Genomic DNA, 66,482 nt, shown 5'->3' on the forward strand with positions numbered 1-66,482 from the left:
CAAAAAAACATCAATACGATGGAAAACAACCCCAACTAACAACCTGTCTGTGCCTATTTCGCCGAGTCCTCGCATTTTCCTTTACCCCGCCAAATCACGAAGCTCCCTTTTACTTTCATGGCATCACTGCTTTCCGAGGAGGCCAAGGGGAACGCGGGGTACTTCGTAAGAGAAATGTTTGATCAAACCACAAAGGAAATGGCTACGACCAACCGCAGCCACGGGCACAATTACCAGGCCTGGCCAGCTCTCGTTGAGTCCATGCGCACCAACGACGTTGCTCGATTTTCCACATCAACGTCGCTTTATGATTCGACAGCATAAGAGCAGGGGATCGAGGCAGAGCATTCGCGCATACCTCTTGTCTTCTCCATCTTCCTTCATATCTTCTTCATTGTCCCTTGGAGATGCTTTCTCACTGCCCGAGTCGAAGATGAAAGCTTGGGACCATTTTCTACCCCACATTCCCGAGCAATTCGACCTCACTCTAGTGGGCAGTCCACTGCACTATCGATTCTAGGCCACAACTTGAATGCATCGCGGAGGCTTGCGAGTCGCCATTGCTGAACTCTATTACGTCACCGTCCAAAGAGGACAATAGACTGAGTCCAATGTCGGATAAGTAGAACCTGGAACTGTTAGCAGTGGCATCAAGCTCGAGATATTTGAGGGTACTGAGCTTGGCATTCGGCGTGATGCTCTTTGCTCATGCTCTTTGCTTTTTTCTCCCTTTTCCCTTTCTTCGTTTTGTCATCTCGTATGAGGGCAATAACGAGGGTAGTATCGTCTTATCAACTACCAGCTCAAGTGGGGATGAATCCTCCGTATGGAACCTGTTGAGGGACCAACACCGGATAGAGGAAGAAAAAGAAAAGAGGAAGGAAAAAGCAAAAAGAGAGCCTCAGCACGAGGCAAGCGACAAGCCATCGTGTAACTCGAAGATGGGGCCGAGCAAGATAGGATCATCCCCCCCGCCCCCTCCGGCTCTGGTACACCCTCCCTTGCACTCCGTCTGTTGCGGCTCCCAACACTGACGTCCTCTGCACACTCGAATCTCACCACCACACACATCCACATCTCTCATCGTCAACGTCGCCTCCGGGGAGCCATCTAGCGCTGATCTCAACCCTCCACAGCCTAAGGATTCCCAAGAATCCCAATGCTACTCTACCAAAGAAGAAAAGGAAAAAAAAAAAAAAAAAAAAAAAAAAAAAAATAATAATAATAATAAGCCCGAGTTGCTTGAGAAGACGGGAAAAAAACCACTCTAGTGCCAACGTGAAGCCGCACTAGTGGTAGCGAGCCATGGATCTCTCCAATGCAGCATCGCAGCATCGATGATGTCAGGCCTCAGTCCCCCTGTCGTCGGAGAGATAAGGAGAGCAGTGTACCAGTAGCGTCCACGACGTTTCCCCTTGCTAGTGTGAACATCGTAGCAAGCCGGCTTAGCTGCATCGGACTTGAACCTCGCACGCCCTCGTATGACCCATCCCGTCCCGTCCAGCCCGCCTCCGGTTCTTTAAAATTTTTTCTGTGTATTTCCCGTGCCGTCAGCGACGTCATAGCCTGCCTTTCGGATTTTTCTTTCCATTCCTTCGCTTTTACTACGCTCACGCTCCTGTAATTGCGCTCCTTGTATCGGATTCATCCCGTCCCAAAAACCGTGCTAATGTACGAATCAGTCGGCATTTGCAGCGTTCTTCGCTAACTCTTCCGCATCTTCTCAACGTCACGACATCAAAGAGGTGGCGAGGAGCGAGAGGCAGATCCTGGTCTCCCTTGGCGATGGTTTGATCCGACGGCGATGCCCTGGGCCTGGACAAGTCGCATCTACCTTTTCAACATTTGGATAGCCTGAAAACTATGGACCGTTCATAAATGGATAATGGAAGAAAAGTGATAGGGCGGTGCATCATCCGCTCATCATTGTACATAGACATCACTTGATTTTGGGTAACCATCACCTGCCCCAACATTGGCCTGGCCTGGCAATCACTAACACTGGTCCGGGACCGTGATTTGATCCATCCGACATCCCATGCGTTTTCTCCTACTGCAAGTTCAGTTCTTCTAGAACCTTTCCACGGGGGCCGCGACCAAGCAAGAGCCCACAACACCCAAGTTCCCGTTCCCCATGAATTGATGTGACTGTGAAATATTCGTACATAACTGGATCGATATTATTTATCCCAAGGGCCAAAACCAAACCCCGAATCTGTCGATCCATTATCGCCTCAATTGATCTCAATTCCTCCCTCTCATTCGCCACAAATCCTCTCCACCCTCTTGCACCAACTAAGCTACAATTGTAAAATCCACATCCAAATAGCTCCCCAAGTGGCGCCTTCAGCAATATCGCTTAGGTAGACTTACACGGTCTAACTACGGTCTTCCACCCGATCTTCATTCAATTCCTTCCTTCGCCCATTCCTTCGCTCACCCCGTCCATCACTCACCGGTTAACCGTTTTCTTCCCTTTAAACGCCCCTGTCGAGACCCTGTCTGTCTGCAGAGAATCCTTCTTCACCGGCTTCAATTATTAGAGTCTGGACTAAAAAAGACAAAATGCGGCTGGTCCAGACCCGATCTTCCCACGCCAGGCCCTTTCCGCCGAGAAGCCCCCCCGGTCCCCATATGCCTGTCTTTAATCCCTTAAGCGACGTCATTCCCCCATCCCTCTCGTACAACCCACATATCTGCTAATCCTCTCCCCTTTTGAAAAGAACGACGACAGAGAATATCGGGACAGGCCGCTTTCCGGGGTGTATCTTGTAAAACGAAAAAAACTCAACCGGAGAAAAAAGCAATCTTGCGGCGCTCTCCGAGAAAATATAACGCGCGTCTTTTCCCGTATAAGCCGACAGGACCGGAAGAGATACGAAGTACCACTTCCGTCTGGACTCCGTCTGGACTCACCTGAATGGTTGGTCCCTTGGAACAGACAGTATCAATCCATAAGGCGATGGATAGCTTCAACCCAAAAAGGTGGGGAGGGGGGGTCGGAACCAAAGGTCGAACCCCAAGGACGACGCGTCAACATAACCAGTACTAACGGTCGAGAACAAACATGGAACGTGAAAAAGAGAAAATGAAAAAAAAAAAATAAATAAATAAATAAATATAATAAAAATAAGATAGGATAAAACAAAGTCCATGTTGACACGCCCCGGTCCCAATCCCAGGACTCTGTGAACCCCCTCCCTCAATTCCTCAATCCATGCTGCCCAATTCCCTCGACAGAGTCGCCACGCTCAATTCCCCCGCCAGCAGATTCCACGTGCAACCATCCAATGGGAACCCCTCCGCCACACACACACCACCCTCTGGCTCGCCCACATCCGCCTTCCGTCTGTATCTCAATTAGCGTCCAAAGGCAAAACTAGTAAACTACCTTAGTAGTACGAATTGATGAAAGAGAACATCAATTCACACTGTACCGTCCACACCCCTCAAGCTCCTTCCCTCTTCCGTCTCTCCCCCCCCCCTTTCCTTCTCACTGGGGACTCGGAGGTGGGTGTATCGATCTGCCCCCTTCGTGTGCCAGTGAACACAAGTACAAAGCAGGCAGCTTCCTTGTAGATCTCGCAATATTTCAAATCCTTCCAATTTCCGCGTTTGTTTTATTGCATCAGGGTGCCTCGAACTAAGCAGGGAACTCGAATCCAGAAGAGGGAAACAGAGCAAGGAAGAAAAAGCAAAAAGCATGGATAGCGGACAGATAGATCCAACGTCAGGAGCACACTGTACGAAGCTGTTATTGTTACGAAATCGGCGGATGTGTAATACAGAGAGGTACAAAGTACAATTACACCCCAGGATCTGCACGCACGAGGTACTCCGTACTTCGTCCTTCGAAGTGGTCTCGATGCACCAATCATGCCCTGTTCCCTTCTCTTGCTGTGTCTCCCGTCCCCATCCACCCACCGAGAGCCTCCGTGCCGCCGCCCGAAATCAAGACCGAAATTGAATTTGATCCCTCAAACCCCGTGCAAGGACCACCCGGCGAGGCAGACAATACACATCACAGCAAACAAATGGATTCAAAATAAAGTAAAACCATTATCATTCACCTAAAATGATTAGAATTATAGGAAATGACAGGAGGAGGAGCCCTCGAACAGAGGAATAAGGAAACAAGAAGAATATGCGCCAAATGAAACAGGTCAACCGTTTTGAGCCATATACAAGAGGATCAAGGCCAATCCCCGGCCTTGACCTCATTCAGACGCCCAGTCGTCGTAGTAGTAATAAACATAGAATCCGGTTCACCTGTAGTACCAGTCTTCCATTCCTCTCCCTCCAAAACGTGAGAGCAAAAAAGAAAAGCAATCCCAAGCCGTGCCTGTGAATAGTACAACACCAAACGCCAGAGTTCCCCAATATCCGACCAGTTTGAAGCTGAGCGGATTGGAAACACTTCAAAGAACAACCCGTAAAACCCAAGAGATAAGAAATAAGCCCCGCCTTTCCCCTTCTCCACGACCCTCGGAAAGGTCGTGAACAGTTGGGGCGGGAAAAGACTGAGCCTCAAAGTTGTTAGAACATTGGGCCCCCTCCAACTCCCAACACGCTGCCAGAACATCCCCTTCCAATGTTTTTTTTTTAGGAATCCATTCCCAAATACAATTAACACCCCTTTGGCTGAGTTTTGCCGACAAGATAATTTTTTATTTTTTTTTTCTGTTTTCCCTTTTTCTCCGCCACTTTTTCTTATTGCCTTTCGCTGGTGCCTCTCTCACCTCTCAACCTTGACGGCCGTTGGCATAGGACCTCCAAGTCTCCTGGTCCACTCCTCCTGCATTCTGCCGACGCTGCCGAGAAGCTCGTCCTTCTGCCTCTCCAACGTCGCCCTCTCCCGCTCAAGCAACTTGATGCGTCGTCTTGCGAGGTCCAAGACTTCGGCTTTGCTGATTCTCTTCTCCATTCCCATTCGGCTCCCGCCTCCTTCACCACCTTCTTCGTCCATCCCTTCCTCATCATAGTCCGGTTGCGGGAGCACTGCCAGGAGCCTCTCGAACTGAGCATTGAGCCTCTTGCGATATTGCTGCTCGACTTGGTTGTGTGCGGCTCTCGCCTTGACCTCTTCGGGCGTCTCGGCGGGCTTGCGCGCCGTAGACTGGCTGTAGCGCTTAGGGGCCCTAGATGCCGTGCGTAGCTGCGTCGTGGAACGGCGCTTCTCATCCCCGGGCCCGCCTGGTGCTTGTTTATCCTTGGTAGGGAGAACCGGAGTGGAGTGTCGCCTTCTCTTCTTCCGTTCGACCCTCTGTTTGTTGGCATTCGCGGCGCTATTACTCCGAGCACCGGATTCAACATCTGCAAAGGTGGGTTCAGTAATTTGTCTGGGAGAGATAGCAGGCGTCGTTGAGGTAGTGCCTTCTGCGCCCTCCTCCGCATCCGGAGGAGAAGGGAGGAAGCTGTAGGAGCTATCAAAGGCGATGGCCGTCTGTCCGTGCATTCCACCTCCGAGACATTCCTCAGAGCTGTCTCGGTCGTTGTACAACGCTCTGGATGGATCAATGTCGCAGAAGGTGGGGTCTCCGGGGCTCGTGGTGTTAGTCGTCACGGCCGGATCTAGTGTTCCTGCAGGGTATGCTCGTGGCATGGCGTCCGCCGTCGGCAAAAAATCAAGGCCGAAACTGGTGGTTGGGTCGCGGTGGTCTACGCTTCCACGCGGCGCTAGTGTGTAGGCGTCGCCTTGTAACGTGGAATAGGCGCCATTGGGGGTTGTGAAATAAGCTGAATCTTCCATTGCTGCACGGGGTATGAACCGATCAAGAATTGGTGATACTCCTGGGCTCTGCTCGGCGAAATCCTAATCCGTTAGTATTTTGGTACTTTTTGGAACGGAATTGATTTTGGACCGAAACTGTGAAAAGGCAATGAAGGAAACGAAAAAGCAAACTGGAAATCAATTGCGGGCATCTCGAGAAATTCGCTTTTGAGGCGTCCCCCGAAATAATTTATGTTGTGCGTTCTTGGAAACATTGGACTATGCCAAGTAGCGAGCAGGGTCATGCAGGGAGATGAGGAAGAAAAGCTGACAAGCCAAGCTCTAATTGAGCTAGAGAAGCCCGGTTGAACTTGGGAGTAGTAGCTCACGGTACAATGCAGGGAAGAACGTGGTCTCTTGGAGAGGGGTAGGAGGGTGCTCGGAGAGACAGGGGAAGGGAACGTGTTGAGGGGATCTAGGGATATGAGCTTACATCAAGCTTGTCTCGCCTCTCAAAGTAGATGGAAGAGCTGTCCATGGTGTGTAGCTGTTGGAACTTTGGATTAAGGACCGGGGCCTTAGGACTCGAAAGAGAGACCGACGCGAGTTGCGGATGCCTCGTGGGGAAGATAAGGAGCTTGCTTTAATAGATAGGATAGGGCCAAAGTTTGTCGTTGGCAGTGATTTGGATGGTGGTGGTGGGTGGCGGTTGTAATGGTAGTACCAGCAGGGAAGTTGGATGGTAGTAGTAAAGCAAAGAGCAGTAGTTGGAAGCGAAAGAGGGTGTGTGTGTGAGTGTGAATGTGTGAGAAGTGAGAGGGAGGGGCAGCGACGTATATAGTTGTTTCGTCGATTCGTAGAGGGGCAAAAGTAGAGGTCGAGTATCGTCCAGCAGAAAGAGTGAAAGGCGAGGTCCGACTTCTACTTTGGATTATATCAATAACGGAAAGATACCTTGAATGTCGTTGCTTCTTTCCTTCGCCTTAGCTAGCTTATCAACGAAGCCTCCAGATGCGGACGGGGGCAGGAACAAACGTCAGAGCGGGTCGCTTCCTTCCTTCGTCTCTTTTATCTGAGAAAGTAAGAACTTATTTCCCTTTAAGAGGAAAAAAATGGAAGAAAAAGAAAATAGGGTAGATAGGGAAAGACACACGATCCCAATTAAGACAGTCCTGTTGCGTCTCTTATAGGGATCATCTTGTTCGGCAATGGCCTTGGGCTATGATGATGTCATGACTTGATAATAGATGGACTTCCGAGAGCATCCAGGTCCTAGTCCACAATACCCAACTACCACAACCGATCGGACACACAGTACCGAGTACAGGAGCAGGCACGAGTGACGAGTGAGCATGAGGCATGAGGTGTGGGAAAAGTGAACTAAGACTAGGTAGTACTGCGTACCATTTCTTGTACCCCGGTTAGCTCTAGCCTCTGCCCCACTAGCTCCCAAGGGACACCAAAGACAGTGAGGACTTGGTAGCGTAGGGAACAAAGGGAAGGAGGGGGGTGGGTGTGAAGGAGGGTGTGCCTACAGTGTGAAGCTAGCACTGGCCAGACTCGAGGGAAGGAAGCAGGCAAGCAAGCAAATCAAGCCCATTCCATTTTCACTGGTCTTTTTTTTTTTTTTTTTTTTTTTTTTTTTTTTTGAACTGTGGAAAATTGAGCTTCAGAATCGACAGGAGAGTGAGAGAGAGAGAGAGAGAGTCTCGCTTCGTACCTCGTCCCCGCTATTGTCACCGTCGCTCATTGCCGTCACCTGCGGTCGTACGTACTTGGATGCGTATCTACTGCACATATAGTACAGCGATTGTACGTTTCATGCAAAGGTCCGCACAATGCTGGACGGGTGTAAGAAACAGCATCCCGATACTTCCATTCGAGGTCCCTCATTATGCCTGCAGCTTAGCAAGCTACTCAGCACATACACACTCCATATTATACATACAAACGGGTTCTTGATCTTCAATGTCTTATCGTCTGGACCAGGCTGGGATTTCCCTGTATCCCCCCAGCATCACCACTTGACATTCGAGCATGCAATCAATCAATCCGTCCACCTATCGTGGACGCACACAAATTTCCATTATCCATTATTGTAGCTGTAACATCTCGTACAAGTAATAGGCTGCATCATCCCATAGGTGTTTTGAATCGATCAATGAGAAGGGTGTGGCGAGACCTTCCAGGCCGCGTCTGGAACAGCCAATAGAGGCAGCCGTGCTGAAGCACGCCAGGTACGCATGCACCGAGTTTGTGTGTAATTTATACATGGGAGGAGAGAACCCCTCTCATCATAGAGTCCATTGATCTCGCCCATGGGCGCCGGCCCCACCAAAACACCCTGGACGATGGAGCTCGTGCATTGGCATTTGCAGCATACAATTCTCCACACCAGACTCCCAGAGTAACTCAATCGAACTGGTAAAAACACTGGGACGCATGGCAATCTCGTCTATGGCAAAGGCAAGCATGTAATATTTTAGTAGACAACAGTTTGGAAGGGGTTGAGCAGGGATGGAGCATGGGAATAACTAGTTTACTTCGTAAATGTGCAGCTTCTGGCCAAGGTCGAGGACAAGTATCGCCCCTCCAAGACGTCAAGCTTCCATTGGGTGGTGTATTGGTTAGCAGCATGCCAGGGCTGCGGTGGAGTACACACACACACCTCCTACGCTTGTCTCTTTAGTCCATTATCATCGCCTCTCCCAGCCCTCTCTCTCGCTCTCCTCGGTTGGTCTCAGCCCTCAGAGATCATCACGGTTAGCAAACTATTACTTTTTGCTAGCACATTAAGTCCCATTGCCCCTTGCTCCGTCGCACAGCAGTCTCTTCTCCAGGACGTCAGCCACTAGCTGAGGAGTAAAATCGTTAGAGGCCGAGGTCGAGATACAATCGTGGCAAATTTTGGCTTCCTCTCTCCCCTTCGTCCGTGGTCACTCTATCGTTGGTCTTGTCGGCTCCCCAGTGGCGCCCACTCGATGCAGGCTTTTGTGCCTGTCCGCTTCAATGCAGAGATGGAGAGGGTTTACAAGGAGTTACAACTAGTCGTAGCTCGCCTGGCCTTGGATCACCCGGCGGCATTGAGGTCCGCCATGTAACTAATATGGAGCTGGTCACCCCTCTTAGCCCAAAGTAAAATGGGATCGAGCGTGACGTGCTTGGTCATGGACTAGCTTGAGGAACGTCGTACGGAGATAGGGAAAACAATAGAGTGTACAGGGGATACGCGTGTTGATGAAGATTAAGTGATAGGCGATGATGAAGCAGCCATGTTCAATGTTCCTTTCGGAGTTTGCACAGGACTAGCGTGAAAGGAGAGCCTGGAGCTTGGGGTGTGTCGTTTGCGCCTGGGCTGTCCTCGATGTTCAATTGCCAGGGCCGCCCGAAGAGTTCGTGGGCAGAATACAGTGTAGAGTGTAATGATATAAAACAGTGTACACTTGGCCAAACAGCCTGGTGGGCTTGCACCCTGCTTAATAGTGCAGAGTCAACTCCGAACAGGTGCAGTCGTTTAGTACTGCTTACGCTTACTGTCCTCCCCTCTGGCCTGAGGTACTAGTGTGCTTTTTTACGAAGTATGTGCGCTACAATACTCTGTGGCCCACTTGAAGCGACTGGCAGCTCCAGTTCGTCAAGCGCTAAATCCAGAAAGGCCCGCGGCGTAGGCTCTAAATGTGATGAATTGTCGAATAGTTTGTGTTCAATGCCAGCAAGATTACTGCGCACGGATGGATCGATTTGTCGCCGCTGGCAGCAAGTATCACCAACGCTACCACCATCAATCTAAGCTTCAATCCCTCGATAGCCTTTCCGGTACGGACGGACTTGAGGGGGGATGCTTGGAGGCTTGGAAGTGTGCTTCCCCCTCCCCCCAAACCCACCCACCCTCTTCGTTTGCATACTTCTCTTTAGTGCGTCTCCCTTGGCTAATTTCTTCATTGGCGACGATATCCAGCTCTAGCCGGATACCCCTACCCATTCAAAAAGCTACTTGCGCCGTCGAAGGCTTGAGCAGTGGCGCACCCATTTTTTGCCCTCCAACGGGGTTGCATAGAGTTTCGCCTGAGTGCGGGGTGGAGAGCACTACAATAGCAAGGGAATACTGGCTCTAAAGCTGACTGAGGGTGGTAGCACTACAGGCCCTTGTGTAGTGTAGTGTAGTGCAGTGCAGTGCAAGTACGAGACAGTCAGCCAAGCCAGGCCAAGTAGTCTTGGAGGTTTTACGAGCCAACTGTAAGCGTCTGTTTGTCTTTGTGTGTGTGTGTCATATGTAAGTCAAGGTGCGCGTGGGCGAATCCTTTGAAATTGGGGATCAATGACCACTTGAGGGTTACGCTATCCGCCATTAGGAGCTCAAGGTCTATCCTCGCTCCTCATGAGTCCGTTAGTCGTGGGGAACTTTGAAAGACGACCAATTGATCGAGTCAAGCCAATTGGCCTGGTCGAACGGAGGGCCGAGAAGTACAGCTCTTCATGGCCAGAAGCAAAACGTGCCCAGGTCGAAGAAGTTTAAGACATAGAAAAAGACATGATATTTCTTGGCATGTCTTGCACACCGAAACAGAGCCTCTCTTCGTTGCGTTAAAACCAAGGGGAGAGCGCTCGCCGGATAAGTTCTGGTCGAGGGTCAACGAGATGGGATGGGCGGCATCCCTGGCTTCAAACTTAAACCCAATCCATCATGGGATATGTTTCTCTCTGTCGTTCAGCAGGTCTTGAAAGCCCCATCTTGGCTCTTTCCTATTCGCCTCACTTGCATAGGCCGATTCTTACATTGTCTTTTACACCTGCATTGGCTCAGTTTACCTTTGTGTCTTATGATTCGGAGGTTTCTTCTTACGCGCATGTCTGACATACTTTGCTCGGGTCGACCGAGACAATACCAATGATGGGCCCTTCCTAGGACGATTCTGTGGGATCAATGGGTCTATACGAACCGGGGACAGCATCAATGGTCGTACTGGATCGCCTTCTTGAAGAGAAAATGGGGCTTATTGCTACCCTAACATCCCGCATTTTTCTGTTCCAGGGTTGTTTTCACTGCACCGGAAAATCAACATGGCGTGAGGGCGTCCTTGGCCGAAGCCATATCCTTGACGGGGGGCGAAAAACAGAAGGAGAAGAAGAAAAGTAACATAAGAAAGGAGGGAAAGATAAAGCAAAACAGTGAGAAAACCCGTAATAAAAATGGAAAAGAAATTAATAAAATAATGAAAATGAAAATAAGAAACCGAAAGGTCGAGATCGCGACCATGGCCCAAGCGTGTAAAACCAATGCAGTCAAACTTTTGACTTCCCGTCCTCCTCCACTCACTTTGAACCCGGTCTATCGACGCTTCAGCCCCCCCCCCTCCCTTCCCTTCACACTTTCCAACTCTCTAAAATCGTGCCGGTTTAACCTAGCTCGTGATACCAGGACCAACCCTACATGACGATGGGAGGAGGCTCATGAGGATCCTCGGAAGCTAGCCTTTAGGGATGAGGGGAAGGTGGACCAAGCTCCTTTCGTGGCTGGGATGCGCAAGCCTCTCGTTGCTAGTAGCAAACTCTATCAAGCTCCCAGTCGAGCCATTCTCAGCTTGTGATTTCTTCTCTTGACGGCGTATTAGGTTTCCGTGTGTCTCTCATTTCCCCCTCTTCTTTAACCTCGTTGTTTGTGAAGAGGTTCGACGAAGTTGAAATAACCCGACAATGGGGGGAGTTGCAGGGCAGAGGAGAAACTTTATATTGCGCCACAGAATGATCTTCATATTGGGGGAAGAAAGTGAGGCTCTTCTTCTCCTGACTTGTCGTTACTCACGAGGGACGTGCCTGTGCCACCCTACGTTTTTGGCTGCAGCTGTTCTCCATACTCCATACCACGCCGGAGAAATGCTCCGGGCTCTGGACTCGACATGAATAATGAAGTGCACCACATGAAGCCCCGAACAAGTCAGAGATCGCATCCCCCCGGCGTTCTGCGTCCCACATTGGCTATCACTATCACCAGTCTAGTATCTCGCCCAACTACGATCATGCCCCCTTCACAACTATCCGATATGGAGTGCAGGAAGCGTTAGCTCCCCTCTAAAAAGTTACACCACTAGGGGAAATGCAGTCGACACCCGCACCCCTTCGTGTATATCTTTAGATACTGTGTACACCCATTTTGTCGTTGGAAACCATCGTCCAAAGAAGTAAGTTCTTGTGAGCATGCGGATGTGAGTGGGAGTCGAAGTGGTACACAAACCCCAGGTTCTTGGGGCCAAAGATCGACACTGCAGCAACTGGTTTGTGGGTCACATCAATCCCACTTACACCAAAACTGAGAACCAGAATCTACCCATGATATCGCAGGCTGTGCTCCAATCCAGGAGAGAGTTGTTCAACGCCCTGAATCTTCACCGAAAAAAAATAAATAAATAAATAAATAAATAAAAAAAAAATAAATAAAAAAATAAATAAAAAAATAAATAAAAAATAAATAAATAAAAAATAAATAAATAAAAAATAAATAAAAAAAATAAAAAATAATAACGTGAAAATGAATTAAGTACCCTCCCAGACGGACATAACCTCCTTTCATCCCACTCGAAAAATGTATCTCTTCCTGTTAGGCCGCAAATGCCTTGAATTTCGAACCTTTAAACTTTCCCACCAACGGCCCTTGGCCCAAACTCTGTCCTCTCCAACCTCCGTTCACCATCCAATCCCAGCCCGTAGTCTCCAAACGCAACTCTTGGGGCAGCTGAGGAGATAAGTTGTGCCTTGGGTGCCTTGAAGGCAACAGGTGGCGTTCCTTTCACTTCAGTGTGGTCTAAAAACCGATCGATCCACATGCGGGAACCTTACCGGCACTCTGATAACCATAAAAAAAGAGAGAGGAGCAATGGGCTACGGAGTTTAGTTAAGAAGGTGATTGAGGATCATGTTAATTTCCCCTCCCTCATTTTATTTTACCCCCCTCCCTCGTTGGGGAAAGAGTAGTGTAGATGGTACACCAGGGGTATGGCCAGTGATACGAAGTACTGAGTAGGAGAAGCACGATCGGTTTGGGTTTTCTTCTTCCGCTTTCTCTCTTTTGAAACTATTATCCACAAGGCTACGGATGACAACGTCAATGCGCATGGGTACAGAATACCGATACTACTTCATGTCGAGGGCACGTCAGAGTCGCCTCTTGGGCTGCATGCCATTGCTCGGGATATAGAGAGAGACGTGTAGAGAGCATTAAAACTATGGGCCCATTAACAACATTAATCCCATCTTTGAACGGGACCCGGCGCCCCGCGCCCAGGCGTTCGGCTGGATCATCCGATCCATCAATTGATCTATCATAGAATCCAAGTAAACCAATAAGGGAAGCTCTAGGCACTGAGAGAGTACTTCGTACCTTTCGCGAGCCCGAGAGTCGGGGTCTTCACCATCTTCTACAGAAACGGATTGGACGTCATCACCTGCAGAATACACGTCAGTGCTATTATTATTTCCCTGACACAGGGAGGGGAGGGAGGCTACTAAGAAGTGAGGGGTACCTGATGTCTGAGAAGTCGAAGCATTAATGAAGTGGATGTGAGGAGTAGGGAGACGGAGATCGCAGATCGGCAACTAACTACAATAAGGAGAGTAAGAGGGAGGGGGATCAAGAGAGAGATCAAGAGAGAGATATCAAGAGATAGATCAAGAGAGAGATATCAAGAGATAGATCAAGAGAGAGAGATCAAGAGATAGATCAAGAGAGAGATATCAAGAGATCAAGAGATCAAGAGAGAGAGCAAGAGATCAAGAGATCAAGAGATCAAGAGATCAAGAGAGAGAGCAAGAGAGAGAGCAAGAGATCAAGAGAGAGAGCAAGAGATCAAGAGATCAAGAGAGCAAGAGAGAGAGCAAGAGAGAGAGAGAGCAAGAGAGAGAGAGAGAGAGAGAGAGAGAGAGAGAGAGACAGAGAGAGAGAGAGAGACAGAGAGAGAGAGAGAGTGTGTGTGTGTGTGTATGTGTGTATATGTGTGTGTGTGTATGTGTGTGTGTGTGTGTGTGTGTGTGTGTGTGGGTGTGGGTGTGGGTGGAATGCCAAGTGCAGAGAGAGAAGTCTATGTGATGGTCTATTGTTGTGTATTTCGAGCCATTCCCCATTTTTGCATCTTGGAAGGCTTAGTCTACAAACTTAATAGGTGAGGACGGAGTGGACAAAGAGACGAAGTGCACATGCTCTCACTCCACGTTTACATTGTGTTGGTCTGATGTATTGAAGGAAGAGGACCCTAGTGTGGCTTTGTAGAGCAAGGCAGGATCACAAAAAACCGAAAAAGCATATCTACCACTTTTTCGTACAAGTTTGGGAAAAGGACAAGGGAGGAAGGGGGAGGAAGCACACGGACACGGGGAAGGAGTGGAAAATAACTTGGCATCGAAACTAAACTGGTGTCAATTTAGATCGCTGGCGAATGAGATAGGTACGATCGGGGGCAGGTCGCTCACGATGCTCCGTTTTGGTTCGTCGTTCCACTCTGGGCCGTTTTTTCTCCCAAGACACATCGAAGGGAGAGCGAGCACAGAGGTTTTGATCAATGCTTTCGCAAAAAAAGCTTCAGTCCTGCTAACCTTGCCGGGGTTTGGCGGGTTTATCAGTCTACTTCGTAGCCACTAATCCTACAAAGGGCAGGCTGCCATCTTTGGCCAAGATATGGAAGAGAATCTTAATGATAGATATGCATTGAGTATGTTGAAAATACATGAGGATATAGGTGAGAATTTTGGTTTGGAAATTGAGATGCGCAAAAGCTTGTCGAAGTGGCGAACCGACAAGAATAAATGGGGCGATACGGTGCTGTGCAGATGGAGATAGCTGCCCAGGCCAAGACGACAAGAGCACGAATGGAGATGTCTGGTTAAAATCACCTGGGTTTGTCTTACTCCCACTGCAACACTGAGCGTCACGGGAGGCGCATATGCTGGATCCTCCGCATCATGGATGTATGTACGTATTATGTTGTAATGTATGTAAAGCTTGCCAAACCATCACCCTATGTGGGTTTCAGATCAATTGAGGGCTCTTCAGTCCTCACGCCCCTCCTCTCTCCGGCCAAGTCTCGAGGCGTGATGCCAATCCCACACGTGCATCTCTAGCTCCGAAGCGATGGATCCCGCATGCCAGAGCGGCAGAGGGGCAGAGGGGTTCGCAAGTTGGCGCGAGGGTGCCTGCGGATATTACGATGTATCAATTGGGCTCCGCGCATGGACGCATCGGGGGACCAAAGGCCGAGATCGTTGAGGGTGCATCCATCAAATTGATCCTAGTGCTTGGCATTTGTACGAGGTGCTTTTTCGTACGACTCTGGTTCGCCTGGCTACTACGAAGTACAGTGGATCAATTTTCCGTCCTCAAAGCCAAAGCTGCAGTTGCCAGGATGCAAGTGAGAGTTTAGGGCCCAAGCATTGCTTCTTGATTTCTTTCTGTCTTCCTTGCATTCATCCGAGTTGGTATCAACTCGACTCGAGGAAGTCTGCACAGTATGAGGACCACGAGAAACCCTGCCGAGTACTTCTTGCTTTCTCCTCAAGGGCTCCCTTCCTCAATCGAGTCATCACGATCATGGACGTCATTGAAGGCTTGGTTTTTGACACAAGGGAGTGTTGAATATTGAAGATTGAAGTTGAATCCGGTAACCACCATCTCAGCGACTACGATCACCACTACAACCGCCTAGCGACTGCAACTCCGCCTCCTCGCCATGCACAATTGTTCTCGCCAAGGCCTGCGATAAAGGTTGGAAATGGCAGTGTTGGCCTTGACCCAGCCTTGATAGTTGACAGTACACATCACTTTTAGACCCTATACGACTCGCACGAACTTCATATATCTCAAGAATCCCTATGACTATCATCAGTGAAGCCAAACAGAATCCCCGGATGAAGCGAACCCACGCAATGCGAGACTGGAATTGGGTCAACCACATGCCAGCCAATCCGTAAGACAATTCGCCCCAATTCATGGAGACCAGCCTATTACCTCGCCTCCGCATTTAGTGTCCTCTGTGCTTCCACGGTTCCCTTCACTCGACTCTCATCTTCAGTGTCACATGCGACGGATCACTATCGATGCATCAACATCAAATAATTTCGCGTCATTGCCCGGGCTGCAAGCCTTTATTCTAGGGTTCTCTCATTCCTCAAGTAGGTATAGTGTACAAAGACACATCCATCAAAATCGCCCCTTGGTGTTATCGTCGTTGTATGCATACTGGATTGTGTTGCGGGCGGCGCAACCCCTGCGGCTTAAAGAAGGACGGACTGGGCAGGCAGCTTTCCATGGATCGACCGGGGCCTTCTTGTTTTACAGATACGATACATTAAGGGCCACTCGTTCAACAAACGCCGTCGTTATCCGGCATTGCATATTGGTATCTTATCAAAGCCCGGCAGTATCGACGAGATAGAGTAGGTGTTCAGATATGGGAGTGGGAGTGATACAGAAGGAAGGGCCTTCGTTTCGGGTCCGTCCAGAAAGGGATGTGCCGGCATCCCGGCCTGCAGATTGGCCTGCAGGCTTGATATTCTATCAGACTAACACACTGCCACACCGTGGGTAGACGACGACACCATCATTGACCGAATCCATTCCGTCCCGCGTTCTTCGTGCATGTGGCGACATCTTCATCGATGTCTTCTGCTTTTTTTATTCTGTTCTTCCATGTCCTCAATGTAAACTCTACCTTGACGACCACCTGCATGAGAATGAGGACGAGTCTCGAGTAATGTCGAAAGGTCCTCTCGCTACCCCCCTCGTGCGTCGAGTCCAGTCCAGCCTGTCTCTCTGTCCAAAGCCATTCACAACGTTGCCACTCTCGGCGGCAGCTCCGTGGAAAGCTCGGTGAAGTAGATCTGGTCCGTGAGAGAATCCACCAGGAACATCGGATGCACGCCCAGGCACTACCTTTCGCCTCTTCTCCTCGTTCAGGATATTCCCGATTTCTTCGGGCCTATCTACGAGGTACTGATAGCTCGACATCTTGCGCCATGCAATAGCGCCCAGAGGATTCGCCACCCTTCGGGAGACAGATTTCTCTATATCCCTCATGGGCCGTGGCCAGAGAAACTTATCGAGAGACGACCTCGTGTGCGTGTAGCCCTATCACCTACTAGCCCAGGGTTTAAAAAAGGTGAAAAGAAGAAACCATTGCCCAGGACCGCAAATCTAGACCCCGGTCAGTAGGCTTCGCAAACTTTTATCCATCGGCTCCGCTAGCTCAACGGGTTCGGCGACTCGAAACTATCCATCGGCGCCGGCTCCCGAACCATAGTTGAGATGTGGATCAACGCCCGCTCCCAATCGCTCCAATTGACGTTGAATCCTTGCGCATGCCGCACTCGCACTGGATGGATCCGGATTCCTCGTCGACGCCGCTATCAACCAGGGGTTTTACGAATCCTCCGGTTGTCCGTTGCTCGGGGTCGGTTAGGACGCGGAAACGACAGCCCTTTGGGATCAGCAATCCCTGCCAGCCCTGTTCCACGGTGCGAGAAACATTGATGTCATCGAATCCTTCGAGAAAGCGACATCGAGGCTTCGGTCGCCGACCTCAACTGTAGATGATGCTGCAGAAATCTCTGATGAAATTTTTACTTCGGAGAACCCTACCAAGTAACTACAGATTGCGGCTCTCAACAAATCAATGCTAAATTTAGATAGGACCGATGTAGATGGCGATGCCAACCCTCTCCTCCCGACGCCTTCAACGAGCTAGGGGCGCTGCCCAATCATGCCTGAAAATCTCCCCCAACAACAGAGAGGCCCCTACAAGTGGCTGGTGCCCTCGTCTCCTTCTTCGACCCCAATTGAACGGAAATTTTTTTCTCTCCTCAACTTCACTCCGGTTTAGTCTTTCCTTCTCCACCCCACAAGGCCTGTCGATGACGCAGGTACGGCGAAACCAGACCAGATCCGCTCCGTTACGATACCACTTTGCAGCATGATACGCTAATCGTGACCCGGAGTTCTGAATGCCCTCAAAAACGGGACTTGAGACAATGTCTCCCCTATTGTCCGAAGGAGTCCGGACCAGACGAGGGTAGAGTTCCCTCAATCCCGGAAGTTTAGTCACGTCTTAGTCCCCGACGGACCTCTACGAAGCACGAACCGACCCTTTGATGGCGTGGCACACATGCATGGTTCAGAGTTCAACTCTTTATCGGATGATGAAACCTTTGCCAAGTGGGAAGCCGTTCGGTCATGGAGCCTGGAGAGCTTGGGGATTTTTTTTGTAAGCACCGACTGTTGATCCTGGAAACACCGAGGTCTATTTGATCAAACCAATTCGCCTCGGGTCATCTAGCTAGGTGGTAATGGAAACAGACTATTTCGAACCAAAAACACAAAACTGAAAACTGAAAAGACCAGACATTTTTTAGTGCAGAGGAGCCGGCTACCCAAGCAGTATCTAGGCTTCAGCCTCGGCCTCGCCTCCTACCGCTACAGCTGCTGCCTTGAGCTTGTCCTCAGCAGAGGCGGTGTCCTCAAGCCCAGACCTAGCGGGTTCGGAAGCTTCGCCGGCCTTTGCCGCGATGCCGTTCTTTACAGGCTGCTCGGCCTCCTCGCCGTTGATGGCATCAATCTCCTCCACCTCTACTTCCTCGTCCTCATTACCCTCTTCATCGAGGGGCTCCTCCTCTTCGATCTCTTCAACGTCCTCTTCTTCTAGCTCCTCAACTTCTTCCTCTGGCTCTTCTTCTTCCTCCTCCTCTACCTCGACCTCGACCTCCTCATCGCCGTTGGCAACGCCGTTGGTCGTCTTTCGCTTCTTCACCGGAGGACCTTTGTCTATCAAGCGTGGTCAGATGCTGCCTTCGACGGGAGAGGTATGATACAAGTGCGGAACCGAGTGGATGTCGCATCCTTACCTTCGGCTTCGGCCTCTTCTTCATCTTCATCGCCCTCGGGCTCGTCGTTGTATTCTTCGTCGTCACCGGTGTCCTCTTCCTCGTCTTCGATGTCTTCCTCATCCGGCTCGAACCTATCGATAGGTCGCGGTTAGTTGGTAGTTCCATCACCGGTAATGAGCCGCTCTGTGCTGTTCTGGGTAACAGAAAGACCAATTGAGGGATGTGCGCTTCATCTGGAGGTCGCCAAAACCATCCGCTTGATGAACAGAGATGGCTGGCGCACTCTGTTTAGATACGAAGCATTCCCCCATAGCTATTGTTCCCATCACGAATTCTCATGTACCCCCAATAACTTTCATTTATTGTTCGAGATGCGCGCAGTGGTGGCTTACTCTGGCTCAGACTCCTCATCAGAAGGAAGGGAAACGAGTTCCTCTTCCTCTTGCTTTCTCTTACGCGAGGACATGGTTTGCGGCGGGGACAAATCCGAGAAACAAGGTCAATTGAATCTAACAAAGATGGAACTAAGATCGTACAAGCACGCTCCGCGCGTTGGGAAAGTCGTGAGAGATGGAGGGTAGCTGGAACAGATGGAGCGAGGAAAGGGTGGGAAACCGTCCAGAAGTTTTATGGGCGGGAGAGGAGAGAGAGACAGAGAGAGAGAGAGGAAGGGGGGTCACTGTTTATTTTGGGGTAAAGGGGTGTGGTGTGGGTGGAGGCGGGAAAGCTTGTCAGCTCCTACTGCTCGCCACCAGCCGAGCCCATTGCGGCGGCAGCTTACCCTTACATTTATTCTACGAGGGAGAGGGGGCTCTGAGTAATAGAGTGAAAAGGAGGGGGGAGAAGGAGACGGAAAGAAAAGAGAGGATGGAGTGTGATGGGAAAATTCGATGGCCGGGGGGGGGGGATGGGGGAAAGCAACGAACACAGACACTCGGAGGACGCAACTGTGTTGGAGGAGGAGGAGAGGACGAAGTACGTACCGGGACCACGCACGGCGTCATGGTGCGAGGTAACTGCTCATCACTCGGCTCACTCCAGGGCGCTTCTGTTTGCGCCAGCCTCAGTGCGCGTCCCCGGAGAGGATATACGGCAAGAGGGGTCGCGGGATTACGACATCGGGGGTGGGCATAGATTTGTATTTTCTGGTCTGGGGTGGGAGAGAGAAGGCTCCAGGAGCTAAGGTGGAGGGAAGGGAGCTCGAGCCAGGATTCGGTCTGGGCGGAGCTTGATGGCCAGTAACGATTTATTTGGTTACTGTGTAATTGCACCGTGGCATGCCCCAAGCGTTTGCTCTTGTTTCGAGATTGCTTTTTCCCCTTTTCGGTCAGGCATATTACCCGATAGTCATCCTTTTGGAAAACAAGATCTCTTTCTTCCGATGTATTTCCAAGGATGTCCCGAGATAAGCTCTCCCTCGTTGCTTCGTCATCGCATCCTTGACTTGAGACATTGAAATTGACGATTCTCAAGAACAAGGCACCAGAGGTTATACGAAGCACCTGTCTGGAAGATGATGATCTCAGACTGTTAATTCTACAAAGTTTCTGAGAGAAACTCGGAGGGTGGGATTGAGAGTATCTCGAGAATCATCATTGCAGCCATCCTCTGAGTTTGTTCCCCGTACTGCTTAAGACTAGAGGGTAGAGTTGAGTGACAGCCCTGGATCAAAAGAGCAACGCAGTGAACACATGAGGGCAAGCGATTCTTCCACGAACTCGTCCTCCGTAAGTTCAGATAACGTCAACAACGCTCTGAGCCTCTATCCCCTGCCAATCGTTGGATCCTAGCTGAGACTAAGCCCGTGGAACGAATGATCTCGAGGGCAAGAAAACAACATAGTCTCCCTCCCCTCTGATTAGCTCAATGGTGCTATGATTCGCGATTATGACGGACAAGCGAGCGCATAGAACATCTCCGATTTTTTTCTCTTTCTTTTTTCTTCCCATCTAACCTGCTACTTTTTTTCCAGCTTCCAATTGGACTCGTGCCGAGTCTAAGAATGCCGTAGCTCGAGGGACTATGAGATCGCAGCATCTCGAGGATTAACCATTCATGCTTGGTGGCTAGTAATTTCACTTCACTTCACCTTTGTACGTGCATGCCGAAGCCCTTGCAGGTTGGGGACCTGAAAAGAATAGTATTACCATATGCCAGGGAGAAGAACAGCAGGACCAGTTGCTTTTTTTTGGCCTATTGTCTGCTTTTTCCTTGCCCCGGCTTTTCTTTTTCTTGGATTTGCCCTGATTTGGGAGGAATTTGGTGTCGTCCTCCCATGCAAGCAATAGTACCATCTGCCAAGCTGCGAGTGTGGTGAGTAGACGACGGCGGATTGGCCAGTTGCGTGGATGAAAAGCACGTTGTGGCTTGCTGCGATCTATGTCCGAAGAAGCAGACAGCTGTTTTCGGCGTCAGATACTAATAATACTTCATTCATCAATTGTTTCGAAAGATTCCGTCAGAAAAGGGGAGCAAGGGGAAACCCTGTATCTTGACGGGCTTTGGGACAGTGAGGCTGTTCAGCCGCGATTGCGAAAAAGATGGGAAGTCGACGGTGGGCATATTCTACGGAAGGCCTCGTTTGCATGCTGCGGCTGAGAGACTAGGAGAGCAGAACGAATAATAATAGAGAGAAAATGAAAGCCACGGGGCTGGAGTGGGAGATTTGCTACATTCGTGTGCGAACCATGAGAGAGGGCGATATCCGGGTCGGGGGGCAGGTTCCGAGATATTTTCCTGTTGCTTCTTGTTTATTCCGAGAAGAGCATGTCGGCTGCGGTAGCTTGCTTACTGACATCTGAGATCAAGAGACAGGATAGCACTGAGGATAAGGGTTATGTTAGATGTTGACTGAGAAACCTTGGAAGAGACGGACTTCATGTGGTATCTCGCCGAGACGTCGGGTTCTTCGGATCCAAAGACGATTCCGTTTGTCCTTACTGAGGCTTACTCTATGTTCGGTCACCGAGCCGAAAAGACACAAAAAGAAAAGAAAGACGTTGGACCCAGCTCGGTGTAAATGGGGGCTGGGGTAAGATTCACCTCGAAAGAGGCGGCTCCACCTCTCTTCCAAGAGCAGGAATCAACTCTCGACAATGATGCGTGTCTTGGATACCCTCCACTTTACCAAGTTTCGAGGCGTTGATAAAGGCTGGAAATGGTTAAAATGATGCAAATGGACGATGACTAGTGGCAGGAAGGGAAAGGAAAAGCAAGTTCGGGAAAAAAGGGGTGGCGGTCACAAAGGTGGGATGAACCACTGAATCAATTTGGGCTTGGCTGTTGCGAAGGGTTACCGTAGATTATCTGGATTATCTGAAGACTGAGGCACAAAATCTCAGTCATGGTGAGAGGTTTACATGGGGAATGTCTCTATTCTCTTCTCGTATGATGCGAAGAATATTTCGCAAGGTTGTGTGTGTTGTGAAGACTCTCTTGAAGACGGGAATACCCGGCGAAGACGAGACGAAGACTTGATTGAAGAAGAGTAAGAGGAAAGGAACAAAAGCAAAGGATGCAGTCCGGACTCGGAGGTCGAGATGAGATGCGGTAACCGAGGCTAACGGATTTATGTGATGTGAGGTTGGAGACGCAGACAGACGATATTATGAGCAGAGATCAATGGCTTCGATTGGTTGGAAGCGGGAGAAGACGAGATTTCTCATTCGATTTCCAGGCTTGGAGGATTTAATTACTTCCAAATTGTGGCTTCATTTTCCTCGACGACATTAATGCCTGCAAGTAATACCACTGCACATGTCTAAAATCTAAAATCTCCGGCAAACGCCTCTGCCATTCCTTCGAAGGAATCTCTGAGGCAACTCCAGGATGTTTGACCAAGCAAAAGGCTCAACTCCCGGCTCGCCACCAACTCCCTCTTTGGTAGAGAAAAACATGGGAAAATTCGGGTCGGAAGGGAATTTCTAGCCAGGATAGGATCGGCATCCCAAACATGAGACCGTCTCCAGGTCTCTGCGACGGATTTCCCAGTTATGCATGGGATCAAGCCATCGGATCAAACCATCAATCGATTTCTTCAATATTTCTATTCTCGCCTTCAGGACCTCCGTGGAGAGACAAGAAGATAGCATTGAGGCTCATATTAGGCAGCAATTGTCGAGAGTGCCCGAGGTTATCGTGATCAACTCGAACATATAGAATGCTCATCCAGCTGAACATTTGAAGATATCGATTGGATTCGTAAGCCTAGGGCACGGCAGTAGGTATCGGGCTGCCAAAGTCTCCGCAGGGAGCGGGAATCTTGAAGAAAAAGACCTCATCTAGAGGATAATATTGAAATACTGGAACATGACCATTGAACCCGGCGGGCGACACATTCATGGAAAGAGGGTTCAGCGGGGGAGTTTCTCCTCTGACAGTCAGAATGAGCCCAACTTTGGACCGAGTCGAATAAAGACATGAGTCAAAGTCCGAAGTGGACGCCTCGGTCTTTTGCTCTCTCAACTGTGATGCAAAATACCTCGTTCATGATTACGAGGTGCTTCGGACAAGTTCGCCAAGACGGTGCATCCAACGAGATGAGCTGGAATTCCATGGAATGGGAAATTTTCTGTGCTCTCAACGCCCTCTGCACCCCTGCCATTGCCACATGCCCCTGTCCCTGCGTGTCTCTGCCCACCCATGTCCATGCCCATGCTGTGCAGCTTTGCAACGAGGCCCGGGATTGGGTAGCACTTGGCTTGGTCTGATTGACTTGACAGGAGGAACCCTGCTTGGTGCCTGGCTTGCCGACAGGGTCCAGCGTCGCATTTGGGACGGGAGGGCTGAAGGGGTTCGATGTTCCTCGCAGAAAAGGAAATCGAAAAATAACACGACGCGTCCCAAGTTTTGACAGATCTCTTGAAGATGGTATTTTGTGGACACCAATTTGAGAGACTGATTTACTCTGTACGAAGTATCGAGAAAAAAAAAAAAAATCTATTTACAAGTATCTACTTCGTACCTGCTTGTATAGAGTATGTTTGCAGACGCATTTGCCGAACCAGAGGCTGAGTTTAATTTGACAAAACGACAACAGCCGCTTCTTGCGGTGGGCGTTTGAGCCTTGAGGCGTCTCATGGTGGGATCGATCAGACTCCTGCTGTCGTTGCAGGGTATCATCCACCCCGCGAAGGCATCACACAAGGTTGAAGTAATTTAACGTTTGCATTCAGGGCGAGATCCCGACGCGAACAAACGCGTACTTTGGTGACGCATGACCACTCGCACGGGCAGTTGAAGTGAGGGGAAGACTTCAAAAACGGCATCTCGACGAGAAGAAAATACAAAATTCGTGGTGACTCTATAATACTTGGTAGCATTTGAGGAGAGCCCGACTTCCTAGTCGGCGATGGTAAAGAACAGCCTCGGAGCAGCATCACCACCTCATGTTCTATTGTTCTGCACTACTGTTATTGCCGCTGCTCAAGATGCAAAGATTGCATGGAAATAGGAACAAGAGGTGGATCAGCTTCGTGGAACATTGAAACGGCGAATTGATAACCCGCCTTACCAGCAAAGCCGGATGTCCGTCGTCGGTCAGCCAGGAAGTGTCGTGGCTCTCGGACACGGGCTGTGCCTGCACATCTACGGGTCGAGAGCTGGAGTCATCGTCAAATCGGGCAAGCTGCGCGTCTCTCTTGTGGAGCCTGAAGGGCAGACCGCAGAAACGTCGCAGGATCGCTGTCGCAGTGTCTGCAGCTGCAGTGGAGGAGATAACACGCACCAGCACTGGTGGCTTTGTGGGAGGAGCCGTGAGAAATGTAATTTCCGCCGCAAAGCGGCCCCGTTTTTTCGAGCTTCCTAAACAGGGAGTGGAACTTGGTTTTTGCCTGTTTGCTTCCTACGAAGCAATGTATGAGTACTTCGTACACTGGAGCACTAGAGAGTGTAATTACCTTGGACTTGGTGGTGTTGCAGATGTTTCATGCGCACCGGCGGGTAGTTTGGCTGCCGCCGAATATTCAATTCTTCGTCTGTTTTCCGTTTGCCTGGCGCGAGTGTCCAAGGAAATTACTTCATACTACGTAGTTAGCCCAGCATACCGATGCGTAGTGTACCAAAAAGAGAGATGAAGAGAAATCGTGCGCGCAGTGTACCGTCCTCCACGTCGGAACCTGGGCGTGTCTATCGATGTCCCAGTGTTTCGACATTCCCGTGCATACCAGCGTCCGTGTCTGTGTTGAAGCGTGTTCGTGTGTTCGTCTGGTTCATCAATGTTTTGTTCGTGTAATTAGACTCTTCAAAAACACGACCACAGAAGAAAACCGACCCAAGACCCTCGAACAGATGATGTGATACAATTGTATGTATGTAGCTCTGGGCCCTTCTTCGCGTCTCTCTGCCCCAACGACGGTTTCCGTTTGCTTTTTTCGACATGACCCGGTTCTTGTTGTCTCTCGAGGAGAAGAAGTGCGCGAGTCTGGTGAAATAACTAATACCGAAGACGATCCTCATCCCGTTCCTCGGGTTCTGCTCTCTCGATTCTCTTCGTCAAGCGTTTGTTTTAACTGTCGCGGGCTTTCCCACACCGAAACCAGTCCTTTGGCATTTTTCTTCTTGTTGTAACTCGGTGAACCGCACGCGACACACGAGGTTTTCCCTAGTCCCCTCCGACATCTGCAGTTCATATATGAGCCGAGCCGGGCTTACAAAACGAAGAAAAGAAGTGTTAGCCAAGCTGTCCAAGTTTGCCTTCCGCTGCTTATAACACCAACCGAACCTGACCGAGGAGCCCAGCGGGAACCGTTCCCCCATCACCGTCCATCCCGAGGGCTTCTTACCCTACACTAGCCTGCTCTCGACTGCCTTACTGCCCTGTCTACGAAGTGGACTAGGCCGTTAGCAACTTTTAGCATCGTTGGCTGTGGATCCGAACTCCATCTCCGGGCATTGCTTGTAGCGAATAACCTCATCTCAATTCGGATCCTGGGCCCCACCGAGGGGGGGAAGAGCCGAAAGCAACTTGCCTACTCGCCGACCCGGTACTCGCCACGAGGAGCCCCAGAAAAGAGGGTGTGGTACAAGTCCCATTAATAAGGACGCTTCGGGGAAAAGAGGAAGAGAAAAAAAAAATAAAGAATAAAAATAAAATCTCCCATCCCCGGAATGCCCATCGGTGCGCTCGCCCACGACGCGAGACATCTCCGTCGAAAGCGCAGCATGAAGCATCGAGAGTTTGGCTGCTATGCCTCGCCAATCCCGGATCCGCCTCGACCCATGCCGCAAGCGACCCGACCGCCATCGAGCCCCGACCGTGCATCATCAGATCTCCAGCCTGATTTTCTTACAGGGTTTTTCCTATTAAAGCCGACGAAGATCCAAGGCGAGTGCGACGGCGACGGTGACGACGGGTGCTTGGATGAGACGAGGAGGAGGAGGTCCGTGATTGGTGGCGACGACTACGACCGGGTGCTTTTACCAGCGGCGGTTATTACGAGGTGCAGCGACGACAAGAAGAGTGGTGGTAGTAGGCGGAGGAGTAGAAGTTTTGCGGATAATTGGATGAGGAGGAAGAAGAGTATCGACGGCAGCACGAGTAACACTACGAGTATTGCGACCATGGCTTCCAGTACCTACTACAGCACGAGAATAGAGACGGCGCAGCGGCCTGCTACCAGCTACACTTCTAACACCACTGCTACGAGCACGACAGGCGATGATCGTAGTAGCAGCTTCAGCATCAATTGTCGTAGCAGCAGTGAAAACGGCTCCGACAACGACGACAATTGCGGCAGCTTCTGTTCTGGTGTTGGTGCCCGATCGGCTTGGGATCCAGCAACTGGAGAAATAACCCTTGCTAGCACGAGGATCAGTATGAGTACGAAGACGACACGGCAAAACCGAACACACCACCTTCTTAACCTTGTCGACCGCGGAGATGAATCCGAAGCCCCCAGAATTACAATAGGCGACGATCAAGTGGAGCCTGGCGCTATTGACCTTGGCGTCGACTTGCTGGAGTCGTCTCATCCCCCTCGCAGCAATAATCCCGCATGCAATCCTGGCCTGGTTGGACCCAGCACACCGGACGAGCCTCCCCAGCTGCCCCCGGTCATTGTACCATCGCCTCGGTGGGCTCAATTTACGACGCTGGCAAATTTTTCGCTCCTCAACGTTGATGTTGACGACGGGTTCAACGACAACAAACACTCTAGTTTGGATCTTGCGGTCAGTCTGGCGGCGGAGCGGGTTCTTCGGGGCGGCTTTACGATTGGCGGCACGGAGAACAATACCTTTGCAGGTACAACGGGCGAGACGACGACAATAACGACGCCGACGAGCAGCGGGAACTGCGAAGGTGATGCAGAGGAAGAGACTGCAGCTCCGTCATTCGCCGGTCCATTATGCAGTTTCTCCTCTGGTACAGGTACAAGTACCGTTCCTACAGCCGCTCATCACCCTTCTGGAACGCCACGCACTTCAGACCCCACCAGTACCTCGTGGTTTGCTGGGAGTCGCAGCAGTGTCGAAAGTACCACAAGTACCACAACAAGTAATAACAGCGCTGCTAATGGCGCATCCGCCCTGATTCCCGCTGCCCCTGATACCCCTGTCGCCCCTGTTGTCGCCCCTGTGATCCCCGGCTTGTCCCTCCCTGCCGCTGCGGCTGTTCCTGGCACTGCCAATGTCGCTGTCACTGCCACTGCAATTGGCACTGCCTCCACTGCTAATAGCACCAATACAGCGGGTGCCCCAGCTGATGCTAATGCTGAGCTTTCTCATCAAGATCTGGAAGCTCTTGTCCCCGCTCCACCCGAAACAGCAGAAACATCAGACCAACCCAGGCACGACAACCAGAAACAAGGCAGCCAACCCAGCTCCGATTCTGCATTTCATCCAGCCGCCATCTGTGACACCCCCGATTCGAAACAAGCAGCACATGGGGCATCTCCTCGTTCGAAGTCGATTTCTTCCCGTCGCTCTCGCAGCCGAAGCCGAAGCCAAAGCCAAGCCCAAATCCAAAGCCAAGGCCGTAGCCAAAACCGCAGTGGTGGTCGCCGACCCATAATACTCTCCCCGATCCTCACCAACCTCCCAGTCACGACAGGCACGGCCACCTGTATCGCCATCAGCTCCATCCCGACCACGCCCACCTCAATCAACATTACTCCCAACTCCTCGCCCAAGAAGAACAACAGTCCTCGATGCCAGTCACGATCAGCATCAGCTTCGCTGGTTCGACCTCCAATCCAACAACCACAAGCGATCGAAAATTCTACCCCCACCACCCCTGCTGGACCGACGGAACATGAGAAGCAATACAACCCACCACTACCCGCTAGCGCTACCACCACTGCTACTGCTACCACCACAGCACCTTCCACATCATCGACCCCAACCACCATCACCACCACCACTCCCAATACCACCACATCATCGACTTATTCCCGACCGCAATCACCGAATCTGCTCACTCTCCGGCCCTCCGGAAGAGGCGACAACATGACGCCCGTCGTGGGTAATTTCTCACGACCGCGGAGACCCAGTGTTGCCCAGAAAGACCCTCAAGACCAAAGGGACCCGACGAATTTTAATTCTAATAACGCAGAGTCGCATTCCGGCCCATGGCCCCTGCCCGTGTCCTCGACAAAACGCTTCAGTGATGAAGGATCATTTAATTTCTCGAGACCGGCCCGGGGCAGGGGTGCCTCTGTATCCGAGGCCTGGTCTTCTTCCTTCACGACCACTAATAATAATATTATTACCTCCACTGCTGCCTTTGCATCTGCTGCGTCGACAATTCCTCCTCCGCCCCTATCCGCCAACGATGTTTTTTACGCCTCGAGACAGAAACCTTTGCCAGTAACGCCGACATCCAGCGTCAACCCGAACCCGACTCCCATCTTCCGACCGACTCCCACCTACGGTCGCACTTTCGACAGCAACAACAATAGCGTGGTAACGAATTTCACACGAGACCCCGTCCCCTGGCTCAAAGACGACGAGCCGACAGAATTGAGCTTCAGGTCACAGCACGCGACTTCTTCCACCGTGCATGCTGCCTCAACCACCGAACGAAGTAGCCTAATCACCAAGGGGAGTTCCATCACCTCAATGTACGCGAGTCTCGACGATGAGCCCAGCGTAGAGGACGTCATGGTCTTGTACGAAAACGGCTTCGACGACACCGAGCCCGAACCCGAACCCGACGATGAAGACGATGGCGACGACGATGATTTTAGGGACGCAAAGTCCCGACCCGAAACGAGGACTTCTACATACAGCTTAAGGGCAGCTGCTGTACCTCCCGTCGTAGCCAATCCAATGCAATCCCCGATTTCTCCGATGCCCCTTCCTTCTCCATCTCCTACTCCTCCTACCGTTCAATCCGACGACGGCGATGCACTTCCTATTTTTGAGGCGAGGCCATTGGCCGCTTCGTCGATAATACCTGATGATGTACAAATACCGATGGCTCGTACCGTCAGGCGGGCGAGCGAAAACCGAGACTCGGCCAAGTCTATGGGCGATTGTGAGGAGCACGCCCCCTTACCTGACTCTCCGCTAAAGGAGTCTATTCTGGCTGTCCCCGAGCCGTCGCCGCCCCAGACCCAAATCGAGCCCCAGCCCCAGATCCAACCGCCAGCCCCGGTACCTGCGGCACTTCCTGTTGAGCAAGAAGACCCAGACTCGCGGGACCGATACGGCTTCAAGAAGGTTAATCAGTACATTACCCGAGAACAGTACGATGAGTGGAACGGGGGATATACCCAGTACCTGGACCGCCGGCGGAAGAAGTGGATGCAATACATGAAGGACAGCGGTCTCAGCACGGATAATCCCATCAGATTCCCCATGGCGGGCGTCAAGACAAAGAGGTTTATCCGCAAAGGTATCCCTCCAGAGTGGCGAGGCGCTGCGTGGTTCTATTATGCCAAAGGCCCAGCCATCCTCGGCAGGCATGCAGGCCTCTACGACCAATTAGTGCGGCAAAAGGCCAAGGATTCGGACGCCGACATTATCGAGCGAGACCTGCACCGCACGTTCCCGGACAACATCCACTTTAGGCCCCCGGGCACGTCGACAGTCACCGGCAAGACTCCCGATCCAAACAACCCGAATGACTCGGAACCGCCCATGATCTCATCTCTCCGCCGAGTACTGCACGCCTTTTCGATTTACAATCCCAAGATCGGATACTGCCAGAGCCTCAACTTCATCGCCGGGCTCCTGCTCCTCTTCGTCCAGACCGAAGAGCAGTGCTTCTGGCTCCTCAACGTCATCACCCGCACCTTCCTCCCCGGCACGCACGAGATGAGCCTCCACGGCTCCAAGGTCGACCTCGGCGTCCTCATGACGGTCCTCCACGACGCCATGCCCGACCTCTGGTCCAAGCTCGCCGGCGGCGACGACGGCAGCGACGCCCACGGCAACCCCTCCCGCCCCGGAACGGCCAAGTCGACCAAGAAGCCCGCCAAGGTCCGCCGCGGCCAGCACGTCGTGGCGCACTCGGACCGTCTCGCGCCCATCACGGTGACCATGGCCCCTTGGTTCATGAGCTGCTTCATCGGCAATCTACCTATCGAGACGACGCTGCGGGTCTGGGACGTATTCTTCTACGAAGGGTCGAAGACCATGTTCCGCATCGCGTTGGCCATCCTCAAAGTCGGCGAGGACGAGATCAAGGCCGTCGAGGACCCCATGGAGATGTTTTCTGTCGTGCAGGCGATGCCGAGGCGCATGCTCGACGCAAACGAGCTCATGGGAACGTGCTTTAAGCGGAGAAATGGGTTCGGGCACGTTAGTCAGAATACGGTCGATACGGAACGGAGGGAGATGCGTGAGCGGGACGAGAAGGAGAAGAGGAGGGTTGCGATGATGGAGAGGGCGGCTTCCGATGGTGGCGTTACTGCTGGAGGCGCAGCAGCTGATGGTGAAGACCGCAGGAGGGGGATTTTTGGAAGGCGGAGGCGGAGGACTGATTTTGACACTCCGTTTTAAAGTCTAGGAGAGAAGACAGGAGCACATCCCGGGGGAAGTTTCCCTCACTTCGGAGGAAACAATAACGGAAACAAGAAGAAAAGAAAAGTAGGGTTCAAATCGGTATTTGGGGGGTTGGAGCATTTTATTTTTTCGGCATGCCTGCATGGGATGGATATACACAACAACATTGAAGTTACGACCACGTCTTTAGTCTTTACGGCCAGTTTTTTCCTTTTCTTTTGTTCTTATCACTCTTTTTCTTTTTCCTCTGTCGAATTTTTCTTTTCTACTTTTCTCGCCTTCGAGGCAAAAAACGCATTTGTATGGAGTCGACGGATACAACGGCCACATAAAAGTTGATACTTTTCTTTTTCTCCCTTTTTTTTTTTTTTTTTTTTTCTCTTCTTTTTATCCTTTCCTCACCTCACATGTGAGGATGAGTAGAAATCGGGGGACGGTATGAATTCGGAGATGGAGATTCCCTGGGGAAGTTTTTATATTTCGTTGTAGAAGATTCCTTTTTCTTCTTCTCTGGTGTGTGGCTGAACCACATTTTTTTATAACTTTTAGACATTAATGGGTTATGTAGATAGAAGGGTCTTATGGAAGATATCAATGGATGGGGGTTTTTCTGAAGCAGAGAAACATCATGTGTTAAAAGTTGAGATGAAGTGCCTCGAGCCTCGTGTTTGAAGATGAGATTTTAGTATGGATAGACAAAGTCCAACACCATCACAGGAAGTGGGGAACTTCGGCGTAGACCCGATTCTACTATCGTGTGTTTATGCCTCTGCTCGCTGAAGAACTCTCTCAATTTTTAAACACGTATGTCTATACTGTCGCTTCCAGCTCAAGAAAAACAATCCGCTCACTCCTTGACCAAGGTATGAAATACACAACAAAGAACACTGTTCTGCAGAAGTACCAGCCTCTTTCATCTCTCCCAGCTCACCACCTTTGCCCATCTTCACCCCCTTCCCCGCCGTCGTTTCCTCCCGTCTTCCTGAGACTCCTGACAAATCTCATCCATCTCCTGTGTCCGCTTGCGCTTCCGACCCGCCGATTCCCTTCCGCCCGTCCCATCCCCACCCCAATCCAAATCCATGGCATCGTAAGAAGGCTCAGGCAACATTCCGATGTCCGTAGCTCCCGTTCTTTTCTCCGGTTCAATTCTCATCGAAGAAAGAGCCGTTTCCGCCTTCTTCCTCACAAGATATGCGGCAATCTCCGCCTCTCTGACCTCATGCTCATGCGCCAGGATGAGCGCTTTCGCGAGTTCTTTTGCCGCATCCCCGTCCCCATTCGCCGGCCAGGGTTCTGGGAGTAATCCAAGTTGCTGTAAGTATCGTATAGGGATCATTTCGAGTTTCGGGAGATTGGGCGACCGCGGCACATCAGGGCGCTCATCAAAGGGCTGAGGAGCAGAGAAATTATTAGATAGGTTCTGGAGGCTCGGGTCGCTGCGGCTCCTCGCACCATCAAACGCCAGCCCGGCCGGGGTGGGTTGAATAGTATAGGGATATCCCATCGGCTGAGGGTTATTCGTTGGTAGTGGGGGAGGCACCTGCGGTGGAATGCTCGCTGGTTGAGGCCGAAGCGGTATGTTGGACAACATGACAGGGTTGGAAATGGGTGGGTTCGGGCCGGTAAAATTGGGTGCTTGGGACGGCATGGAGGGAACAGGGCCAGGTCGGCCGTGGCGTACAGGATTAACCCCGAGTGGGTGGGCATTGCTGGTCGGGGGCCAGCCATGCGACACGGTGGGCAGGTTAGGAAAGGATGGACCGCCGCCGCCGTGGCTCCAAGCCTGGGGATACGGGACGGGACCGGAACCTGAACCGTATGCGGGCGCGTGTGGTCTGAAAGCGCACGGAGGCAAGTCATGAGACACGGTGGGCGGGTTAGGGACAGGCGGACCGGGCCCGACATGATGAAGAGGTTGGACACGAGGGTCGACAACCGGACCAGATGCGAGTGGGCCGACTCCAGAAATTTGAGCGTTCCAAGACGGGGGATTACAGATGGGGCTGTACGGAGCAATCACCGGACGATGGTCGCCCGGCTGCATAGTTGCTCTAGGTGGGAACTGGTTCTGGCCCGAGCCGTAAGGATTCGGGACGTACGGGGGCGCAGGGGGATTTAACTGTGAACGTAAATGAGTCGTATTATTCATAGTCGTTTGTATCATAGTCGGTGCAGACGCAGGCAAGCCTGGCTGCGCGGGAATGCCTCCATGGGGATTCTCTCCTCTAGGTAGGTTCGTCCCCGGAAACCGAATGTGGGATGGATGCGAGGGCATCGCTAGGCCGGCATCCTATCCGTCAGAGGGTAAAGATGAATCCAGATCCATCCTTATGCTGGGGAAGCCTCCACTCCTACCTCCATTTCCATCTCCACCCCCATCTCCAGGTCCATACCAATGCCGCCCATCATTCCCCTCCCCTTCCTAAGAAAAAGCCGGAGTCTTGCTCTTGGCATACCTCTCCACATACGACTTCGCATTCTTATTAAACTCCGCCCTATTCGACCTATACTCGTCGGCGATCCTAGCCTCCAAAGGATCATCAGGCTGCGGCTCAGCAAGCAAGTTCCTCACGGCCTCCAGCACCGCCGACAGCCTCGTCGACGGCTTCCACGCATCGGGCTTCAGGATGGCCAGGCAGATGTTGCCGAGGCTGTCGTTGGTGATGTTAGGGTGGTAGATGCGCGTGGTGAACTTGGCCACGGGCGGCTTGAAGGGGTAGTCGGTGGGGAGGTCGAGGAGCATGCCGAAGGTGCCGCCAGCGTAGGGAGAGGTGGAGGGCCCTGTTATGGTTACGTGCCAGCGGTGGATGTCGGCGTCGGCGCCGAGGGCGACGGACATGCCGGCGGGGGGGGATTGCATGCACTCGCCGAGTTCCTGGTGATGGGGAGAGCAGTGAGGTCAGTCCGCTATACGTTCGTATCGTATCGCGGGGTCATGGTGGGGGTCGTGGGAGTTCCTTACCTTTTGGATGCGTTTGGCTGACATGGCTAGGTCTGTATGTATGCTATGTGATGCTTAGTGGACGATATGATAGCTAGGTAACAATTTGGAGGATGTCTAGTTTGGGAGAGGAAGAGAGAGAGTTGAAGATGCCTGAGGGAGACTTTATAGAGGAGAGACCGAAGGCAGCTGCGGTAAGGCTGATTGATTATGAAGAATGCAATGTACGAATTATGCACACTCCAAGTACACTATTAGATTATAACTAGCCAATATTAAATAAAGTATATTCGAAGTACTTAGAATGTATAATGTATCTCCACTTGACCTGACTCTGGCGGGGCAGGAGCTGAACAACTTGAGCTGCATAATCATCATATCAGTATATCAGTGGGGCAACCCTGAGAGCTTGGGCTGGAAGGTGTGCAAAACGGGCAACGCCTTCCCGCTCCGTCGGTATCACAACTCACGACTTGTAGAAGCCGCCGTAACTGTTACTTTTGGACCATTGGTTTCTGTTTGGGCAGCAGCAGCCCTCCCCAATGGTTGAAGTCTTCACTTGCTCACAGTACCCGATTAGGCTTCCAGTTCTTGCTGTGCATTCGCCATGTCTCACAATGTTGTCGCCCACAGCTAGGAACAATGTGACGAGTATCTAGTATGATCCACTCAAGTCTTCGGATATGAATCGACACCTTCGAGTTACACATGGATATATTTGGATATTTCAATTCTGGCATTGATGAACGACTTGTAGACCCTACCAACTCCATTGCCGACCCTTTCACCTAGGAACTCCCCCAACCTGTCAAAAAAAGCACGATTCTATCAAATGCTATCCCTACTCATACAAATCGGCAGTCTTCAGGATCCGGAAATGTGATGTACAAGTGGTTTTCAGTCAGCCGTGTCTTCCTCCTCCGTCTTCTCATCATTCTTGCTCGCCCTAGTGGCTTCCGAGCTCCTCCTCAAATTAGGAAATAGTAGCGCCGCCACTGGCTTATGCGGCTTCTCTTCTTCTTCTTCTTCTTCTTCTTCTTCTTCTTCTTCATCATCTTCTTCCTCGTCCTGTTCCTCGTCATCCTCCTCTTCTTCTTGGTCCTCTTCATCGTTTCCCTGTCCTCCTTCATCGTCGGAATCCGGCGGCACGTCGGTCAAATCGCTCTCGTCAGCCGAATCATGGATACTACCCAAAGGCGAAGAAAGAAGTTCGCCTTCGTGACCGCCTTCATCATCAGCGTCCTCGCCCGCGACATCGTCACCCCCGGTCTCTCCGGGTTCCGCGGTCTCGTCGGCGCCGGCCTCATCAGCGTCTTCCTTGGCTGCCGGCTCGCCATCTTCCATCTCGACGTCGCTGCCGGCATCCGCACCGCCATGATCTCCATTAGTCGTTGCGGCCTCGGTGTTCTTCGGGCTAGAAATCGAGACGGCCCTAGACTTGTTCGCTCCCGATGGCCCGACGGGCTCCACTTTGTTCGGTTCGAGGAGTCGCAAGACGACCTGTTCAGCCTTTCTAAGGATATCCGGTCTACGAATGCCCGTCTTACGAGGCTTCGTCGTCGTCTCCGCGCTAGCCAGCGCCACCGTAGCCGCGCCCGCTGCCTCTGCTGGCTTCTCGTCGCCACCGGCCTCAGCAACTTCTTCATCTATAGCCATGCTGGAAGCGTCGTCGATGATATCAGCTCCGGCAGGCGCGTGGAGAATGCTACGGAGGGACCCATGCTTCTTCTCTGCAACACCCCCCTCGGGCTCCTCTTTAATTCCGGTCTCCTTGGCTTCCTCATCTATCGCCATCGCATCGGGGCTCTGGACGGCCGAACCTTCTACAGTCTCCGTAGTAGACACTTCCATGTGCGGACGCGCCTCGAGGTAAATCATCGTGTAGCAGTCGCTGATAAGATCGTCGATGGCCGTCGCCTTCATGAGATTCGAGTTGAGCTTCTTCAGTTCAATAGCGTCCTTCAGACATCCCAAGACGGGCGCTTCGGATTCCTCGCGGGCCCACTCCAGGATGTGTTCCGTATTGCCTTCGAACTCGTCTAGTGCCACCGACTTGAAAGCATCATCAATCGTCGGCGCCACCTTGTACGTCCTCCTTAACAAATGTAGGTAAGCCATACAGCAGCTTTGCCACAGGTCGTTAAAATGGTAAAAGTCGGCTCCTTTCTTGCGTATCCTTCTCAAGAGAGCCTCAAGATTCGTGCGATCTTCCAGGACGAGAAGAAGCTTGACCATGAACCGGACATATTGCTCCGTGTAGACGTGATGCCGGCCAGCACGCTCAGCATCACACTTCCACACGTTCATCACCATAGTCTTCGTAAACATGGACTCCCTGAGTACGTTGAATGCCGCCTTGGCCTGTACCTGCAGATATTCGGGGTTCGTAGACTCATCTTCCTCATCATCGAAAAGAATATGAGCATGTCGCATGATCATTCTGTGCTGCCAATTGGATTTGTCCTTGTCACGCAGATGTCTAAGGCTCTTGATGACGTATTCCTCCCAGTTGTCGTTATCGTCCATGTTGACATCCTCCCCGTGTTCGATGCCGAATGGTTGTTCTGAGAGGATCTCCGCCGCCTCACTCCCAGATGTGTCCTTCTTTAGCACCAACTTGTGCAGAATGGAGAGCATCTTGTAGTGCGGCTCAAGTATCGGGTCGCTATTCCTTGACTTGGGCATCGCTGCCGCTGTCCGAGCTGCTTCTTTAAGCGCATCGATCAGCCGGTCGAGGCTTACTATGGGTGAGTCCTTTTCCTTGTCGCCTCTTTGGTACATCTTCCAAAGACACTTGGAGTACATGTATGGGTTCTTCCAGTCCTTTGGACGCATCGCCATGGCTTTCCTGAATAAGAAGGCGGCAAACTTCCACACCTGGTATTCGCCCATCTCGTCATGTACCGACCGCAGATACGTTCCAGAGTTATTGGCAATGAAGAAGCGGACTTGATCACTATGGTGGAATGCTTCCATGGCGAAGGGCTCTCGGCTGGATGCGTACATCCTCATGCCAAAGCCGTGGTGAAGCTCGTACAGCGCGTCCGCCTCCTCCCCCTCGGGATCAATGTGTCGGGAGTTGGAAAGGGCTAGGGTGTAGCAATGGATAGCGCTCCTTTGCAACTTAATCAGCTCGCCCCGATCCTTGTTCATCTTATCTGCCGTCCACAATACTGCCTCATCCAGTTCGTAGTCGAAGCATTCGGCCAACCGGAACCAAGCATCCCACTTTCCAGGTGTGAACTGAAGCTGCAGCCGCATGAAAGTGGCCCCGATACGCAGGTCGTCCGTCGCTCCAGGAGTCTGTCGCCTGTTAAGGTCGACACCTTTGAACTTGGTCAAGGCGATCATGCCGAGGAGGAAAAACCACCCGTACTTCGCTAATGTGCTCTCCTGGGTGTTGACGCCAACCGCATCCAAAGTGACGTTGCCCTTGGTGGCTTCATATAGGCGCAGCGGATGAATTGGCTTCTTGAGGAATTCCGTAAAGTTCCTGAGATTGTGAATCATCTGCGGCGTGGATTTCGTCTGGCCCATGGTCTGCTGCATACGCTCAATCGTCGTTTTGAGATCCGACTTAAGGAGCTCCTTAATTGGCATGCGGCTTGCCAGGATCGTCATCCTCTCGACCAACTGTATCGTAGTCCTCTTCTCCAGCTTCTCGGGTGGGCATTGGTGATCCTCTACCTCCCACATGCCCACGCCAAGCTTAAGACCGTGAAGGTCGAATAGCACCTGACCTAGGTAGTCTTCCCAGTTATCAATGGTTTCAATCTTCAACAGCTCAACTCTCATCATTTTCAGGAAGATCTTGTTCGAGGCCTTGCAGAACTTCCGGATTCCCAGAACCTGGTGTACCGCGGCAAGGAAAGCGGCACGGTCATTGTCTGGGTTGCAGAAGATATCGGGATGATGTTTAATGCCTGCCCTTAGGACGGTGTACTGTAAGCACCAGGCACGGACTTGCATCTCACGGAGCTTATTCAAGAAAAGCTGCAAAGCGGAGGTACTCGTAGGCGACGGCAGGGTCGATGCAATGCGCATTTCATCTTCACATATCGCAGCCGTGTGAAGGAGTGCACTGATTCTTGCCAAGGCCGAAGAAGTGGACCGCAAGTGGTCTTCATCGATGATCTCAAAAGCGGTGGTTTCGTTGAGGGCCAAGGTCAGGGCTATAATCAATAGTTCATCGAGCGACTTGAGAGTCTTCATCAGCAAGGCGCCACGAGTCTCGTCTGGAGTCTTCAGATACGTCTCGCTAGCGAGGTCCTCGATAATCATTTCGATGCTCCGGAGACGGCAGGAGAATTGCTTTGTTGTATACTTGATAGCACCATATGCCTCGCTGAGTCTCGACCAGAGGAAAAGCCTCAGCTCGGTGTCGCTGCTCTCCAAGAACTTCCACAAGTCGAGCAATCCTTGGCTTGCACACTCTTGAATCGGTATCAGTATGGGCTCTTCGCGGCCGGCGGAGACATCTTCATTTGGCAGGTGCAGTCCATAAATTTCGACGAAGACTGACGACGGGTTGAGCACAGGCTCCAAGTTCTCGATTACCATTACAGGGTCATTCATATCTTCCTGGAAGAGGGTTAGGAAGAAGTCCATGGTGGTAAGTTTGGATACTTCGCGCTCCGCCGCGGTCGGTGATATTAAAGGAATGACCGCGTTATTCGGTAGATCGATCTGTGGACAATCGTTGGAAATCATGAGGTCATGGAAGCTTCTATAGCACTGTAGTATGTGGTCACGAGGGACGTCGGCCTCAAGAACGGCGGTAAAGAATATGGATGCCCAGATGAAACGCAAGCAGATGGGGTCCGTAGTCAGTCTTGCGCTCCTGCGAATTGCCGACGATGCCATGTCTTGCCATCTTTCGAGACGTCCCCTCGTCTCCACGCGAACGCTGTACTTGACGATGCTGTTTGGGTTAGTTATTCGATCGTAGACGTCGAGATGCAGCTCAAACAACATCTGGACAAGACTGTCCAAGGCTTCAGAATCCGAGTCGTCCTGAGCCATGGAAATCTCGTCCATTACGCGCCTGTAAATGTCCGCATCAACGTGGCTAATAAGCTGTACAACCGCCACCTTCATCTCCTCCGACCACGTTGACTTGAGATAGCTCTGCGCTATACACTTTATCCATTCAAAGGCAACGTCATGGATAGTCAACCAGCCAGAGTTCACCTTGTTGACGAAAGCCGTCAAGCCCCGGGACTCGTCAAACGCGGGCGTAGGAGAAGTCTTCTTGGACGCGCCCTTAGCATGCTCAAGAAATGATGTTAAGCTCAACGACGGCTGATCCTTCTTGCCCGATAGGATTTTTGCATTTGCCTCGTTAAAGGAGGTTAGAGCGACCCGGAGGTCATTGGCGGCTAGACTGGACAGCTTCGATAATCTATCCTCCGAATCGCAAGATTCAAGGACCTGGCCGATCGCGTCGATGGTTGCTTGGTCCGTGACTCCTAGATTCTCTAAGATGTCCTTCGCGAGTTGGAACAGATGCTTATCGACGGCCTGGTACTCTGCGATTTTCGAGGCATAGAGCGCACTTGGATCAATAACCTCTTCAACGGCGGCGGTATCCCGTCGCCGTGTCCTCTTGCTCCTCTTTTCCACCCCATTCTCGTCCTCTCCTCCATTTTCTCCGACACCGGCGGTGGATTGAGAGCGTTTCCGGGTTTGAGATACCGCCCGATCTTTGTTCCTGGTCTCGGTCGTCTTCGTAGGATCTTCTGTCACTGGCTGGCCATTGCTAATGGGAGACTTTGGAGTGATTTCTTCTGGGGTCGCTACCTCAGCCTGCAGTTGGGCAGAAGGTGAGTCGCCGCCGCTTTCCATATTATGATCGTCATCCTTGGGGGTAGGAATCACCACCATATCGACGTCTTCTACTTCTTCGTCTTCCTTTTCCTCCTCTTCCGGTAGGTCAGGAACCTCCAGGTTCATGGCATCTCCAGTCATTCCTTCGTGAGTAGCAAATGAGACAAGAGCCAATCCTACGTCCTTCCATGACGCGCTCGAAACCTTGACAACAACTTTGTCCCTCCTGAGTTTATCACGGTCAACCCGGGCTTCCTCTAAATTTTTGGTAGGGTCCGGTAGAAAAGGTAGCGGGTCGAGCCAGCGCTTGACAAATTCGGGCACTTCGCGATCGAGCCATGGCGCTACAACGGGGTGTGATAATCCTATTTCGTCGGATAGGAGCTCCAGTTGGTTCTTCAATTGTTGGCCCGCCAGGCTTTCCACAAGCGATGGAGGTTGGACTTCAAGAACGGCAGGATCGTCGTCTAGCTCGATGGCAGCTTCGAGGCAGTACCGACTCGTTCTCGCGCTATTCAGGAAAGACGCCACGCGTGCAGTTCTCCGCCATAATTCGGCGTCCGAAGGATCTCGATCGAGGGCGGAGGAGAAGTCGGTAAGGGCAAGACGGGCGTGGTCCCTGACATCCTCGCGAATGAAGTATTCGTCCATATTGCTCCTGTTCTTTCGTGCCTCGTGTCGGAGTCGATCGATGGAAAGCTGACCGCGATTCTTGTGCGCTAAATAGAGGGTTTGAGGGAGGGAAGTTCCCGTACCGTCAATGTCGGCGGCGGATACTGTTAACTCGGGGGCCAACGGCGCAGCTGTCGGAGCGGCAGCGGCCACGAGCGGAAGCTGCTCGGGCTGACGCTCAACACGATCGAACTCGGTAGCCGCTTCGGGATACTTGAATATTTCGGACTGGAACAAATCTTTGTAGGCTTTCTCTGCATCGTCGAATGCGCTCGGGCCTTGAGCATGAAGCTTCAAGGCATTCTGAAATACTTTCAAAGCATCGTCGACCTAGATTCATAGATGATTAGACTGGCACAATGTTTCCTACCTGGCACATCGACGCCTACCTGGAGCTCCTTAAGTGTGTCGAGCTCGTCCTCTACGTTCTCCTCGACCTCGATATTGATCGCCTGGAAGGCCGGCTGGTTGTCACAATGTTAGCGCGAACCATCGTCAACGAACAGGGATTTGAAAGCACGTCTCTACCATTATGAATCACCCTTTTCGGTTAGAGGGGCAGCGAATTGACGAAATGCGCCGGGGTATGAGGAGTTCATGCCTCATCGATGATGGGGATGAACTTGGGAGAGCAATGCTTTTACAAGACGTTTGCTTCACGTGCGACGCCTTCACAAATCGCGTCGAGAGCTAAAGTGGTCAATTCAGAGCTTGGGCGCGACTAGAATAAGTCACGTGATATCAGGTGCTGCGCTGTAGAAACGGCGGTGCTTTGGACTGATGTACTGCCTCCAAAGTAGGGTAAGGGGATGGTTCCGAATAGTATCGATTGCTGCCCTCACTTCTAGTTCTTTCCCCGGGCGTTCACTAGAGCTTTATAGAATGCTGATGAGAAGTCGGGATGGGAAGATCTTCAAATCGAGCTCTCAAGAAGGACCTCGAGGTCCCCGATGTTTACCCGATCACCACCTGCACGTTCATCGTTTGAAAATTCTCGGTGCTGACGTCATCAGCTGCCTCAACAACCTCACTTTGAAATTAGCAAGAGCAGTCCAGGGCGAGAGATCTTCTTGCTCTTCATCATCCTCTGCCATTTTCTCCTGCGCATAGCATAATTTAGATAATTTAGTGCCACGCTCTCATTCCAAATGCCTACTCAGGCCCTACTGTGACTGGTCCTCCGGCTAGTCCAAGCGAGAGAAAACTACTGGTTGGACTCTTCCGTTGATATTACCCGTCACATTGGATCCCGTGTCAACCTCACTTTTTAGGTAGTCCAATTCTATTTTCTACCCTCCTTTACCTCTCAGAACTGCTTTGCGGTCACATCATCGGGAACAGTGTCCCGTACGAGAAATAGAGCCGTTTTCTCCATGACACGCATTCATGAGATTGCCTACCCTCCAACCCGTCCGTGTGCTCTTTTCCCTTTCCTCTCCCGTCCTCACGTCTCAGCTCCCCGCGAGAAGATGGTATATCAGGATACTGCCGAGGAGAGCCCGCCATTCCTCTTTGCAAGTCATTTTCTGGGTTGTGACGACGACGATGGCACGGCTTCGAGATCCGGAAATGAATTGGTACGCCAAGAGGACGATTCGGCTCCATTTTGTCTTTATGCTTGCGATCTCTAGATCAGACTGTCTTTACATGGCATGTTTCCGTTGTGGTTATTTGTCGATGATGCGAATCCCTGGTAGCAATGCGTTGTGGCTCGCAGCATTAGTCCTGGTACAGCGGAAGTCATCCATCCCTATCCTGGACTACAAATGATTTGGCACCCAATGCTCTGATTAATGTCGATGATCAAGTGATTGAACTCGATTCAGTCAGTATGGGGCCCTGCCATTCGATTCAATTTTTATTATCTGGAAGGCCGGACCCATTTTGTGGTTATATTGGATACGGGACGAAAGTCGTCGACGCTTCTTCACGATCTCCTTTTTGCAACTTTGGGGTAAAGCCCGGCCAAGACTCTCAACCCGAGGCAAGCTTAAATTGATCTATTCTTAGTCGACAGCATTTCCATACGACGCTATGGTCCACTGCGATGCGATGTGTGAGTATCTTGCGGCGTAAACTAACAGCAGCTCTAGCGATGACCCCAAGGTCAACAAAGCAATATCTTCAAATAAGGATGCAAGCAATGGGTGGGAAGATGGCACCCTCTAGCACGGTAACATCTTCAGGCACCGAACCCTCCGATCGATGAATCATGGGACACAACGGCCAAGGCGCCGGCACCTGTCCCTGATTCCCTGAACTGCCAGAACCCTCTAGCTTACCTGATCTCCATCAAACTACCAGCCCTAGAGTATCTTCTACACGACGGTGAGAGAGTCAATGCTGCCGTCCAGAGTCCCAGGTTTGTACCCTATATCTTCATGGGCTCCCGCAGCGCAGGGTGGGCTGCTTAACCCATCCTCGGCGACCCGGATTGTTGTTCTGATTCGGTTCATTTAAAGCTAAGAGCGATGTGCTTTACGACTTTCTTGCCTCGTCACCTCATACATTGCATCAGGGGACGATTTTAAAGTGCAGCCAAAAATAGGTTTTAGTTTCCATTTTACGGATCCGTATCCACTCTTGGTCCACGTTGACCCGGGGGAGGCTGGTGATGGCTTTTCTCGGCCATGGCTAACACTTGACGGCGATATAGGCACAATATACCTGTCGGTCCTCATTCGATAGCGGAAGCCGTTCCTCCCTTGTGTACCCATTTTCTGGTTCACGGATCTTTTTGGGACGGCCAGGTCTACTAAAGCGTCCGGAGAGGGGCAAATAAGATCGCAGGACCGTCCGGTTAAAGGGACCTCCCCGGATAATACATTGTCGAGAGGGTATTGCGCTCTCAACCTCATCTATTCCATATTAACATAGATGACAAGCTAGCCAGCCAGGCATCACCAGATGCCATTCGGGCGATTCAAGTCGGCGCCGTTGAATGGATGAAGGAGAGGCGAAATAGCAATATGCTATAAATATTTCTTTTTAATATTCTTCCACTTAGAGCCTTCGCGATGGCGAGCCGACTCGACGACCCGGTGGCAACGCACATCGCCGTTTCTAGGCGACTCGGCCGGCTTTATAACTGACGATACTCCTGATTGTCCGCAGTTCCCGTTTCTCCCTCTATTGTCAGCTCCTTTCCTCATCCTACTCCCCAGGGATAAGTGTCTTCACAGGGCTCTTTCTTATTTCTCTTTTTGTGTTTTCGCGACCAAGTTGTTCTTCGAGAGAGGCGAATACAGGCATACTCTTTGCCTCTTCCTTTCAGAATACAAAAGGACAGAATGCGGTCCAGCGCCCTGACGGTACTCAGCCTTGTGGCTGCTACCCAGGCCCTCCCCGCCAGGGAGAAGAGACAAGTCGACATTGGCATCGGCATCGGCATCGGCGACGGCGCTGATACTGGTTTCTGCTACCAGGGTAAATGTAGCGGTGCTGGCGAGGGAAGCGGCGGCGACATCACTATCCCTGATCTTGATGAGATCATTGGCTTCCTTCCACCCAACTTTAAACTTCCTCCCGGCTTAAAATTGCCGCCCAAGAAGCGAACCCCCCAGAATTTCGGTGGTGGATGCACCCGCGGCAGCTGCAACGGTGGTGGTATCTCGATCAGGCCCGACGATCCCCTTCCCGGAAGCCCTATCGTCCCCGACATTCCCAGCAACTACCCTCCGGAGCCTGAGTATCCCGAGTCTCCTGAGTACCCCGAGTATCCTGAACCATCGAAGCCTCAGAAGCCACAGAAGCCCGAACAACCTCAGAAGCCACAGAAACCAGAAAAGCCTCAGGATCCAGAGTACCCTCAGACGCCTGACGAGCCCTGGACTCCGGAGTATCCTGATGAGCCTAGCAAACCTGAAAAGCCCAGCAAGCCTGAGAAACCCAAGGAGCCTGAGAAACCCAAGGAACCTGAGAAGCCTAAGCAACCCGAGAAGCCCAAGCAACCTGAGAAGCCTAAGGAACCCGAGTACCCCAAGGAACCAGAGTACCCCGACGAGCCTGAGTACCCTGATGAGCCCGAATACCCTGCTGAACCTGAGTACCACGATGAGCCTGAGTACCCCGATGAGCCTGAGTACCCCGATAACGAGTACGATGATGAGCTTGGCGGCGATGTCACCATCGAGGACATCATAAAGGCCCAGCAGGAGCTTCTCATCATGGAACAGCTCCTCGACACTCTCAAGGACGACAACCAGAGGAAGGCCGTCCAGAAGGGCATCGAGCAAATCAAGGCCTTTTTGAAGAAGCACGGCGCCCCCGAGGTCGTTGTTCCAGGCGGCTCCGGCAGCATTCTTATCCCCGGTCTCGGCAGGAGGTCCGCAGAGTCCGCTCAGCTCCTTGACGCCTTCACTCAGCTAGTCAACTCGCCTTCGTACGCCTCCCACGAGCCCCCTTTCCCCGTCTACATGGTCGTGCAGCAGCTCGCCCAGGTCTTGATCGCCGAGGGTCACGACATTGACCCGCATCTCATCGGCGATGTCCATTCCCGCTTCAAGATCGGCAGGCGCCAGGACGGAATCTTTGCGCTCCCCGGATCCTGCGATCTCGAGGACATTATCGGTCTTGAGACTACGCTCGCTACCATTCTCATCATCTACGGTGAGGATCCCCCGGCGCACATCCAGTCCCTCCGCAACGCCGTCACTGCCGCTCTCCTCTTCTGCAAAGTCAGCGTCCCTGATGTCGGTGGTGGCGACGTCGTCCCTGACAAGCCAGCCCCCGGTGCCCCTCTCGTGCCTGAGGACCCGGCTCCCGGTGCTCCCCTGGAGCCCGATCTCCCTGGAGACGGTGGTGAGCTCGACCCTGATGAGACTAGCAAAGGCGAAGTTACCATCGACGTTCCCTCGGCGGGCGGTGCCTTGAAGCCGGAGAACCCTGCTGAAGGTAGTGAGATCGATCCCGATGAGCCAGAGGAGGGTGCTCCCATTGAGCCTGACGACTAAGTTGGCTGTGGCACAATCAAGAAAAGGGGTCTGTCAATAGGGCGAGGAAGTAAGTTAGATGACGGGATGATATTGCATGCATGAAGAGCGTTCTTGGGTTGAGGGTGATGGATGGGCCTCCTCCTTTCAAATTTTCTTTTCTCGATATCATTTTTATCCCTCTTGTGTCTATGAGTTCATAGTGAGTTTGGAAAAGGGTGTAATTTCCTACGATCTTGGTGCTTTTCTCTTCTTCTATCTTCTACTTTACATATTGCCCATCTATAACATATTAGCTAGCCTTTCTTATGTTCTGGTAGCTTTATTTTGGAATATCAATTTGCATTGCTCCTCGGAACTTCGTTGATGGAACTTGTGCTCCCTCCGCAGCCTTGCCCCTGGAGGCTTTGAACCCTTCACTTACTCCTCTCTCAGCTCGGGGATCCCCAATGGCAAGCCATCTGACAGCCGCTACTACTATTGATGCCTCATGCCTATTGCTTTCTCTATCTATCAGGTTATCATCAGTACCCTATCTAGTACTAGGCTCAAACCCCGATCACATTGCGGGGATCAGAGATGGCATTGACTCTCTTCCTTTCTCTAGCTTCAAGCTTCAAGCATCCCTTAGCTCCAACACGAGAGCTCAAATCAAGGGACACATTGAGAACATCATCCCCAAACTCTAGTGCATTCAACTTTCATCCTGATGAAGCTCTAAGCCGTCGCCTCTTTCGCTAAGGTCCTCCTTCCAGCCTCAGACTACGCATTAGCTTATCCCCATAGATTCTTCACCCCTAGCCCTCGTCTAATTCCTTGTTCCGAAACAAGCTAAAGCAGCCTCTTATCAGCCAAACAGAACCCGGAATCACTCAGCCCTCCTCGCTAAGAACTAAGCCATCTCCGCGGCGGGCGCTCTAGCGTCTCCACCTTACGCTCCCTTCAAAAAATGGCAGCCGCGCTAAGAGGAGCTCATTTTCATCATTGAACTAGCGTGTATCGTAGATAGCAGATAGTTTCAAGCAAGGGAGCTATTACCGCGTGTAAGCTGTTTTCCGCTCCGCTCGAACGGAGCTCCCTTCGCACGAAAACACTCGAGCCATGTGCCGGAGGTCGGGGTCCGGGGAGGATCTCAGCCCATGTCATGCCCTTTGCTTTTTTTTTCCCTTCCAAACCTTGGCCAATGGAGGCCATATGGTTGGGGGCTAGGGAGGTGATGGAATTAGCTTTCGAAGAGGATAAGTCCCTGACGGATATCTAATTTCACCGAGGCGAGCAGGAGCTGTCATTCTCCCATTCGCGTCCACGGTCATCAAGTTACACGGCCAGACATTCCAGCCCTCAACTCTCCGCTCAAATCCTCACCCTTGCATCTGATGTGCCACGGCTGTGTCCAGGTCCACATTGCCCAAGATATGGGCCCCAAGACGCATCCTCCCTCGCCTCGAACCCCCTAAATCATACCACGTTTTCCAGTTCTACCCTAGCTTTGCCAATACGCCGGACTGGGAATCTGCAAAAGATCCTCCCTACCGCCCACCGAACCGTACCGGAAATTTTCGTGGCGGGCAAACCGAGCATCGTACGGCTTTTGGCCCGGGCGTCCCTCCACACAGGCCATAATGCGTCGTTAGCATTGACCGCGACAGGGAACTGAGGAATGTGCTATGTGCAGCCTGTGCTCAATATTGTGTCTCCAGGAATCCCGAGTGCGAGATTGACCAAAAGCGCTGCTGGACAAACAGCCGTAACACCATCCTGTAGGCTCTCAGAGAGAGCAACTGGCGACTCAGTCTGGCCGGGCAGTCCGATCCTCAAGGAAGAACGCCGAGTCACCGGACCAGCGTCCTAAGCTAGGGATCGCATCTTCCGATACCAGTTTTGAGTTGGGACACTTTTGAGATGCAGACGCCAGTGACGAATGCCGAGAAGAGCTTGCATGAATATCTCTACACTACTCCATTACCAAAGGGAAGCCCAATAAGTATACTCCACTCCATATTATCACTAGATTCGTGGACAGGCATATCTAGTGTCGTCCGATGCTGTGTAGCCGATCCGACCGACCTAGTAGCCCTTAGTGTGTGGGATATGGGATCGGGCAGACGATTGACAACCAGGACCGCTAGTGCGTGCTTCCAGGCCCAACTTCCCGTTTTCGTGTTTTCACATCCCTAGCATGCAGTAATAGTAGCACGAACGAATAGTAAGGTTTGGCGATGCACACCGCGACTAGTATTACCTACCAAAAAGAGAACTCGCACCTGGAGGGAGCACCGACCACCGCCAAATGCACTAATCTATCCCCAACGGGAAAAGAGGGAGGGCGATCGTAGGGGATGGCGTTCCAGCAGCATCAACGCTAGTGCACAATGAAGATGGTGAGTATGCATCCTCACCAGCCATTCACCGAACCAGTGAAGTATGGACTGGGAAGATGGTGTGCGGCGACCGTATTGCCGAAGACGATAGCATGAATGCCTGCCATTAGCGCTCCCACTATCAAAGCCCCGAATCCGAAAAGGATGAGCACCTCCGTTCAAGGGGTCATCTCCAATCTCAGTCATACGCACCCGCGACCCGAGTCGGACCCCACTTGGCCGAAGGTTGGATGGCAACCTTCCCTTCCTTACTTCGTACCATCAGTTATATTGGAACGACAGTCTAAAATCTGACCATTCCAATCGCAACGCAACGAATAAAGCTCACCCTCAAGCGCAGAATGAAGGGGGGAGGGGCCCACCAAGTGCAGTTCGCTTGCGGGAGGTTGAACGTGGCGCGCATTTCGCGAAACGTTAAAGAATTGGCCTAACACATAACGGGTTGTCAGATCAAAGATTTGAGGCCATCCATTAAAGTTGTCTTCTTTGGTGATGAAAAGCATCAATCCACTTGCACTCACTTGCGTCAGCACAGCCGGCATTGGTTCCCTGCGGTCCCCATACGCCAGTCAGGTCCTCACCGCTTCTAGTCACTGCTAACCCCAGTGATGAGCGATGCGGGGTGACTATGCTGTATCCGGCTACACTGCATAAGCAGAATGAATCAATGATGTAAAAACAACCAGCTGAGGACTGAACGAGGAGAAAGCAGGGAGTTGCAGAGTTGGTTCTTGACTCCACGCCGCGTGGCAGGAGGAATGTTGGATTTCCCATTCCTGCAGCGGACATCCCTCAACCTCACGCCAGTTTGTTTCTCCGAGATTCTCTTTCCACCCGCTAAAGAAGCCAGCCAGCTTCCTAGCAGGCGCGGTGCCACTCCGCTCGGCATTTGCGAGACACATGGAGACCGCAGCCATGAGCTGGTCGTCGGGAACGAGCCCCACGCTGCTGCCTCAACAGCATCGTCTGAAAGAGGAAAAGAGACCCTCGCACCAAACAAAAGAGGAGGTTAGCCTTATTATTCAGGATATGACCTGATTCTGCCACCGAAGTTGGTCGGATTGGCCGTGCTGGTGGGAGAGATGAATCCCAAGGTGTTTGCAGCTTCTCATCCTAGAACGCCCAAATTGGGATTTGGTCGAAGCTCACCGTCTTGGAGGGCCTCAGAGAGCCCCCAAGATGGACTGGCCTAGCATCGATACAGGCCCCTTCTCCACCCTTAATTTGATTTCTTTTTCTTTTCGTGGTTGCATTTCTTTCTTTTATGTCTTCCTTTTTTTTTTCCCCTCATTTTCACCGCCATTTTGACAGATGTTTGTTCATCTCTTTGGTCTTGGCTGAGAAGTTGATTTACGTACAAGAGTTGATTGAGATGATGGTGTAAGAGACTGATTCTAAATGCGATTGAGTGATATGTAGGAAATAATACCTCCGTTAAGACCCATGTCTTATTCCCAAGTCCAAGCACAGCCCTTCTTCTTGAGCCACCTGGCAAGTTGTTCACGAGGCTGTCGATGTGAGACAGACAGCACAACCAACCTCGAGGATCTAGTCTCCTTCCTAACTCGAGGGGGCTGAACGGAAGGGCGGGAGCAGCCAACCGAGTGCCCTCAAAGCCCAGAAGGGATCCAGATGTGCCTCCTTCGCCTCTGTCGGTGTAGGTGTGTCAAGTGACCCGTGGATGCCTGTCTGTTAGAGCTAGAAACCACAAGATTCGACACCCCAGGTCACCAAGACACGGAAGTTTTGGCCGGAAAAGTAAATTGCACGGGGGCGCCTGAGGAAGGACTCCCTTTCCCTCGCCGTCCCACCCAAAGCTATTACGACCCCAGTCCTGCTCGGTAAATCAGCTCCGCAGCAAGAAGAGCGAAGTAGAACAAGATGCGGCCCTCCACATCGGGTGCTGGGTAGTCTACTTCGCCAGTCTGATTGAGACATCAAACCAAAAGCAACAAAGTCGGCATGAATTCAAGGGCACGCCGAAGCCCCCCAAAAACCAAACATTCGTCACAAGATGGAACAAAACACCACAGCATCGCCGATGGTCCGATTCTCCTAGATCCGCGTCTTTCATCACTTCGAAGTTGTAGGAACTTGATTCGAGCGCGCCTTTCTTACCCCTCCCTTGTCCTGGCAGAAGAACAAATTGGAAGCTGCATCCGAAGGGGCCATTTGGATCAGGCAAAGAAGCAAGGTTGATGGGGTCGCGACACAAATACTCCACAAGGGGGAAGAACAAGTTTAGGAATATCATCCCAGAAAACTTGGCCCTCGCATGTGGCGCGCCGGAAGCAACGATGGACAGGAAAGAAACATCGCCACGAGCCTGGGGGGTTTCTCCGGCTTCCCTTTCTGCGAGAAGTGCCGCCAGCCGCACTCCTTTGCTGGCTAGCGAGTCCCCTTGTGTTCCACTCTCAGCTCTCCTGCGGGGGCTCCTTCGTCTTAGATTGAAACCACCCAATGATTCTGTGCATGAGTGCATATTGGGATGGTACCGGGAGGCGGGGATAAAGCACCGCTTCGCAATGAAAAAAAAAAAAACCATGCAATAAGTGAGAGCAACCACCCAGAAGCTCAGACCACATCGAACCCCGGAGGGGAGGGGAGGGCGAGCCACCAAGCCAAGCTCTTACTGTCTGCTCTTGCTCTTGCCTAGGAAGTAGGAAGGATGCATGATGTATGAGTGGCAGTCAAGGTGGAAGTGGGGGGGAGACTAACGCATGCAGGCGGATTGGCGCACCCTTTTTCGCCCTCCTTTCCCTCTCTCGTTCCCTTGCTTGTTGTTTCCCGAGAGGAGAAAGACGAAGCGGAAGCAAGACGATGCCGCTTCGTGACTGGCTCGGAGTTGGATGGCCCCAGCTTCTTTCTTGTCCCCCTCCACCTCTTTTGAGATAGGTCTCTACCTGCTGGTGGTTGCGTGGTCCAGTACTTGGCCCCGTGGCGTCCACGAACAAAAGAAGACTGCTTCCTGCGAGTGCCAAGTTGGAAGGCATCTGATAGGGAGCAAGACGCAGGATGGTGCAGCTTAGCGGCTGCGTCGGTCATCCTGGATTGTTTCCCTTTCCGTGCTCGCCTTGTTCTCATTTGCTGGGTTGATTTTCCATCTCCCTAGCAGATGCCTGAGTCCCCCGGTCATATTTCAACCAAGTCGGATTGAAACAATAACTTTCAATGTTGACCTTTGTCGTTTTCCCAAGTCGGGTTCCGGCAGGAGGGAAAGGAAAGGGAAACACTAGCGTGCGTGTGGCGCAACCACACTACGGCGATCTTGGCAGATACTTGACTTCCTAGTAAATACCTCAGGCATCCGCTATCCTTGGTCGGGTCGGATTTGGTCCTTGAACCTGTCACAGAATCCTGGATCCCAAGAGAGACGGACTTGAGGTATAAAAAAAGGGACGGTCCAGAATCCCCCAGAAACTATACCCAGACCAGGTATAGTACAGGACCAAAGAGGGGGGAGGCGTAATATTGCATGCTGCAGGTCGTCCAATAACAACGGACATGCAACCCGCTCGCCTCAAGAAAACCCCAAGCCACTCACTCCGTCTTTCCCGCTTTAGCCCAGGTCGGGCTGCAAGTTGCGTCCTTAGAATCGGGAACTATTAATCTCAAGGTATCGCTAAGGTTGGAATGCTACTGCGCCGCTACTTTTGTTACGTATCGCCCACACAAGAAACGAGTAATACCGAGATGGATCCTTAAAAACAGGGCGAGCAATCCTGGTTTTTTAAGGCTTTCCGGGCCAATCACACGTGCCTTGACGCATAGGCAGGGAAAAAGGTGCTTTGGGAATGCTGCTACCCTCCCATGGCTTATCGAGGCGAGAGTGGGCGGTGGGTTTATTCTTGCTGGCTCTCTGCGCGAGGCGGGAGAAGCGACTGGTGAAGGAGAGGACAAGGGATGAGGGACAGACGAGGGACGTCGTCAGGGATGTTGTCTTCTGCAATCTCTCTTGACATGTATCCTTGACTCTGTCTCTCAACCCCATTCGCCTCTTCACGACTTGCTGACTGCCAGCCGGGGGAGAATGAACAGGATTGAAGTGATCAAATCTCTCGTGCTGACGTCGACAGCGGATCCGTCAAATGTCTTGAACGTCGGAGCTCAAAGGAAGGTTTCAGTTCCGCTGACGAAGTAAAGACCGCACAAGGATCCCCAGCACAAGGCAGCCACAAACTGATCTTAACACCGAGCGCATTCAGATTTAGAAACAACAAAGAAGCTGAGAACGAAACAATTACAATCTCCCGCATGGCGCTCCCAAGAAACCAAGAAAAAAGAAAAAAGCGCCCGCAAGTTGGGATGATAATGACCCGGAGCGAGTGCCAGCCGACCGCCTCTTCGCGCTACTTCTCCCTCCTGGCTCCAAAGTATGACCACATAACATGGCCACAACGTAGGCCCCCGTCCTTGATGCACCAGCTATTATTATACAGGATGCTTGTAACCTTAGCCGACGCGGGGTGGGGTTGCAGTTGAACCCCCGAGCGCAGGAGAGCTCCATGCACGAAGAGTCACATTGATGGTCCTTTGCCCAGCATCGTCATTTGCCGCCCATGTACCAATTCCATTTTCCATAGTGTAAGTCAGAAGTCTGTAAGAGTCCATTAATGCTTCGTTTTGCAAGAGATGGATCATGTACCACCCCTTTCCCTAGAGTCCGCCGTACGATGTGACATTTCTCCGTTATCAAGCAGGACGAAGTCGCAGTCTACCTCGCCACGACGATGTATCACGATGCCACCATATGTAGGATACACACGAAAATGGGTCGGTCTGATATTGTATTGGGAAATCTAAGTCTCGCCCCAAATGCCAAAGCCAGAATGCAAAGAAGATTTGCGAACTCTGTGACCTCAAAAAAAGAAAAAGAAAAAAAAGGGTTCCGATTCAAGAAATCCAATGTTCTTTTTTTTCCCATTTTATTTCTTCGCGACCAGGTTTGTTGTTCCCCATCGTCATTTGTTCTGAAGAGGACCGGTCAAGGATGAAAAAACGTTATGTTTGTTGGGTCCGAACCCAAGCTTTCTAGATACCGAAGGCAGAAAAATAACTTGCCCTTCCAACGCATCGTCCCATAAAAAGAGAAAAAGAAAAAAAGCCCAAATTGCACTGGAAACATCGCTTCCTCGAATTCACCTCCTAATCGAACATCCTGAAAACAACGTTGTATGAAGTAGATGATGCCACAGCTGAAGAAAAAGTGCCATCATCCGAAAAAGGGGGATGTCGAATGAAAATGAAAAAGAAGACCTCGCTCGGGCAAAACGCTGCCCGGTAATGAGGGGGAATGAAACAAGAGGCAATTAAAAGACGGTAAAACCTCAGAAGCATAAGCTCATCTCATCTCGTCCATCCCATCACCTCATAAGAGAAGAGAAAGAAAAAAGTAAAAAGTTCCGAAGAAAGTCAGTTTGAAAAGAAAAAAAGAAGCTCCAAAGTGTATCGCCAGTCCTTATCGAATGCGCCAGATCAATGCTTTCCATTTCCCATTTGTCCCAAGAAAACCGTCTCCTATTTCAGAAAAGAAATACCCATCCCCAGCTCCAGGGAAAAAAAACTCCACGCTTTTCCAAGCAAGATTTCAACAACAGAAGAAAAGAGAAAATGAATGAAGACGATCTGTTCGGACAGATGTTGCGTTAAAAAAAAAATATTATTTTCCGCGGCCAGCGGGTGTCGATCTTTTTGTGTGTGGTCCAGTCTCTTCGTTGGGCGCAGCAGGCAGTTTTGGAATCTGCGCCGCGGAGACCAGCCATGGCTCAAGCGTAAACGTATAAATTTTTGTCGTCCCAGGGGAGCGACGAAGAGAATTGCTGATATTCGTATTCGAAGAATCGGCAGATCATTAAAACGTTGGATGTAAATATCGGTAATCGGTGTCCTCCCAAGCGGACAAGGAGATCCACTCCCACTTGGGAGGGAGGGTCGTTACCATAGGCACTCCTAGTATCCCGGAACGGGAAACAGAGGAAACTGCTGATGGAAGGGCACATGCGGCTGCAGGACAGGAACCTGTTGTGCATACTTCAACATGTCCCACCACCAAAAAGTGAAGTGGGACTTGGGCTGACAGCTGGGAGCCTGGACCGGGACGGCAATCGGAACCGGAGCGACAGGAGCGTGCATGGGCACTGGCTGCTGGATAGGGACCGAAACCGGCACAGGTCCAGTATACGTGTGGGCCACATACTCCTGGTTCGGGAACATGATCATCGTAGGCTCCTCGGGTTCGTAGGCCGTTGCGGGCTGGCATTGTTGGTTGTCCGTATGCTGCGGCATGTGCTGTTCCTGCATAAAAGCATCCTCCAAGTCCTCGACACTCTCGACACTAGAAGTGAGAGAACCTTCGTCGGAAGATAGCGAGTCGGTCGAGGCGGGGGAGAGAGGCGCATCGTATTCGGCATCGTCAATGATTGCGTCCTCATCATAGTCAACGTATTCGATAGTGGGCTCGGGAGACGGTGGCGGCGTCTGCACATCGGTGGGCACGGCCGGCATCGTGAATCGAGCGCAAGCCAGGATCCTGTCGCGAAGCTCGGGAAGCGTAATTCGCTGGTCGGGATTCTGGGAGAAAATCCGGCGGAGGATGTCATTCAAGTCATCCGTCAGCGGAAGGATAGTCTTCAGGAAGTCGGGGTTCCTAGAAAAGGCCCTGTATGTCGAATCCTCAACCGAGGCCTGCTTCCAGGGATTACGACCACAAGTCAGGTTCACGAGGATAACACCCAGACTCCAGACATCGTTAGGGGCGCAGAGGTAGTAAGGCCTCCTCGCGGATGGGTCCAGACATTCTGTGATGACATTGTTAGTTACATTCTTGGAAATGCGATTAAGCCGGGGTTGACAAGCCAAAAGCCCCGGTCTGGATTGAATCATCTCCTACCTGGACTCATATAGAAAGTGGAACCGCAGCCATAATCATCGGATCGGGGAGCAGAGGTGGCGAGTCCAAAATCGGCAAGCTTGACGGTCTCACCATTGTCCGTGACGAGGATGTTTTCTGGCTTGAGGTCCCGGTGATAGATGCCACGGTTGTGGCAGTGTTCCACGGCATCTAGGATCTGGAGGAAGACACGTCTAGATAGCTCGTCCTTACCAACGTATTGCCCGCGCTCGGTGATGTTGTAGAAAAGATCTCCTTCCGGGCAGTATTCGAGAACAACATATATACAATCGGGTTGGTCCACAATCCTCAGCATAGAGACAACGTTGGAGTGATCTGAGGCTTCGTAGTGGAGTCGGATTTCCCGCTTCTGGAAAGCGTATTGACGGCGATCCAAGGGAGTTCCATCGGCATTAAACTTGCTGAGGCACTTGACGGCATACTGGACCCCGGTGTTGATATCGACGGCGCCGTATACAACACCATAGGCACCAGTTCCCAAAACCTTGGTTAGCTGAAGCTTCCCATCCAGTAACATTCCTATCCGCGCCTCAGGGGAGGGCGGGAGGCATCGTCCTTGAAAAGGTTGAGCTACCACGGGCGACTGGTGGTGTTGCTGTTGGATTGGACATCTGGGATGCTCAAAAGCTGCGGGGGAGGCAGGGGGAGTGGGATAGTCGAAGACTGCGGCATGCTGCATGTTCCTGGCCGGCGGAGAGTAGTTGATGGAAAGAAAAGAGAAACGTCCTGGGCTCTCAAAGGATTCTAGTAGGCTTCTTCGTTCCCTAGAATGGAAGAGAAGAAACCAAAACGACACACAAAAGAGAAAGAAAGACAAGAGTCCTGCTTTTCTTCCTGGATCGGATTAGGCCTAAGACACCTGGCACGACTGGGCAGTCCGACGGAGAATCCTTGGGTCCAAAAGTGGAATAGATATAAGGAAAGACGTGAAGGAGAGATAGAGAAACAAAAAGAGAAAGGGCGAAAAGTGGCTCTCAGATAACGAGGCTGGTCGTTTTATGGTCGTGTAAGTGGGAGGGAGATAACACGGAACCGGAGCTTGTAGGGTCGGAGTAGGGAGACCGGATTAAGGAGAGGAAGGAGAGGAAGTAGAGAGATTATGTGAAGCGTAAAAGTCCCATAGGTTATGGTTTCTCAATGAAGAGAAGAGGGAACGGGGGTTGAGAGGTTGGAATGAGCGTGGTGAAAGTTGAAGTTGAAGATTAGAGAAGACGACGTGAGGTTGGGAGCTCTCAAGATGGGTCTCCATAGGATAATAAACAACCAACCCTCCAGGCCTGAAGTAAGGCGAGCAGCAGAGACACAATCCAGAAGGGGGGTGCGAAGTACTTCGTACCCGAGGCCGGCGCCAAGACAAGGGCAGACAAGGGCAGTTGGTGATTCGTGCTCCGTGCTGCGTTGTGAGGGCGGGTACAGAAATACGGAGCGACATGTACCTGGGTACACCACTTCATGGACGAAAAGGAAGAGAAAGAAAAAAATAAAAAAGTCAGGCGAACGATGTGACTGCGACTGCAACTGCAACTCCATGTACGAAGGTACACTACGCACTACGCACTACGCTACTGACGAGGTGGTCCCGGCCACCCATGTCGTAGTTCATTGGGGATGGGAAGGGTCGTGATGTTGTGATGGTCCTTCCTCCCTCCAATACACACAACGAGGCAAGTGGATACATCCTTGACCCTTGTCAGTGTGAGTGGGTCCACTTATGCGCTAATGAAGTATCGATTTCTCGAAATAATTTTCTGTTTGAGTTTAGGAGTGGATGGAGGTGGGGTGGTCGAATTGCAAGGGGTGTGTGGAATGGTGTTAGCAGTGGGGAAGCAGCGTGTGAAGCGCAGGAGCGAGAGGGCGAAGGGTGAGATGGGGGAGGCACGTCTGAGTGTTTGTTTGAGCAAGGGAAGGCAGGACTGACCAACCCACCGACACAGCAAAGTCATTGGACACAAGCCCATGTCGAGGGTACAATCCAGGCTGCTGCCAACTGCAGTGTAATGCTGCAGAAATGAGTTGTTTCGTCGACTGCACGTTCGTACTATGTACAACTCCAAGGGCTCTGTGTTCTGAACGGAAGTCGATAACCGTCCTCAGCCTTCATTAATGCTCGCATTTCCAAGTCGGCCGTGTTCACCATTTGGCGCTGCATCAATCAATGTATCCACTTGCACTTGTCATAGTGAGGCCCCGTCTCCCTCAGGCGTCCACTCGAAACATCAGGCAAGATGCGGACCGTCGTGGTGGCCCTATTCTTACCGCCAGAGGTGGAGTGCGGGACCGTGAATGATTGTGAATACTTCGTAATTGTGTGTGGTGCAGTGGATTTCTGGTTCTCGACCCTTCCCCAGCAGCCCATGAGATGAGGGACACAACCGGAAGCTTTGCGAGCCATGAGACACCAGCCAAACCATAGGCTGCACATCTTGCACTGGTATTACTGTGCACTAACGCCATTTATCAACCCACACTCTGCAACGAGCAGGCCACTAACCAAGACCAAAAAGAGCAAGGAGCAGGTTCCCGCGTGGGGAAAGAGAGAGCCTCTGAGTCGCCTGGTCGGGTGCCTCACTTGCTTGGGAGGTGTGGCAAGGTTTCCTATCAACGCCTCTTGACGCACACGTATTCACACTACGGAAGTACACACACTTTTACTTTTTTAGTGAGGCCTGCCTGAAGGTCCACCAGTCCTCGTCATTGGTGATGCTTGGCTGGCATTCTCTTGGGGGGCCCTCGACCAGTCATCATAAGGCGGCGGCGAAGTGCAACCATCAAATCTCGCCATGGTTGCTCGCCCTTCCCGGACCTATGGAGGGGGGACATGGACCAGGCCTACCCCAGTCAATATTACCCCAGGCATGGTTCTTGCTCAGATTGATGGACGACCGACCGCCTTTCCCACTCCAGGAAATTGTTATTGTCAACAGTTCCTTTGTTTTTTCTCGTCTGCAACGCAGAACGGAGAATTGTGGCTTAAACCATCACCTGTGACTAGTATTAACTAGGTCCTCCTTGGCAGTTGACAGCATTTGGATGTGCATTGGATACATGGCGTGGGATCGGTCGGTTTCTTCTCTCCAACCTGTTTAAAATTGGGATCCCAGTGATAACGAACCAACGGGAGCTCATGGAAGCCTCCATGGAAGCCGAAGCAACCCTCTCGAGACTCAAAAGACACGCAAGCATGACCAATACGCCCTGGTTCAACCTTTCCAAGTTCGAATCCACAATGGTGTGGGCAGGCGCCCTGTGGTCCTGTGTCATGCTCCGGTTTTTATTTTCCCTGTTTCTGTTGGACCAATCTCAGGGTTGATCGGTCGTTGATTTTCCATAGGCTGTAGAATAATGCTTTCCTTGTGAGCCTGAGTTTAGGCAAAGCATCTCTCGGCGCCTCACCCGCCCCGTTAATTTGATTATCTTTCTCGGTAAGGTCCAAGTGTGTTTGTTGGTGGGGGCTCAGTTGAAATGCCGTCATAGGCAGTGATTTATTGCTGTCTGAGAGCAAGGGCGGCTGCCGTAACAAGTGTACATATCATTGGAATGGACCTTGGCAGATGAGAAGCAAAAGAAAATTAAGCCGCGAAGCCCTCCGGATGATCCAGGTTCCAGTGTTCCACCGCCTCCGACAAGTGTAAATTCGGGGCGTTGGTGTTTTGAAGAAAAATATTTTTTAAGTCAGGTCGCATAAAACTCATGTGTAGATGGGGGAAGGGTTTCCGCCTAGGTTGGTGAGGCTTCCGAGACCTCACTTTCTCCGTGGTCATTACAGCATGTTCGGTAAGTGCCAGTCGGTCTTGTCCGCCAGCCTCCAACTGTCGCAGAAGCTGCCTCGCGGCTGTTTTGTCAGGGAGGAAGGGAGTGGGATCGACGAGCATTGGTGATGCGACAGGAAACGGTCAAGCTTGCTGCTCACACGGGCGAACTTTGCTCGGGGTCAGGCGAGGATCAGTCAAAACTGTGGCTTGTCCAGCCCAGGGCTATCTAGCATCCGATAGGCCGGACTGGGAACGTCGCAAGTCACCCGCAGCAAGAAGATATCCCCCTCCCTCTTTCTTTTCTCTTTTATGGGTTGTGCTTATAACGCCAGGATGCAAGAGCCTGCATTCTGCCTTTTCCGCCCTCTGGCTTGTTTTCCTGTGCAAGATCAGCAGCCATCCTGGCTTGGCCCAATTGGAGGTATGATCCGCGTGGGACAAGGCGCTGATGTGTTGGCGGTGGAGAGACCGTGAGCCAATAGATTCCCAGCGATGCCGCCTCACCGTGCCGTCGAATCTGCACCATCGCACATCCTTCTCTTCCGGACCTCTGATGCATTTTTGCTTCGCATGCAAAGGTATGGGCAGAGCATACATGAGTGGTTGGATAATTATGCAACCCTCTCTGGTAATATCCGTCCGTCATTGGCTCCAAGGCCCAGATGCAAGTCGAGCGAATCGAATGAATCTGGCAGGGTTGAGATACAGCACTACGACACAACCAACTCGGGATTAATTTATTAGATGCTGGGCTTACGAAGGATGGGCGGTGTCTATTTTTCTTTCCTCTCGAGCTTTGAGTGTTGACGGGCATCCGATACAAGCGTCGTGCAGTGTGCTTCAATGTACTTGTGGAAGGTGAGACTAAGCTCTGTCCACAACCATGCACGTACACAAAACTTGAACACCACCAAAGGACGGTGGCATATCAAGGCCCGAGTCTCCGTTCAAGGATCGGGACCTGGCCTATGCTTGTCTGTTATGGGGTCCCGGCGAGTGGCCAGGATTCAACCGGGAATCTAATCTCATGCTGATTGTGCATGTCATATTACAGTGACCAACATACTAAATTCGTACAAGCTCGCCATGCTCGCCCTTTTCTTTTCTGGCCCCCAAATTTTGAGAGACCGGCAAGAAGGGAGCAGGGTGTGAGATCTCTCAAATCGGTCCTGCTAAGAATAACCCGAGAAGAACTGCTTCATTTTTTCGATCTCCTCTTGTGGTTTTATTTAGCCTTTCGGACTTGTGTGCTTTTCTTACTCAAACCCCCCGTGTTTATTATGCCGCTGTGTTTACAAGTGCCACGCGCGTTTTCTCATGTCTTGGATATTAACACAGAGAGAAGCTGTTTGGATGTTGGATGTCTCATTTTCGGCATAACCATGTCTGACTTAGTGGGCACCCAAGATGCCATCTAAGACTAGAGGAGACGGTAAATGTATCAAGAATGACCTGGTATTATCTTGAAGATTATATCAAAAGACTGGGTATTAGTGTGGGAAGTGTTTCATGAGTCGCCAGATGGCACGGCGTTAATACGACTTTGACAAGAAAAATTACCACTAACCCCATCCTCGGGCAACACTCTGAGCAATGTGTCGAATGTTTAACACCCAGTCCGCCCCAGTGCTGAGTCTTTTTTTCTTCATGGAAGCAGGTTGGACGGATGGACCCAAGAGTCGTAATGCTACCCGCTGCACAGCATAGGGGGTTTCACCTGCGCTCGAAGCTAAAGCTGGTACCTAAAGCAGAAATGGAGCAGTCGGATCCCAGTTGCATTTCCAACTTAGCCCCCCTGATGAGCAGGAGCACGGTAATTAACTGTGATCTTAATCATTCGACCAACCTACCCTATTCAGTTTAGGAGGGACCCTCTCCCAACCGCCCATGAGTCCTGTAGGAACCTGGGCCTGGCCTATCGATATTGAATTGGGGGCCGCCCTTGCTGCGCTGACCCGCTCCTTCGTGGGCTAACGGGGAAGGGGAAGGCCCGTTCTCTAAATGCCGATTGACCGAAAATCTCATGAACCGCCAGATCCGTTTTTCTCGGCAGACTTCCAGGGTCCATCGAGGACAGGTCGTGTCCACTAGCGTACTGGAAGTTTGCGGATCCATCGTCACCCATTTAGCGTCCTAAGCTAAACTAGGATTACTTGGAAGGAGCAGGACACGTTTGCATGTTTCCTAGTCTAAAAACGGATCCATTCCTGTCCTTCTTTTCCCACGTTCTCTTGGATCTCCCAGGGTCAAAGGAAATGAAAGGTGGAGGGAGCCTGAAAGGGACCAGTGGCAGCTCCGGACGCCTCCGCCGCTCCATCCGCCATCGATCCATTATTATTCGCCGAGCCACCCAAGCTAGCGTAATACTTTTGTCCAGTTTCGGGCAAAGTTATTGTGTGATACGCGTTAAATGGTTTTTTGAATAGTGACAGTCCGGACAGCTACGCTCGTGTAAGTTTAGACGGATTTTTTGGCTCTCCGAAGGAATGGGCGGAGGAGCACGGGCGGGACCTTCCCCCCGATATGGAACCCAGCGTGCATATCCCTCTGCTTCTCCTGCGCCAAATAGTGTCCTACTTGCAGTGGGAGGGAATTTGAGCATGATGGATATTATTAACAGAGGGGAGCCCGGTTTTCTGTTTCGAAAGATGATGATTGGCCCCGGGGTCGGGTTTCCCATGATCCCTTCGGACTTTTCAGGGAGAGGATCCCCTTTGACCTGACCAAGCTTGCTGCTGATCCCCGTTATTTTAGACATGGATTGGGGCTTGGCTTTTGGGACCTGCAGTGTGTGTCTGTGTGTTGACAGTGCGGCTGGACCATGAGGGATCATTGATGATGATGGACGCATCAATTGCGCTCGCTTTCTCCAGGATTACTTCAAATATGTACGTAGTGCGTGTGATCGGATTATGATGAGAGGGTAATGGGCCATGTTTCTATTCCTGCCGTTTGACGAATCTGGGAATATCGTGCTGCTCGGCTAGGCCCAGATGGGCCGGGGGGGTTAGAGAAGGATCGAATAGATTTCAGGACACCCAATGCGATGTAATATTGTGACGTTTTGTTTTGCGGACGGTTACAGTCTCACTGTAATCACGAAGGAGTAGGCGCTGTTTCCAGCAGGTCAGCCACTGGTGCTCCTGGTGCCGTTGGATCGGTGCGATGTGACCCTACAATCAGGACACCCCGAGCTTTCTGGACCAACTGAACAAGCATAGCATGCTCGAAACAGTCATGATCAGAGTTCCAGGATCGATGGCTGTGCCACACCTCATTTGCCAGAAGCGACCCAGCGGTCCGGGTTCCAGACGAGAAGGTGATTTCGGCTGGAATGGGCACTAAGATTATGGTTCCCTCTTGACTCCTGGCGCCTCGTGACCTTCTATTTTTGCGACAAACACGCTCTCTTCAATTCCCAAATGTCATCGATGTACTTCGTAAGCGTAACTTTAAGGTACGAAATACATACGACGTAAGACGACATGAAAGCCACTCTTGGCTTTGCTGGATGTCAATGTTGATTTCTATTTTCTTCCTAGGCTCTGATATTTTTATCTTTTATTTGTGTCTTTTTTTAATTTTTCTTTTGCTCAACCAGGCCATGTCTCAGAGTCCCAGCTAGCGTTGGCTTCGGCTTCTCTGAAAATTAATGAGAGAAAAAAGACCAAGAGCCCACCTTACCTAGCAAAGTTCTATCTCATCTGTCACTTTGAGCGCGGGAGAAACGACACTATTGACATGGAGAAACACCCCTGATTGGCTCAAGCCCCAGGCTGGACCAAAAAAGCAGTGCAATCTGGCAATCTCCGTGTCCGCCGATTGCCGTGAGTCTCTGTCTGGCTCTCTTTATTTTCTGTTACATTTTTATTACACTACGCTAGCACTTCGGTTCCACCTTACTCGAGCCAGCGTTTATGCGCTAGCGTCTCATTAGTTAGTCCCTTTTTCACCTTCACCTGGCGGCGGCCGCAAGCCCCGTCAAGGACAAGGGGGAAATATTGGGTCTGCGTGGATGTCATCATCAGATTATCGAAGCCTGAGCCTGTTTCCCAAACTGGGGTTTTCCTCCTTCATCCCCCACCCACGCTAGCAGGAACCGTCCCATCCATCATCGCCGTACGCAAGGACCGAGACACGAAGGGACCCCATGACGTCGTAAAAATTTTTAATTTTTCTCGACTGGCTTTTTCCTTTCTCCTCGGTGCTTTTTCTTTCCACCCGCGATCCCAGCTTTTGGTTTTTTGGGTATGTTCGAGAATTGTGGAGGTCATGGTTTCGGTATTTTGAGGGAGACACCACACCCCACAGCCAGCCCACTGCAACTCCATGCCACACGAACGATCTCACCCCCTTGGAGACTTTTATTTTGTTATGGTCTCATGACCCGGACTATGAACCGGGGTCTTTTCAGGAGACAACTTTTTTTGAGTCGCAGTTTTTGCAAAGGGCGAGATGTTGATAGTCGGTGTAAGTGGTATGGGCGGTTTATTGATTATTTGACAGCCTCTTTTTCATAAACATGCGAGGGACCGCCACCGATTGGCTTCGCTTGGAGTTTACACTCCATTCGATGCAAGGCAAAACCTGTCCATGTAAGGCGAGGACCGGTTTAGCATTTCCGATGCATCAATATTCGGTGATTCATCCACAACACACGCCGCACTTTGTAAGTTTCAAACCGCTCCGAGATCACTACCTCGTATGGACATCAATTGGTGCAAACTCCTATTATCCACGGAAATAATGATCCAACCAAACCTGCTAGCAAGCGGGTATGACGGAGTATTAATTTTGGTCCCGTTCTATTACGCCGTCGTATATCATTATACCGTCGACTCTGGCGGTCCAAAAACCCCCCTCGCATCTTTTTCCCTAGTGTAAATCGATCTCCCGTAATTGGCCGACAATTTATTACTCTACTCATTACCTCGCTATGAGTCAAGAAACTCTATAAGGCTGATTATCCTCGTAAATTACAAGCTCAAGGCAAGGCTACCGGCACATTTGACGTCAAAAATGACCCAGGAATTTTTTTTTTTTAAAGTCACACTGGCATCTTTGCCACCGGTGCCTAGAATCCACATATTCGCCTTCGTAACCCAGCCCTGCGGGGCGCGTGAAGTTGAAAAAGTGAGTCGCAGGGGGAGAGGCGGGCGCAGCCTGATTTGCCTCGCAAAGGATGACAAAAACAAATTCCACGGAGCTTTTTGCCTGGACGTCGTTCGTTCGCCCCATCGAAACTAGCCAGCCTCTTACGAACAACCTAGCGTAATAGTGCGAAGGCTGCCGCGCGATAAGGAAGGTATCAATGGATTTTCCTCCATGCTCCAGTCCAAGTCCGCCCCGTTCCCATTAGACTAAACTAGTGCAACTCTGCTTCGTATCATGGGGCCACGTTTCCTCTAAAAAAAAAAAAAAAAAAAAAAAAAAAAAAAAAAGAGTGCGAAGAATTGCCGTTCCGCCCCTTCCTTCCTCTTGAGCCTCAAAAAACTGACGCAATCTGCACAGCTTATGTCATCCGTCAGATTTTATCCTTTTCCCCCTTTCCAATCCTTCCACTGGTTCGATGTCCCCCTTCGTTCCCCATATTGGATTTTTTGATTGGGACGGTATTACGTAGTGAAGTTGACGCACTGGCCTTCACGACGCTGCTCATCAACCCACACCTCCCTTTTTAGCTCCTTTCAAAGTTTTGACGTGAGACTCTAGAGCCCCGGGGGCGGACCACGTCCGACGTCCGACGTCCGGGCGGGATTCTTACAGTACGCCGGGTGTTACACCATCCTGGTCCCAGCATTGACCTGGGCTTTCATGTCAGACTTGACATGTTTAGACTACTTCATAGACTACTCCAGAAAGAGACGATGAGGAGAGAAGAATTCATGTTCGATGGAGAGATGGTGGCTCGTACTCGCCAGTTCCTTCTGATTATCCGGGCTCGCCTGCTTTTGATTTTCGGGGAATTAATTAACTCCATACAGAGATCAATTGATGGGACGCATGTCCGTAAGGGCCCTGCAGGATTTCTGTACGGTCTTAATATGAGTGTATTAGAAGATAAGGTAGTGGCAATATAATAACAGGCCTATCTAAGGACACTTTCTTCCGAGGGCGGAATGGAAGTTCGGCACCATGAGAGCGGACGAGCACAGTAAGCATCGACCAGGGGAGACCCCTTTCCCGGGCGGCGATCTAACACCAGGTCGACAGATTTCTTGACGATCCAATGCGTTTCCAACTGTTGATTTTGACTTTGGGGAGTCGGCGTTGGGGGCAACACCGGGGGGTGGGGGTTCTAACTCGCTCTCCTACTATAGAATGGCACACACACATGAAGAGAGTGTGTGGCTCGAGAAAGAAGGAATTGTTCTTGATCGACGAAGATATACCATGCAAACTTTTTTAACGGTGAAGCACGTCGATCCCGATGTTCTTGGAATTTCTCAAACGTGACAAGGATAACGCTGGAACATGTCAAGGCAGACTTTTTAGGCCCCCAATCAATGGCTTGATAGGGGATGTGCTTGTGGATGTTTGATAATGGCATGTTCAGATGGTCTTGTGCCAACTTGACGATACGATTCTCGTGGTAAATGTCTGGCTCTTGTGTGTTTTAATCTATCAATGCGGCCGACAGTGCAGAACAACTAGGACGTGCATTGGCTTTTGCCAGGAACTCTAGCTCCGTGCTGTGAAACACAAGCATTGAAGGCCTGTTGATGCCGTTCCAGCAGGGAGGGAAGACAAGAGGCACCACGATCTCAGTCAATGCTCCATGTTTTAGCGCCTGTTGAGCAGAAATGTTATTGCTGGCTATCAATACTACTCCCCTAAACTTTCAAGGTTGATGAAACTCTTCATTGGCAGGGCCAAGGTTCAGGATGTGACGACTGATGTGGAGATCCCGATGCTCCCATCTGCAAATCTCAACACTCCCCCTTTAAGCAAAAACGACGTCGAGACATCGGTGGGGATGATTGATATTCGTGATCGCCCGCCGGGTGGGAAAATCGGAGCATATGCTTCCTGAGCGTACCGCGGAAGAACATTTTCAATTTAGATGTGCTTGGTGTGTTCATATCTAGGCGGGAACTGAAATACGCCGAACAAGAGAACCCACATGGAACAAGTGATGCCTCAAATGAAAGAAAGAGGTCGAATACTACCGCTCAAGCGAGAAAGCAAAAATCTTCATCGTCGGCTCTTGGCAAGGTCAATCAATAATAGACATGCTCCGAGTGGTATGTATCCCATCCCAGCATTTCGACCATCCATGTCGATATGCACGATTTGATGAAAATCAGTTCAAACTTTGACTGCCCATCATATCTTCCTGCAGGCTGCCCCGACGAATTGCCAAAAGTCTCCCCACACACACTGGCACACAGACAAAGATGTCGTCTTTTCTCTTCTGAGCAGTTGAAAACCTGAGGCGCCAATTAATGCCCAAGTGTCCAAGCTCGGGTGCCAGGGTGGTCCGATCTTCTTGGAGATCTGCAGGTCGATGTCAGAGCCCGTCCGATGGGCCCACATTGCGCAGGTTCTCTCTGGTTCTCTGTGGGAGAGTCGGTTTTCGGTCCCTATAACCAGATCAGTATTATAGTGGTGTGTGGGCTTCGTACTGGGTCCCGCAACGCTCCTCAAACAAGAGCGAGGCGATGGATAACAATAAACTCGGGAGACGTATCAACAATCTTGGACGGGGGACAACCTTGCCATGCTATCGATTTTAGGTCTTGTTTTATTCATTTTTAAGCATCGCTAATTATTAGAACTGTAGCCCTTTGCACAACTAGGATAGGAAGCAGAACGGATCTAGTTTATTTTATTTTTTGTTGTTCATTTTTTGGCTTATTTTTCCTTTTCTCCTTGTTGGACACGCAAGATGGGTCCAACCAGCTTCATGCTGATGGGGTCAACTCGGATCTGAAGCAAAAGTTAAGCCCCCCTAACTTTGGCATCACTTCGATGGTGCCTGGCCTTTCCCCAGAAAAAAGGCCGACACGCAAAAGACACTTTGCGGGGTTAAATTTTAGCGGGCACGGCGTCCCCTATGCACTGCGCTAGTTGTTGTTGCAGCGTGCTAGTGGAGATGGAGGGCGAATAGGAGAGACCGTTCCCGTTCGATGATCATGTCCTATCCTGGCCTTGACCGTCGGTGAGGGAGTGGACATTGCGATATCACTCCATGGGGATATGAGAGACACATTCGATGGTTGCAACTTGTCAACAGCCCGACAGAAGAAGAAAAGAAAAGAAGAAACCCCCACCTTTCTCTCCCGTTCCATACACGATCCATCCATCCCTTGGAACTGGAATAAAGCCGATCATATTAGCGGCATCGAACGGCTCCTATCTATATTAATATGCAAGAAGAAAAAAAAAGGAAGGAAAAATGAATGTACAAGGGTCGCCGTGATTAAACTTGCTTGTAACCAGATTTGATTCACCCCCGGCAATGGGACGACTTGGGACAAGACTCGGTTTCGAAAGGGAGCGGAAAAGGGAGACTTGACCGCCCCGGCATTTCGTTAACCACCTGGTCA

The 66,482-nt window shown here is 51.3% G+C and overlaps 5 protein-coding genes and 2 pseudogenes across 5 annotated transcripts; 2 read left to right on the forward strand and 5 right to left on the reverse strand.

Moving 5' to 3' along the window:
* Window positions 1-4,735: 4,735 nt before the first annotated feature.
* SAPIO_CDS0081 (uncharacterized protein) lies at window positions 4,736-6,248 on the reverse strand (the record flags this gene model as incomplete). The annotated part of the gene is made up of 2 exons (XM_016782951.1): window positions 4,736-5,812; window positions 6,204-6,248. The coding sequence occupies 2 exons, from the start codon at window positions 6,246-6,248 to the stop codon at window positions 4,736-4,738; spliced, it is 1,122 nt and encodes a 373-aa protein (XP_016646584.1).
* An 11,881-nt stretch (window positions 6,249-18,129) lies between these two features.
* On the reverse strand, window positions 18,130-19,037 carry SAPIO_CDS0082 (uncharacterized protein; the record flags this gene model as incomplete). The annotated part of the gene is made up of 3 exons (XM_016782952.1): window positions 18,130-18,509; window positions 18,590-18,702; window positions 18,964-19,037. 3 exons carry the CDS (start codon window positions 19,035-19,037, stop codon window positions 18,130-18,132), a joined length of 567 nt encoding a protein of 188 aa, XP_016646585.1.
* A 6,641-nt stretch (window positions 19,038-25,678) lies between these two features.
* Window positions 25,679-30,514, forward strand: SAPIO_CDS0083 (annotated as a pseudogene; the record flags this gene model as incomplete).
* Window positions 30,515-31,463: 949 nt separating this feature from the next.
* On the reverse strand, window positions 31,464-33,506 carry SAPIO_CDS0084 (Ubiquitin--protein ligase; the record flags this gene model as incomplete). The annotated part of the gene is made up of 4 exons (XM_016782953.1): window positions 31,464-32,639; window positions 32,876-32,942; window positions 33,025-33,395; window positions 33,483-33,506. 4 exons carry the CDS (start codon window positions 33,504-33,506, stop codon window positions 31,464-31,466), a joined length of 1,638 nt encoding a protein of 545 aa, XP_016646586.1.
* An 852-nt stretch (window positions 33,507-34,358) lies between these two features.
* SAPIO_CDS0085 (Histone transcription regulator 3-like protein) lies at window positions 34,359-41,053 on the reverse strand (the record flags this gene model as incomplete). Its single annotated transcript, XM_016782954.1, has 3 exons — window positions 34,359-40,289; window positions 40,349-40,423; window positions 40,991-41,053. 3 exons carry the CDS (start codon window positions 41,051-41,053, stop codon window positions 34,359-34,361), a joined length of 6,069 nt encoding a protein of 2,022 aa, XP_016646587.1.
* Window positions 41,054-43,249: 2,196 nt separating this feature from the next.
* Window positions 43,250-44,911, forward strand: SAPIO_CDS0086 (annotated as a pseudogene; the record flags this gene model as incomplete).
* Window positions 44,912-53,220: 8,309 nt separating this feature from the next.
* Window positions 53,221-54,860, reverse strand: SAPIO_CDS0087 (uncharacterized protein; the record flags this gene model as incomplete). Its single annotated transcript, XM_016782955.1, has 2 exons — window positions 53,221-54,068; window positions 54,161-54,860. The coding sequence occupies 2 exons, from the start codon at window positions 54,858-54,860 to the stop codon at window positions 53,221-53,223; spliced, it is 1,548 nt and encodes a 515-aa protein (XP_016646588.1).
* Window positions 54,861-66,482: the final 11,622 nt, after the last annotated feature.

Source organism: Scedosporium apiospermum (genome assembly GCF_000732125.1).
Source record: "Scedosporium apiospermum strain IHEM 14462 chromosome Unknown SEQ_SAPIO_0011, whole genome shotgun sequence".
NCBI lineage: Eukaryota > Fungi > Ascomycota > Sordariomycetes > Microascales > Microascaceae > Scedosporium > Scedosporium apiospermum.